The sequence below is a fragment of the Schistocerca serialis genome, chromosome 3 (genome assembly GCF_023864345.2).
Source record: "Schistocerca serialis cubense isolate TAMUIC-IGC-003099 chromosome 3, iqSchSeri2.2, whole genome shotgun sequence".
In the NCBI taxonomy this organism is placed as follows: domain Eukaryota; kingdom Metazoa; phylum Arthropoda; class Insecta; order Orthoptera; family Acrididae; genus Schistocerca; species Schistocerca serialis.
Genome location: NC_064640.1, coordinates 382308596 through 382380684, shown reverse-complemented (window position 1 = coordinate 382380684; position 72089 = coordinate 382308596).

Genomic DNA, 72089 nt, shown 5'->3' with positions numbered 1-72089 from the left:
TAACATTTATTTTATTGCAACTGAATCTAAAATTTGTGTTACGAGTTCTAAGCAATGATATGATAATGGCAGTAGGCTAAACGTTGTGATGAATTCAAAAAAGACATTAACTGATCTAGACAGCATTATACGTACAACAACTGTACCGTAATATCTTCAATTAATTACACAACCATAGCTGTAAAGTAATCCTGATCAGTCATTGCAATTAGAAGAAACTTCTAATATTACTACCTGATTAAACAAGACGGCCTCCCAATTAATCTGTTCAGTTCAGCTATACTCAAGTAAGTAAACACATATGACAGAAGAAGGCGAGTCCTGCTAGATTATCCCTTCGTAAAAACAGCTAGCTGCTCGCAGGACGACATTTCCCCCACTCTGTTCACTGTTAATGCAATTTTACTATTGCTTCTAAATTCCGGATGAGATGGGTCAGTCAGCTTCTCGTCTACCATAACTTCATTATATTCGCCTATGTTAACTGATTTGTAACTGCATATTAATTAACTGAGATTCTGGAATTTATTCTGAGGCCATTTGCAGCTATTTCGCTACCCGTAATTCGTAAGCGACATTTTTACAAGCCTCACCAGACCACCGCAGTCAGGTCCATTTAAAATTAAATTACTTATTATATCAAAGTCCGGGAGACCTAACAAGGCTCGACAACACTAACACAAATTAAATAAAATGCTTTATGTTGCCTGCCACGTCATCACACAAAAAACTTAAAATATTAGAATACTAGGAATAACCGACGTGTCGGCCGTGTGTGGCAGAGACCGTTTTCAGGGCACTGAATGTTCTTGTTTGGGGTAGATACTTAAGTATACCTCGTTTCTTGTTGCGCTGTATGGCCACAAACGTTAATTTGAAGTTTCATGACAGTTTTTGAGCACATGCATCATGTTCCAATCAGTTCTACGCACACCACTGGCTGCGATACGCGGGCTACAGTTTCGTCTCTCGGAAACACAGAGAACCTGAGGTGCACTAGTTCGAACTGAAGCCCAGTCCGCTTCATAAGAATATGTCGTTTACGGATTAACAAAAAAGGGGCGCTGATGTCCACGCTGTTTAGCGCCCGTAAACCTCACACACACCACACACAACAAAAAAGTAAGTGTTATTCCGTTCTTGGATGCGGATATCTTCAAAATTCCAGTAACAAACTGAAATAAAAGGTCCACCAGTGCCAACCGTTATTTACAACCGAATCAAACCATCTTCTAGACTAGAAGTCCTCCGTCCTCCGCACACTCACTGGCTGAGCCTATAGCGTTAGTCACACAAGCAATGTCAAAACAGAATAGAGAAGTAAAGAGGTACATCGCACTTTCAGAGGCAGCTCATACAATAGTAGAACCATATGAGGAGCTATGAAGTTCAGCAGGAGCGAAGACAGAGAAATTGTAATAGAAGAGCAGCTCTCAGTGGAAGCACTTACATTTCGTAAGGAGACACAGTGGACACTAGGCAACGTGCTTCGCCGGCGAATTATCAGTTCAATTTATCAGACTGGTCGCTCTATCCAAAATCTGGTAGGGTCCATAAAGGATGCTGCAAGGGCTCTCAACACTGCAGACGTACACGAGATCCATTGCAGAATGAGATTTTCACTCTGCAGCGGAGTGTGCGCTGATATGAAACTTCCTGACAGATTAAAACTGTATGTCGGACCGAGACTCGATCTCGGGACCTTTGCCTTTCGCGGGGAAGTGCTCTATCAACTGAGCTACCCAAGTACGACTCACGCCCCGTCCTCACAGCTTTACTTCTGCCAGTACCTTCGCAGGAGAGCTTCTGTAAAGTTTGGAAGGTAGGAGGCGACATATTGACAGAAGTAAAGCTGTGAGGACGGGGCGTGAGTCGTGCTTGGGTAGCTCAGTTGGTAGAGCACTTACCCACAAAAGGCAAGGTCCTGAGTTCGAGTCTCGGTCCGGCACACAATTTTAATCTGCCAGGAAGTTTGAGATCCATTGGGATTGCGGTTCCACCAGCACAAGGAAACCGGCATTCCTCTTAGCACGTTCAAATTAGAACACGAACGTTTATTCCACTGTGGCAGCACAATAGCTTGGCATTAGTGGAACACCCTCGCTGTTATGGGCACTCTGCAAAGTTCCAGAAAGTCCGAGTTCTTGAGAGACAGGCACGGATGTGTACTAGTATAATAAGAAAGAGGTTCGAAATTTTGAAGTGACAATGTCCTGGCTCCCAGCGATCTTGGTGCCACTACCATCAGCTGTGTAATGCGTTGCCCATCCTGACGCAATACCTTAGTAGGCGATATTTACAGCGTCAGCATCACAACTTGGAAACTTGTGCACCCAACTGCTAAATATCTACAGTAGTCAGTACGCCGCCTTATAGACCAGACACTTCTATTACACTGATCATAAGCACTGTTGGTCCCGTTTAAAAACAAGAAATCTCTTTCTGTTCATGGGTCTGAGTTTTTTTTTGTAATACTTTCCCTTCTATCGCTCTAAATCCTTTGGAACAGTGCGCTTTGGATTTTCAGATGGCTTAATTTAATTAATCTGCCGACAAAGCTGTAGAAAAATAATCAAATTACGTACTAAGAATTCTTATACATAGTCTTGTGACGTAAGTTTGTGCCGTCAGCGTTCCCTCAGTCATTACCAGGCGTTATGTACTGTAATATCCGATGGCTTCCCACTACATCATTCCAGATGTAACATCACTGTGCCTCACCAAGACATTGGGAGTATGGCACATATACCCATGTCACCGCCATACGCGCCAACGATGGTCATCCGGGATAACGCAGAGTCGCTGTTCATCGCTGAAATCAACGCACCACCAGCCAGTAGCAGTCCACGCATGCTGGTTACAGCACAACTCCAGAGGCAGCCGTTTGTGCTGTGGTGTTAACGGAAGCATACACATATGACGTTAATCCCCTAGTGAGGCTTCTGCTTGTCTCCTAGCAATAATTCGGGATGACGTACAGTGTTACAGGGATTCTATTACTTCTTCTCGGATGACAGACGCAGATGTAAATGGGTAACGATGTGCTCGACGTACAATTCAGCGATCATCACTTGTGGTGGTCAGACGCTGTCGACCAGAACTTGACGACGAGTATGCCCGACCTCGCGTTCCAATGTTGTTCAACAATGACAACTGTCACATCTGAATGTCCTACTAATCTGGATGTCGCATGAGTCGACCAGCCGGCCAAGCAGAGACGCACAATGAGGTCCTTTAGAAACTCTGTTACGTGCTGTCACCTGCTGATGCCGCTGTGTCCCACCAGTAAGGCCAGTAAGGAGCATCTCTGCATCCTTCACACTGATCGATCAACTTACGCTATTCATGCCTATTATACAGGGTGTCCAGAGAAAAGGTTCCAATACTTAAAGAGGATGTAGTATGCAACATTTGTATGGAGTGTAGCCATGTATGTAACTGAAACTTGAACGATAAACAGTTCAGACAGGAAGAGAATAGAAGCTTTTGAAATGTGATGGTACAGAAGGATCCTGAAGATTAGACGGATAGATCAAGTAACCAATGAGGAGGTACTGATTTTATATTATTAAAAGACTACTTTTGATAATCTGCTATTTCTTCATCCTCTGCATCGCTGATACTAGTTCCACAGAAAAATGAATATTGTATTTTCTGTAGAAAATTTAACGTAGTTCAATTCTGTAGCAGGAAACATTTTCACTAGAACCTGCGGTTTTGAAGCAATTCAAGAAACACATAAAAAGTGACATTTGAACCATTGCCAACCCCAACGCTCACATACCATAAGTCAGGATTTTCAGTATGCTGTTCATGGCACTCAATTCTACTACTGTACAAAAATTTGTGACTACACGAATTTATACCTCTAATTTTCCTTTCTTGGCTGGATGAATTTTCTGATGAGTTATTTCACTACTAAACCTTTCAGACTGTACAATAATAACAAACTTTGCGATTTTTCAAGAGGAATTAACACACAAAAACTTTTAACAGTTAATTGTCAGATAGCAGGAACAAAATACATTGTATTTTCTACTGTCACAGCAGGAACAAAATACATTATATTTTCTACTGTCACAAATGGGATGTTTTCCAAGACAATGGGTAACATACTAGTTCTGTGATATTCCTTTTTAAAATTTTTGCTGTTTTTGCCATAATCTTCTGCAGTTTTCTCATATACCTCTTTGTCCTTAAGAAGTGGTCACGTTTGAGTACTTAGGTATTACTGTGTTCATGTCAGATTTCTGGGTAAATAAGAAACTTTATGTTCGTAATGGGCTTCTCTTAAATCTTTATGATGATCATTTCCACTGATGTTTAGATTTCACTGACTTGATTTCACAGACTTCTCATATACTATTTGCCTCTCAACCAAATCACAGGATGGGATAGGAAAAGAAATAAATATCAAATTGTATAAGATTTATTTTGCACTTAACGTCCTTATGTACCAGCAGTCACAATAGAATTTGTGACACTGCCATATACCATAGTAGTAAACAAGAGAGTTCTGGACCAAAAAGAATTTTCGAGCCAAAATTCCAGGATGCAAATAAAGAATCTTATTTTGCAGTTACCCTCAACTAAAAATTCTCATCTGCGTATGTTGAGAAAAGCAATTTCTCATACATCACTTAAATATTTTGAAATCTAACAAATATTATTCTTTATTAATCAGAAGCATCAAAACTCATTTTCCTAATCTAAAATACCAATTTTTCATTTAAAAAAATTTAAATCTAATTATTTTTTCTTTATAAATAAGAACTACCACACTTAAAATCTCGAAGGTACATTTTAACCAGCAATATCTTAATAAAAAACGAAAATCAAATTTTATTCCACATAAATAGAACGATAACAAATGTGGCAAACAAAGTTTAACTACATAATAACTTAGAAAATTATAGTAAATGGAAGTGTGGAATGAGTTGTAAGGATTTAGAAACTTATTCTAAAGAAAATGGTTATTCAGATGTAACTAAACAAGATCCAGTGGAATTTATTGACTTTTTAATAGGAAATAAATGATTAAAGAAATAAAAAAGGCGGAACTAAAATGTAAAACTTTAAAAGAACTTGATCTGTTGCTAAAACAGAAAATTTGAAGAAATATTCCAAAACAAATAAACAGGAATTAACCGATTTTATTGTAAATCATGTTGACAGTATTAATGAACATAATAACAATAATGAATTCAATAAAAAGTATTTACAATATCTACATCAAATAAGTAAAAAAATATTCTATGCTTAGTAAAAGTCAATTAACTGAACTCATCAAAATATCTTAATGTAAAATTAACAATGATAATGGTATGAGTAAAAAAGCCTTAAGTGATCTTCCTATAATATGTAAAACGAAAAAATTAAGAAATTATTCTAGACTTAACAAAACAGCAATTAATGTATCTTATCAATATAATTGTGAACAAAATTAATAACGAGAAAAACATTAATAATAACGATATGGAGATTTATTATGATATCTTCTAGTACATAAATATGAAGAAGTTACATAAAAAATTAACATAAAAGTTCCTCTGGTTTCAATTCTGTAGGTGACCATTTTTCAAAAACCAACTAAACGAATTTGTAGAAAAGTTTCTGCTTTAAAATCAAGAATAATAACTTATGAAACTAACAGTAGTGAAAATATTGTTTAACCACCAGAACATTAAAATCAGATCAAATGAGAGATAATTACCAAATTAAAAAATATGTTAATGTGAAGAAGAGCAGTTACAGTTAATGACATTTTACTGTAAAATTTTAAGAGACAAGAGGAAAAACAAGAATTTAAATTTAAAACAACGATTCAAATTTTATTAAGAACATCTGATATTTATTTTGTACTGATAGTATAGAAAAAATGACTCTCAGCACTATAGGACTTAACATCCAAGGTCATCAGTCCCCTAGAACTTAGAACTAATTAAACCTAACTCACCTAAGGACATGACACAAATCCATTCCCAAGGCAGGATTCGAACCTGCGACCATTGCAGCCATGCGGTTCCAGACTGTAGTGCCTACAACCACTTGGCCTCTGTGGCCGGCGATAGCTTAAAAGTAAATGCTAATAAATACAATACCATTTTTGATTCTTCACATGTGGATTCAACAAAAAAAATTCAAAAACTGTAGCTAATGTAAAATACCCAGAACAAAAATACTTTCCTTATTCAATAAAATCAGCTTACAGCTGAAACAAAAAAAATTGTTGAAATATTGAAAGAAGAATCAACAGAAATTACTAGAATATCTGATCCAGCAAATGATAATGTAGAAAGGGTTAATAATTATTAAAATATTGGATTAAAATAGGATGTATTATTTGAAAAAGAGAAAATTACTTTACCTGTTTAGTTAACAGGTATTCCAATATTTCAAAAGAAATTTAATATTTGAATTAATGTTTATTTATCTGAAAATAATTAAGAAGACGAAACAATTATTGTATCTCCTCTGCACAACACAAAATATACATGAAAAACATATTCATCTGCCTTTAATCCAACATTACAATAATTTTATAATTATCAAATAAAAAATCTTACTATATTAGTTAGATCACAAACAATCAATCAACTTGAGAAGAATTATCATTGTCATAGATGTTTAAAATATTTGTATTTAAAACAAAAATTTGACATTCGTGTTAACAATTGTAATGAACATTAAGAACTAAAACTACATATGCCTATTAAAGGTAAAAATTGAATTTACAAATTACGATAATTTATTACAAGTTCGTTTCTAATGGTGATTATGAGTATTATTAAGATATATTCAAACTTGTAACTCAAATCCCAAAAAACCTTGTATTAACAAATTTCAAAAACATTTACTAATTTCATTCAGGTAATAAGTCAAATATTGTATTGCAAATTACATATATCTGGTTGCATATAAAGGTAAAGATGCAGCAATATTAGAAATATTATAAGATGATTCAAGAGAAATTGCTAGAAATTATGAACAAAATGTTCAAATAAAAAGGACTATAGAAAATGAAATCAATTATAGGAATTTAGAAGATTTCCATATTTGGGACAAAAATTTACGTTCAGTGAAAAGAAAGTAAGAGATTATTGTCTTTGAGCAAGAACATGTCATGCAGTTGAATATGAAGATAGTGCTGTATATTATAAAAATCCTACTTTTATTCCAGTATTATATATACATTTTAACAAATTATAAGGTTCATTTGATTATTAATGATTTAACAATTGATGATTTAGACACTGATGCAATTCTAAGTGAAGAACAAAAATATTTTTCTTTTAATAAACATGTTGAAAACGGATTATCCTTAGGTTTTTTACATACATTTACATTTATGGTATCAACTATTGTTAATTAATTTCTAATCTTACAAAAGAACAATTTAGAGAAACAGCAAAGAACTTAGAAGGTGAACAATTATATTTGATAATTATGAAATGAGTTTATCGTTAAAATATCTGGATTGTGAAGAAGAATTCCAAGAAATGAAGTTACCTAAAAAAGAATATTTTTATGAAAAACTTAATTAAGATATTATTTCTGATGATTATAAAAGAGCATAAACAGTTTGCAAGGATTCAATACTAAAAATTTACGAATTATGCAATATACCAGATATTATAATTGTAGCGGATATTTTGGAGAATATTAGAGATACAGGTATTAAATCTTATAAGCATGATTCATCTTGGTATTTTACAGTCCTAGGATTATCTTGGGAGTATATGTCATAAATGAAAAAATTTAATTAGAATAAATACATAATTATGATATGATTTTATTTGTTGATAAAGGAATTCGAGGTGGAAATTCTCAAATTCTAAGAGACATGCTAAATTAAATAATTGATATATGAAGAACTTTGAGCCAAAAAGAAAATCAGATCATAAGGCATCCTTTAGATGCAGATAATTTATATCCTTTGGCAATGTCACAATTTTTCCATTCAAACTTTTCAGGTTGAACCAAAATATTTTAATGCTGAAAAAATACTAAAATATCAAATGATTTAAACATTGTTTTATTTTAGAAGCTGATTTATGATATCATAGAAAATTTTAAGATTTGCATAAAGATTTACCTTTAGTTCCCAAAGGAGGAAATGAATTATTAATAATGTAAAATAATGAAAACATATCTTTCACATTATATAAATCTTAAACAACATTTAAAATGTTGATAAAAATTAAGGAAAATTTTTAGAATCTTATCATTTGAAAAACCAGATTGATTGAAGAAATATATTGATTTTAATAGAGAAAGGCTAAAAAAGACAACTAACAATTTCGAAACAGGTTTGGAGTCGATAGTGAATGGAAAAGATGCGAAATTTTAGAATAAGACATAACATGAAAATAATAACAAATTCAAGGGAGTAAACAAAATATATTTCAAATCAAATTATGACATAATTTATATTTTCAAATATTGGAGGAAGAATCAAATAAATAAAATTAAAAAATGTTTAATGAACCAATTTATAATGGAATGAGTATTCTAGATATTTCGAAAAAAATGTATCATTTATGATATAAGATATAAAGATTTTTACAAAGATATGAAAACAATGTTAAGCAAATTCGATAAAAGTGATTATCCAATAGATGATATTAATCAACTTCCACAAAGAAATAAGAAAGTCTTAGGAAAAATGAAACATGAAAACTGTAGAAACATGTTAGTTTATGATCAAAAATGTATGCTTATAAAGTTGGTGATAAAAAAATAAAGAATCTAAAGGCATTAAGAAAACAGTTGTGAAGAACGAAATTACTTTTGGTTATCATAAAAAACTGTTTAACTGACAAAATAAAACAATACAGAAAAATGAATTTCATTAGATCACCTAAACATGAGTCCATACAAATAAATATAAGGAAATTCTTTTAACTTCCCATAATGATAAATGTATTGTATTACAAAATTCAATTAATATATTACCACATTGTCATTATAATTTAAATCCAAATAAAATGAAAGATTATGAAAATGATTATCAGGATTACACAGTTATAAAGAAGAATAAATAAAAAATAAAAGTACATACTAATAAACTTTTCAGTATTCTCTAATGATATTGCCTTCTTTGATGTCCTGGTTAATAACATTTATAAACAAATTTCCCACAAAAACGAACTTCTTAATAAATTTTTTGATATTGCAATTTATGGTGTCCTAGTGATTAAAATCTATGAACAAGCTTTCCACAAAAACAATCAATCTTTAAAAAGTCTCTTTTGTTAGTTTTTTGATATTATAAAGCTAAGTTCTCACCGTATGAGTGATCAAAGTTATGAATATGTTTAGCAGAATTTGTAATTTCCAGCTTGCATTTTTCCAAATAAATGTTGTAATATGCATATTATGAAGTAGTTATTTTTGTTTCATTATTTTCAATCTTTACAATCTGGTTCTGGAAGCTAATTATTTAATATTTTTTCATTTCTTTATGAATGACTTTTCCTTGATTGCACAATGGACTGATCACTTTATTTTTGCTTTCGATTCAATAGGAAAAAAATTATTGAACTTAAAAAATAAATAATATATAAATTTTTTTATATCAATGCAGTCGTTTATCGATCTACAAAATAGTAAACTTATTCATAATAGGAAAAATGTTTCGATAATTGTTGATGAAAATAATAATCTTTGGCTTGCTGCAAACCTTTAGAATATAAAGAATAGATAAAGCATTCCAACATTTTGATTATAGAGATACTATAACTTTAGGGAAGTTAAAAAACTCCAGTTTGGGGATAATGAAGGGAAATGAAAAATCAAGTATTTTTATCAATGTAAGTTTTCTTTACTTTTTATATTGAAGTCTAAAAAGAAGATGCAAAACAGTTAAAAAAATGGTTTTCTCACTATCAATTCGAAAACATGGAGAATATGTAACTGAAAATTACATATATATTGCCGCCAAATGTAGTTCCTCAATTAATGATCAAAATTTAAGCCCTACTTTTGTTATTTTACGATTACACAATTTTAATTATAATTATTATGTTATTCGAACACAATTTAATAATGTACTAAATCTAATTCATACAATCTGAAATAAAATTGTAGTATGTGAAGAAATTTTAGGAATTTATCATGTATGAAATTCCATAATTTATATCAAATAATGAAAGAAACCTTACCAAATGTTAGTTCCCGAAATTATTTCACTACTTTGGATGAATATTCACCAGAACAACTGCGTGAAGATATAAGTAAACTGTGAAACGCTTCTTAGAATATGTAAAATAGATTTCCAGGTACTTTCTCAGATTCAAATTTTAAATAACATTCATTAGTATTTCTATATCTATGTAATGTGCAAAATTTATAAAAACCATCAAATTCAATTTACTCATAATTAAATTTATTTAATGATTATGATATTAAATAGCTTTTCTTACCTTAATTCTCATATCAAAACAAAATTTATCTTCTTTAATAAAGCAATAAGAATAATGAATATGTATTCAATACCAGAGATGTTTCCATTTTGAATAACAAACTTCATTAACTTATAATTTTTTTTACTTTTTAAAACATTACATTACTTTTATTTACCCAACTATTGCTGAATTATCGAAACCCATCCCTTTAACATAACTTCATTGTCTTTCTTATTTAAAATTTTTCAACAAAGTAAACAACCGGAAAATTCGTTTTCAATACCTCTTGTCCATAAAATATTATTTTTGCATGTCATCAATTTAAATCTTGGACTTAGTATGTGATTAGATTTGAATAATAACATCTTCAATTTGAAAATTTTCTGTTGATCAATTTGAGGTATATCCTTAATTCAAAAAGATCACTTTTCTAACTTTATCTCCAAATTTTTATATAGATTCAACAACTAACGAATTTCTTACATAAACAGTTTTCAGTAAGAGCTTTTCATTTTCTTTGTACACACCCTTCGGCAGCTTTATTATCATTGAATGTTTTCTGTTGTTATATTCATCACCAAATTAGATACCTAAGTCAAACCTTTCATAATTTTCTTTAAGAGTAAATTTTTTCCGCTATTTTTCTTCCAATGCTCTATTAAATTCAAAATTGTTAAGGTTTTCGTGGCCACTTGTTGACAAAAGGCCTGTTGGTTTCTGTCTCGGGTTCTTCAGCCGACGTTCATCTAATGATTTTCCTGATGTTTCGCCAGCACAAGTGGCTGGCATTGTCAAAGCTTTACCCTCCATTGCCGGTGGTGCACTGGAGCCGAGCTCGCGGCCACAGACTATATGTACCTGGCGCGCCAACGCCCGAGGGCTTCTCCGCGGTCATTTCCGGTGCGGTTCTCCTCTTGCTACCTATGACGGTCGTTCGCTGCAGTACGGGAAGCCAGGATTCGTTCACCTTAAGGCTTTCCTCTTTCTTGTTGAAACTGATCACGTGTTTTTGTATTTCTACAGCTTCTCTAAACTAGTGCGTGTGATAGTGCTTCTCTACAGCCAGAACTTCCGTGTCAGCGAATTTTATTGTGTGGTCGGTCTCATTCAGTGCGTGCTCTGCCACAGCCGACTTCTCCACCTGCCCCAACCTGCAATGTCGCTTATGCTCTTTGATCCTGGTGTTTATTGATCGTCCAGTCATTCCGACATAAACTTTTCCGCATGTGCAAGGTATACGGTATATTGCCGACATTGCAAGTTGGTCTCTTTTCTCCTTCGCCGATCTAAGACACTCTTTGTTCTTCCTTGTTGGTTTGAAAATCGTCTTTACGCCACGTTTGCGCAATATACAGCCGATTCTGTCCGTCACTCTGGGATTGTATGGCAGAAAGGCCGTACCTGACATTTCTTTTTCTGGTTCCTTATTTCGCCGAGTGTTTGGCTCTGTTACACTTCTAATTTCATTTGTGGACTACCCATTGCTCCTCAGAACAGTTTCCAGGTGCTGCATTTCTCGTTTGAGGTGTTGCGGCTCACATATTCGTCCTGCTCTCAGTACGAGCATACTGATCATGCCTCTTTTCTGGTTCGGGTGGTGGTTTGACAGTTTGTGCAGGTATCGGTCCATGTGTGTCAGTTTTCGATACACCCTGTGTCCCAGGTTTTCGCTGTCCCTTGTGACCAACACATCTAGAAATGGCAGTTTCTTGTCCTTTTCTACTTCCATGGTAAATGTTATGTTGGCATGGAGGCTGTTCAAGTGTCTCAGGAAGTCACCGAGCTGTTCTTCACCATGGATCCACACCACGAAAGTATCATCGACGTACCTGTACCACACCTTAGGTTTGCAAGTCGCCGAGTGCAGTGCCTGTGCTTTGAATTGTTCCATGAAGAAATTGGCCACCACAAGGCTGAGAGGACTACCCATGGCGACGCCTTCCAGCTGTTTGTAGAAATTGCCATTCCACGTGAAATAGCTTGTGGTGAGAGATGCATGGAAGAGCTTTTTCATGTCTTACGGGTAAATGGAACTGATGTGCTCCAGAGCGTCACTGAGTGGCACTTTCGTAACGAAACAACATCAAAACTGACCAGGATGTCGTTTGGTGCAAGTTTCAGTTTCTTCAGCTTCTCAATGAAATGTCCTGAGTCCTTAATGTATGTGTTGGTCTTCCCCACGTGTGGCTGGAGCAGAGAGGGCAAGTGTTTTGCCAGTTTATACGTTGGTGAGCCAGGAGCGCTAACGATCGGTCTCAGTGGAACTTCTTTTGTTATAATTTCACTGAGAGTTGAATAATGATTAAAATTAAGTTTTTTCCATTAAGTCTTGAAAGTCAATATTATAAATTTGTTTACCTTTATTTGTTTGCAAATTTTGTGGTTTCTGTGAATGAAATATTAATTCAAAAGAACCACTTTACTTTAACTTTTTTAACATACCCTGAAATTGCCCAAGGATTTTTGGGAAATATATTTATAACAATTATTATATATTTAAATTCTCTACATTTAAAATTCGTTATAATTTTCCAGAATCCTCATCAACTAAATCAGTTGCTATAAATCATTTATTGTAGATCAAATTACATTTCCTCATTTAAAGTTTTTATAACTAGTTTGTATAATTCATTAATAATTTGTTCAAGAATATTTGGACCTTTACCTAAAAAATTTATTTAACGAATTTATTCTTTTTAGTTTTACAAATTAAAAAAAAATTATATTGTTCATTTTCCATTTTTAGTTCTTAATATATAAGGATGAGTTATTTCAGTAAACTTAATGCAACTTAAACAGTAAATGTGACCACTGTTCTTAATTTATATAAGGCGAAAAATTTAAAATTCATTTCTCAAACTAGAATTATCTTTACATCAACTGGAACAATTTTTAACAGAATCTTTTAATCTTACAGGTACAAAATTTGATTTGCGACTATTTTCATTTCATAAATTTTTTTTGTTATTTTATAAAGTTTGTCAACAACACTCATTAAATTATCAAAATCATTAAATGTTAAAATTCTTGTCTTATGAAAATTCATTTTCATTGAAATTGTGCATTTTTTGTTCACCTCAAGTCATAAAAGCAAATTCAGTAATTTGATAATGATATAATTTGTCTTTAAGATGATTTAAATCGCTCAGGTATGGAGTTAAATCTTTTTTTGAGAAATAGTCTGACAAAGTTTCTCAATATCTTTCTTGGAATAATAGGTTTAAACCATACTTAACACATTCACATATTGTTGTTTAGGTTCTAAATATTTTATACATATGACTCAAAAACAAATTTTATATCTTTATTTTTGTAGTAACAAATCCAGTGAGCTCCAATATGATTAGAAGAATCTAAATTAACTATTTTGTTCAATAGATAATTCAATAATCACAAAAACAACAGGAAAATGATTAATTTTTAATTATTAAACTAATTCTTCTGTGTCAAAATTATATGAAGGGTTCGTAAATTTCGTAATTATTTCATTGCTGTTTCTTTTACCACTTTTACTTTCTTTTCCATTTCCAAATTATACCTTCTTCGTTCTTCTAGTTCCATATTACCTTTTTGCTCATTTCTAACTGCATCTGAAATTGCTGCAGTTCTAACAGTGGGACTACCAATTGTTGCTGAAACGATATATAGCTAATAACTATGGTAAAAACAATCCTTTGTGTTTAGTTTCTATTCTGTTAGTTAAATATTCAACCATATTTTCCACAACAGGAATAATTTGTGAATCAAGTAAATTTCCACCTGTTTTCTTTCTCCTTCTTTCCTTTTTGAACATTAATATTTATTTGTTCTTTATAGAGTTAGAGTTTGATTCAGTTTCGTTTAGTTTTACCAATTGGTGGCAAAGTATACTCGATTGAAAAATTACTCATGTACATAGATTAAAAAATAAAAAAAGAATTTTTATAACCCCATATATATTTATCAAGCCACAGGCTTAAGTGTCCTATAGCAGGCACAACATTTAAATCCACTCCTAATTTTAGCTTTCCATACATAATTCCTGTAGCTGTAGCTACAGCAATTTTTTCTCCTACTGATGCACCACTTGCATACATTCTTTCTTTTGCAGCTAATTGTAGTTTTTTATTCGTTACATGTCTTTCTTCTAATTCTTTAGTATCTCCATAAGAAGTAACATGTTATTTACATAATTTACCTAATGAATTAATTTGTTGTTCTCCTCTAGCTCATCTTTCTTCTAATTTGTTTGCCAGGACACGAAATTGATAGCTGGCGAGATGCATCTCAAATGGTAATTTATTAATCTTTTAACATGTTTTCACTTTTCCATAATATATGTCGTAAACTATTGAAAGATCTAATCAAATATGGAATTGCTTTTGGATCATTAATAATAAAATCACTAAATTTATTAATTATTCCAACTTCCTCATTATCATAATTATTATTTCCATTAATTCTCCACCCTAAATTACTGTTTATCTATCAATCAAATGTTTAACATCATTCATCCAAAATATTCACTTGGTTTTTCTGAATATTTCTTTTACTAAGTCTTCACCAACAGTTTCAAACGAATCGCCAAGATATATTTCTGAAAAACTAGGAAAATATTGCTTAAGCATTGTTTTCATCGAATTATTATAATTATTTCCTCTACTTCATTGTATTTTATTTGATTTGTTTTCAATATATTGAATCCAATAAAATCCTAGCATTACTTTTAATTTCAAAAGAGTTAAATTCTGTTAACAAATCCCCCATAGTTACTTGTTTTCCAGTTGCAAGTTTCATTAATCCTCTGTTTCTTCTATTCTTTTTCACTAATTTTTAATTTATCTCCATTGAATTCTACTTTTAATTTTACGACATATTTAAAGTGTGCATCAGTCGTAAATCTAAAAACATTGTCTTCACTATGACAACTTCTAACATTCTTACACTTATATTTTTTTAGTATCGTTTTTATTTTTCTTTGTTTTTCTTTTACTTTAATAAATTAATTATTTCTAGTTCACGTAATGTATAACCCCTTTTATCCCTTTCATAATGGGTAATTATTGGGATATTATTAAATTCTTCTAAGTATTGTTGATTATAAGGAGCCATAGGTTTTCGAAATTCTCTATTCTCTTCAGTTACTTTTAAAACTCTTTCGCCTAATCCTTCAATTCCTTGGTTAACTTCATCTATTGTATCAGTAACTGATTGATCTTTTATTTTAAATTTTTCATACTATGTTCTTGGTGCTTTCATCCATTACTTAAACTCTTCTTTTATGTGTTATTTTACTGATTTAATCGTTTGGCTTTTTTAACAATTTCTGGATCATATTTTCTAAATATTTATTAGGAATCAAAATTTGATAACCATTTTATATTCAACATTTAACGTTTATGTTTACTGTTTATGTTTTATGTTTATGTTTAATATTTAGTGTGTGCATTCAACATAAATGTTTAACAGTGATGGTTGACATTTATGTTTAGTGCTTACAATCAATGTATATGTTCTATGCCTAGAAACTTCTTAATCTTTTTTCTATTTTACCTGCACTAAGTTTTCTTGTAGTATCTATCATAATAAAACCATTTATATTTGCTGGCCGCTGTGGCCAAGAGGTTCTAGGTGCTCCAATCCAGATGCACCCTGCTGCTTTGGTCACAGGTTCGAATCCTGCCTTGGGCATACATATGTGTAATGTCCTTAGGTTATATAGGTTTAAGGTTTACTACATATTCCTTAAGAATCAGCAAACATTAAATCTCCACTAACAAATTCATGATAAATATAATTTACATTTGTATAATCTTGTCTAAAAATATTTAATAACTTAAAATTATCTCTGATTAACTGTTTTGGAATTTTTGGATGTGTTTGATCAAATGAAAGTAATTCGTTTATATCTTCCTCTAGTATCACATTCTGTACAGATACCTTGATTTCCAAGAACATAATCATCAAAAACTACAACTAAATTATCTTCACATTCATCTAATGGAATAATTTCTTCATTATTTTCAATAAAGCTTCCAGTTTTTTCATTAATTTTATCTTCAATCATTCTTACACATATTTATAGATTCTTTACATTTTGGTTGAAATAAACTTTTTGAATAAACACACCAATCATTATTTTTTCCAATTTAACCATTGTGGTATTTACCAATCATTAATGTTGATTTTTGTCCTATAATTGCATATCATATAAAATTTGGTAAAAGTTTACCATGTTCACCTTTTAATTTCTTTTCTGGAGTTCTTGTCTATGGTTCCCAATCTGTCATTTATTTACATAATTTTTACTATTATAACTGAGTTGATTATTTTTCATCCCTTAATTTTTTCTATACAAATAAAAAATGTCTTTAAATGGTAATATTGAAACTCTATTAACTGAATTTAACAATTATAGTAATGGTTGTTCTGAAGTATTCACTAAATTATCAGAAATTAGAAAACAAATCTTATGTTATTTCAAAAGCTGTGGTTCAGGCGTTCCGAAAATTCTCCCAATTTTCCGCATTTCTGGTGCAAGATGGTTCAAATCGCTCTGAGCACTATGGGACTTAACATCTGAGCTCATCAGTTCCCTAGAACTTAGAACTACTTAAACCTAATTAACCTAAGGACATCATACACATCCATGACTGAAGCAGGATTCGAACCTGCGACTGTAGCGGTTGCGCCGCTCCAGACTGAAGCGCCTAGAACCGCTCGGTCACACCGGCCGGCTATGGTACAAGATGATGAAATTGTCTCCGACACGATGATAAAAGCAACTAAGCTTAGCTGGAGCTGCGTCGAAAGCGAAGTCTTCAATTTTCTAAACATGTAGGCTATGGATGGTGCTAACGGACTTCCCACGACCACGCCATTCAACTGACTGAAATGTTTGCCGCCATACAGGAAATACGACTATGTCAACGCCGACTTAAGGAACCCCACAAGTATACCATCCAATTACTGGGAGGAGATATCTGTACAGTCCTTATCGAGAACACGCGTAAGTAGGGAGGCAACATGAAAGCCGACCATCACATCACTTTGCTCAAAACGCAGAAGTTTATTTCGATTGGTAAAATCATTGGTGTTCTTGAAACGATGCACACAGGGACTGCATGCGGTGTAAGGAGGCTGGCCAGCTGTTTTCCCAGTGTATAAAACTAAGCCACCTCCGAAAAGTCGTCCAAGAAAATGGCTGCAGTCACCCCTAAGTATAGCAGACTATTTCTTGTGAGATGTACGGGAAAAACACCACCGATAAAGGGAGCAAGAAACTTGTGTTTTTGCGTTTCTGTGGCAAAATGCCCGCAATGAATAGCCGCCTCCTGAAGAGACACAACTTTTGATGATTGTTCATGCCGCCAGCAAAAACATGACAGCTCTTGACACATGTGAGGGACGATCTAAGGCTAAGGAAGCCTTGAGTGTACAAGATACCATATCAGTGTGGCTGCTACTATGTTGGCCAAACAACGAGCACTGTGGAGCAACGCTGGAAGGAGCACGAGAGGTGCTTACGCCTACATTATCCCGAAAAATCAGCCGTAGCAGAACACGCGTTAGAAAACCAACATCGAATTCTATATGATGAAACGTCTGCCATTATGAAGACGAAGGGATTTTGGAATAACGATATAAAAGGAACTATAGAAGTAAACATATCCTAAAACACCGTTAATAAGGACGGCGGTCTGTAGCTCAACATAGCCTGGGATTTTGAAGCGGGGCTGACGGACACAGGAGAAGAAAAGACATTACCGCGGAAGAAAGCACGAGTGACGTCATACCCAGGAGCGCGGTTATATAACGGTGAGGTCACAACTACATGGCAGGCATATACCGCTAGACAATGGTCGAGGAGAATTCGGTCGAAAGCTATGAAGGACGCGGCTAGAAACCGGAGAAAATTATATTACCTCTAATTGGCCTACAAACACTTCCTAAGCTATAGCACGTGCATGTCGCGTGAGATTTTAAGTATTCTCGCGCTCTGATCTGGGGGAAATTTAATGTAATTTGATTTTGTACTGCGAGACGTTTTCGCTGAAGGGTGTAGTTTCCGAGCTATTCGAGAAAAAACTACAAAAGTGATATTAAGTATGTTCTGCCTCGGAAACGATTCGGAATAGGACGTATGTCCATATGAAGTTTTATGTTCAGAGTCAGTAATACTATTCCCCCTCGAAGCATGTACAGTACCTCCTGACTCACCCAGTATAAACTAATGATAGAGTGGAAATATTATTTAACGACACAAAATAATTTGTCAGAGCCTCACAATTAGGTACAATAGTAAAGCTAAAACTACTTCCAATCGGGGACTCCTGATCTCGGTTTTCTGCAGTTTCTCGATTTACGTCAGATGTGCAATTGTAAAGTCCTCGAAGTAACTCCGCGAACGGTTCTGTATATGGCAATGCAACTGACTTAATGTTCGTCTCTAATTATCACAATGTCGAGACGGCGTGACGCATTCCCCAGAAACAGGCCAGAAATAGCGTATAATTTATTAATTTCCTGATAGATGCCCTTGTTTGGCTTCAATTGTAAGATTTTGTAAGATTTTTCGGGACCAAGATAACATTTACGTCCGAAAAGTACACATTTAGGAAAACATATTGCCAAAATTTATGTTTCCTTCTTACTACATGACCAACGTAAGAAATTATGCAGGATGTAACAAAAACGTATGGCACTAATTTCAGGACACATTCCTCATATGTCGATCAAGAAATTATGTATTAGAACATAGGCCTCTTCCAGCCGGAGGTTCGAGTCCTCCCTCAGGCATGGGTGTGTGTGTTGTTCTTATCATAAGTGAGTTAAATTAGTTTAAGTAGTGTGTAAGTCTAGGGACCGATGACCTACGCAGTTTGGTCCCTTAGGAATTCACACATATTTGAACATGGGTCTGGAAACGCTTTGTTTCCATGTTGTAACTCATTTTCTCCGACTCATTAATAATGGGTAACACACACGAACAGAACGCACCAACATACTACACGCAACTCGTCCCTACAGGAGATGTTCAATACGTCCCCCGTGAGCGTTGACACATGTATCAACTCCCCGTGACAGTGATTTTCGATTGCACTGATGAATCGCTCGAGTAATGCATATGCTTTTGCAGCCTTCCATAATACGGGCACGGAGACTCTTAAAGTCTTGCACTGGGGTTCTATACAGAAGAGATTTCAAGTGCCCCCACAATTAAAAGTCTGGTGGGTTTACGTCCGGAGAGCGTGGAGGACAGGCAATTGGTGCATCACTACTTACCCATCTTTCGCTGAATCTGTTATTTAGAAGCTGCCGGCATTAACTCTAAAGCGAGGAGGCACTCCACTGTGCGTTAAGGACATATTTTGTCGCCAAGCTAAAGCACATCTGCTAACAAAAATGGTTCAAATGGCTCTGAGCACTATGGGACTTAACATCTCAGGTCATCAGTCCCCTAGAACTTAGAACTACTTAAACCTAACTAACCTAAGGACATCACACACATCCATGCCCGAGGCAGGATTCGAACCTGCGACCGTAGTGGTCGCGCGGTTCCAGACTGAAGTGCCTATAACCGCTCGGCCACCAGCGGCCGGCCATCTGCTAACAGATCAGGCAAAACATTCTCTACGAAATTGTAATAACTTTGTCCGTTGAATCTGGGTGGAAGAAAGTGAGACCCTACCAAAGAGTCGCCAACAATGCTGACCCAAACATTGACAGAAAATCTTTGTTGATGACTTCCTTCAACTGTTGCGTGAGGATTAACGTCTGCCCATACCTGAAGATTGTGAAAATTTACAATTTGATCTCACTGAAATGACGCCTCATCTGTAGAAAACACCATTGCACTAAAATTAGAGTTGACATTTTGTTGAATAAACCATTCGTTGAAGAGTAACCTTGCAGGAAAATCAGCTGCTGATAGTGCCGGCACAAGCTGTAATGGGTATGGATACTGCTGCAACACTCGCCAGACAGTCATGTGGTCAACATTTAGTGTTGCAGCTACAGATGTTTTACTGACGCTAGGGTCATCAACTGCATGAAGAATTGCCGCCTCCATTTGGGTGTCCTCATCCTTCTAGGCCACCACCAGTCGCGTGTATCAGGCTTAAATGCCACATGTTACCTAAATCGACGCTCGTCCTGAAAACCTCTCCCCGTACAGACGTCGAGCGCGAGCGCAATTGCCGTCAGCTAGTCCACACATCAATGGGCATCTGCCATCTCTCCATTTGTGTACACTACCATTGAACGAGCCAAGTCTCTGATTACCTCTACGTAGTAATCCGTATGCTTGCAGTCGTACTGATCGCTGGGACAGGTGATGTTACCTGTAAACAAGCAATGACGTACGTAGTATGGCAACAGGGACTTGCCAAATAGAACACTGGTAGCGCACGTAACCAGACGTCACCAAGAGCGGATGTTTCCCATTATTCTAACGTTCCGTTCTTGTGTGTTTCCTATGATTAATGAGTTGGAGAAAATGAGTTGTAACATGGAAACAAAGCATTTCCTGTCCACATTCATACAACATAACTGCTTCGTCTACGTGAGAGGAATGTGTCCTGCAATTTGTGCCGTACATTTTTGTTACACCCTGTATATTGCAACCACTCAGTTGAATCAACAAATTTTGAAAGTCAGACCAATAAAAAAGTAAATTATATTTTTTCATTTTCTTCTAACGAGTTACTACTAGAATGTACGGCGTTCCACAGTTCGTATCACAGGCTTCTAGGGATTGTGGAGGAGACTCATTAGATAAAGTTTTGATAAGGAAGCCATAGTCGGAAATGTAAAGATTGCATATAAAATAAGTTTGAAAACTGAATCACTTTTTGATCCCCCTCTCCACTGTTTGCAGACAAATTAAGAAGAAGGAGACGTCATCAGTCGCATTTGTAATGATGATATCACACATCGTTTTCGTTCGGCTACAAAAACAGCCACTAGAAAATGGCACGTTTGCAACCGGGAGAGCTGACTGTGGTGCTCTACGGACGCGCAGCACTCTCGACTTAGAAGAGGACGTCCTTCGTCACGTCCAAGAGAATCAGCCGACGGGTAGTTACACGAAACATTGCACATGTCATGTGCTCCCGTAGAGCACACAGGTCACAGCCCACTGTCCCCACCGTGCGCGTGACGTGAAGTTGTAGATTTGAGTGTGATCCCATATTCAAACTCATTTTCCATCCAAACGCCCCGTTTCCCGGCATGGGTTCATTATCAATATTGTATCCACGAAGTCCCCTATACAGCCTCTAGCATCCCGTAATAGAAATTACTACACACCATGTATGCTTGTGTGTGCAGAAACGGAGGTACGTCGTTTCTGGCGTGTCATTTGTAAACAAGCCTTTTGTGGTCGATACAACTCAAATACGTAGATGGAACTTAAATAGTGGCAACACTGCTGTGGAGACACCATGCAATGGAATCTACTATTGTCGCTGATAGCACACGTTGTTGACATACTTACCTTACCTCCAAGCGAATGGACTCACCCGTCTCGCGTCACCGGCGTGCGCACAATCGAGGGAAACACAGTCACTTGTGAGCGAGTGGTCTAACGTAACGGTGTCACTATGTTTTCGAAACAGGAGAAACGGAGTAGGATCAAGATTGAATGTGCCAGAAGTCGTACAGCACGACAGTGTCATCAAGGTCTTCAAGTGGCGTGCGGGGAATCGGCATTGCCCTACAGAACAGTGGCATGTTGGGTAAAAACATTCAACGAAGGTCGGCAAACTGTGACAGATATGCATCGGGCAGGCCGTCCTAGCGTCTCTGAAGAAGAAGTGCATGCTGTTGCCGCGTTAGTGGACAGTGGTCGACGGCATACGATTCGCGAACTCGCCCACGAAACCGGATTAGCGCATAAGACTGTGCTTCGCATTCTGAAGGAACGCATGGGTATGCGAAAAATTGCATCACGATGGGCTCCGCATGACTTGATGGAAATGCAGGAATGAATGCGTTACGACGCTGCTCAGACGCACTTGGAGCGCTATGAGCGCGAAGGAGAGGCTTTCTTACGCCGTATCGTAACACTCGATGAGACATGAGCCACATCGTACGAGCCAAAGCTGAAACGTCAATCCAACGAATGACGTCATTATGGTTCGCCGCGAAAGTCGAAAGTGTGTCAGAGCCCCAGTATGATGAAAGTTATGGTGATTCTCGTGTACGACTGTGATAGTATTATCCTAACGCATTACGTTCCTCCACGGCAGACCGTCAATGCACAGTATTACTGTTCGTTTTTGGAGCATCACTTGCAACTAGCTTTGCGAGAGAATCGGCGACACTTTCTGCGCAACCCACCCATCGTTTTGCACGACAATGCGCGGGCGCATTCAGCGCAGGCTGTGGCCAATCTGTTCGGTCGATGGGACTGGAAAGTACTGTATCATCCACCATATTCCCCGGACTTAAGTCCTTGTGACTTTGATATGATTTCGAAGATGAAGGAACCACTTCGTTGCATTCGCTTCAGAACTGTTCCAGAGATTCTTCGCCGGCCGAAGTGGCCGTGCGGTTAAAGGCGCTGCAGTCTGGAACCGCAAGACCGCTACGGTCGCAGGTTCGAATCCTGCCTCGGGCATGGATGTTTGTGATGTCCTTAGGTTAGTTAGGTTTAACTAGTTCTAAGTTCTAGGGGACTAATGACCTCAGCAGTTGAGTCCCATAGTGCTCAGAGCCATTTGAACCATTTGAACCAGAGATTCTTCAAGCAATAGACCGCTCGATTCGCACCATCAACAGAACAGGCTCTGCTAACGGTATACTACGCCTTCCTTATAGTTGCAACGAGTTCTACACATCGCTGGTGACTACTTTGAAGGACAGTAACAGGTGCAAACATGTAACTCTTTTGAATCGATTGTGAATAAGTAGTTGCCACTATTTAAGTTCCAATCCTCGTATATTGTTCTTGCCTTTTACCGTCATCTCTTGTAACCAGTTAGTCAATACTCATTATTACAGCTCATTAAATCGATAACGTGAAGGCCAGTATCCTCATATTCGTGCATTATGAGAGGTGTAGACGAAAGAGTGCATCACAGATCACCTACAATAGAAAATTTTACAGCTTTGGACATTCATGCAAAAGGATATCCTTTGTCGAATACAATATAAATCAGTTCTCTATATACCTCAATTACTATTATTCTAAAAGAGTCCACACATGAACGATATAATATACCCTGCAATAAGCAGAGTAAACAGGAGAAATTAGTTTGGTTCGTAAAAGCTTGTCCGCAGAGATTAATCACGAAGCTGACTTAATTTGTAGATTTCAATGTTTAGCAGATTTCACTAGAAAATGGATTTGAGGTTAAGCCGCTTATTAGGGGCTGCAACACAGAAATCTCCGTCAGATGTGTATGTGCCCTGGAGCTTTCTGATACGTTCGCGGGATGTCAACATGCAAACAAAAGTTATGAACCGCGAAATAAGCGGATAAATGCGTCGGACAACCGAACGTGACAATGAGAACGAAGTTATCACAGGACAGCAAACGCACCCATCCAGATGAAAAAAATCTGTACATGTAGATGCCGTTCGAGTGTGCAGTGGACTTACACCCGGAAGAACAGCGGTTCAAAACCCAATCAGGCCACATAGATGTACTATTTCAGGGGCCTGCCTAAATCGATTAAAGTAAATGCCGGCATGGGTGCTTTGAAAGGACCTGGCCGATTTCCCAACCTATTTTACTTCTATCCGAGTTTGTGTCTCGCCCATAATATCGTCGTTGACGTGACGTTAAACCCTGATCGTTTTACATGTGTAGAGAAAAGTGTCATCAGTAAATTGATAATTGAAAACAGAAGACAATCGAAAAACAAAACAAAAAAGCGTTGAAGAGTTTAGATAGATAGCTAAGCAAGTAGAATAGAATTAGCCAACTCAGATCTCATTTTAAGAACTATGTGGAGAGGTTGCACTTCTTTGTACATTTGGTAGATACTGTAATTTACAACAGATATTAAAGCGAATAATGAATTAGAAAAACACTCCTGCACAGCATACGCAATGAATGACATGTCCTGTTTCATCTTTTCTGCAATGAAATTCGGAGTATACGAAGTGTTCCATGAGAAACGGCTAATACTCATGTATGGGATATAAGCGGTTATTTAATGTTAGAATGTCCGTGCAGACATACGCACTATTACTAATGGTTAGCAAACCAAACACGTTTTATGCACCGCAATTTTCCATCTTAGCCAGCCTTTTCCTAAACTTCTCACGTAAGCCGAGCCGTTCTAGGCTTTTCAGTCTGGAACCGCGCGACCGCTACGGTCGCAGGTTCGAATCCTGCCTCGGGCATGGATGTGTGTGATGTCCTTAGGTTAGTTAGGTTTAAGTAGTTCTAAGTTCTAGGAGACTGATGACCTCAGAAGTTAAGTCCCATAGTGCTCAGAGCCATTTGAACCATTTCTCACCTAAACACTTTGCTCCGAGTGTATGTGCGATAGACATCTATGATGTCATGAAACTGCCAAGGTTCTTCGCTGTATATATCTCTGCAGCTATTGTGACGCGTCACTGAACTCCCTGTTGATTATACACTGAAGCGAAAGAAAATGTGTAAATTTCTAAGGGACCTACCTGCTGAGGTCATCGGTTCTTTGACCTACACACTACTTAAACTAGCTTAAGCTAATGTACGCTAAGAACAACACACACACCCATGTCCGAGGGAGGACTCGAACCTCCGGCTGGAGGAACCGCGCAATCCGTGAAATGGCGCCTGAAACGGCGAGGCCATTCCGCGCGGCGCAGAAGCGAAAGAGAGTATAGGCATGCGTACTCAAATACAGAGATATGTAAACAAGTAGAATACTGTGCTGCTGACGGCAACGCCTATGTAAGACAAGAAGTGTCTGGGGAAGTTGTTAGATCGGTTACTTTTGCTACAATGGCATGTTGTCAAGATTTAAGTGAGTTTGAGCGTGGTGTTATAGTCGGCATACGAGCAATGGGGCACAGCATCTCGTAGGTAGCGATGACGTGAGGATTTTCCCGTACGGCCAGTTCACGAGTGTACAGTGAATATGAGGAACCAGGTAAAACAACAAATCTCTGTCATCGTTCAGAGTGACAGAAGTGCAACCCATCCACAAATTAAAGGAGATGGAGCCTTTGGGTGATATTCAGACGTCGGATCATCTGACTGTGAATGGAGTCTGGGCCTGGGGCCACATCGTGAGATGAGGCAAGAACCTGAAGCAATTCCCAGTCAGTGGAAAGTTTATTACGTAATTCGTCACAGCCAGAGTTGAGCTAGAGGGGATGTCTTCAATTTGTGACTTACACATTTGGGAGGAAGTCACATAAGAAGAGGACGCTGATGCGATCGCAGATTGGGTCACCAGGTGTTTAGAAAGAGAAAATATATCAGTAAAAAGACCATCCTGCAAGAAAATATCTGGCACAGTTGTGGATCTTTGGCGGCCAAGAAGACTACAGAACGTGGCCCATAGTTCAGATGAAGAGGTATACATTCCCAGGGTGGCCAAATAACGCTCCCAGCATTCCTTCTTACTGCGCTTGGTTAGATATCAAACCTTAGCAAGAAGTCACTTAAAAATAGGAAGGTTGGCCTGTGAAGGATGTCGCTTGAAACGTTGCAGGGCCATTCGGCGATCCACTACAGTTATGGCAATGTCTTTGGTCCACCATAGTACCAGATAGTGACAGAGTGGACCTTTAGAAAGGGGAATGTCAGTCCCAGTGGCATCGGTGATTGCATCAAAGACGTCTTGTACAACCTCGCTGATGCAACCTGACAAAGGGCGCTCGAAGGTAACGACATAGGTGTATAACTGTCAGTTGACTCTTCAATGTACACATTGTGGTAATCGATCCAGTTGACAGCAGAAAGATCATCATGTAGTAACCAATGTAACGAAGCCATGAGACTGGGGGAGGAGAATGCTGGTGAGTCAGAAGGCTCCTACCAGACGAAATGGTACTCCCCCACAGTGGGTGGTGTGCATTGAAGTCCATAGCTAGGAAAAATTGGGTGGGGGAGAGGGATACTTTTTGGATTAAGATGTTCAATTCAATGTAGGTAAGTGGCCTATCTGTAGGTAAATAAACGTTACAAATGATTACCGCTGGGGTCGTTTGCACCCACACCGCTATTGCTTCCAACAGAGTATGAAGGAGAATCCACTCACTGACGTCACCTTTGAGAACCATTGTACAGATTCCCCCCCCCCCCCTCCTCTCCATCCCCATCCCCGCAGTTCCTCTCTTGGAACCAGCCAGCTTAGTTCCAACAAAATGTACGATAACTACAAAGAGTTAAGGAATGGTCATCAGTCAAGTGTTTCTTATAGAGCAATGTAAATTGCAGAACAGGAAGAAATAAGATGTTGTAGTCCCTGCTGGTGACAGTAGTATGCATTACGTTCCACTGAATGATCATATTTTGGGGGTCCAGGTTAGGCGTGAAACTGCTACGACGACTGTCATGCCCCAGGATTATTGCTTGTCACTGGTGGGAATGGAACCATATTAGTGAATACAGATTCAGAATTCGACTGCTTTGGTGGATCTGGTGCCTCCAGAGTCATCAAAGTAATCTTCTCTCGATTCTCCTTCTCCTTTATTTATATTCTTGTAAATTCTGTTCTTTCTTGAAGACTGGGTGGTGAACGTGGAAGATGGTGTTTCGTACAATTGACATACAAAGACAGTTTTCGGCTAGGATTATCTTTGTCAAATGATCGTCGGATCGTCGAAAGTTTTTGCAATGTGCATCTCAGTGCGGTGCGATAGTATATGACCAAAACGTAAGCAACGGGCCACAGGGTAGCCAGGGTAGAGACAGCAGTAGGATGACAAGTGTCTGCATGGAAATTTCTACATCTACATCTACATGGACACTCTGCAAATCACATTCAAGTGTCTGGCAGAGGGTTCATCGAGCCACCATCACAATTCTCTATCACTCCAATCTCGTATAGAGCGTGGAAAGAATGAACACCTATATCTTTCCGTACGAATTCTGATTTCCCTTATTTTATCGTGGTGATCCTTCCTCCCTATGTAGGTCGGTGTCAACAAAATATTTTCACATTCGGAGGAGAAACTTGGTGATTGGAATTTCGTGAGAAGATTCCATCGTAACGAAAAACGCTTTTTTTTTTTAAATGATGTCCAGCCCAAATCCTCTATCAGTTCAGTGAAACTCTCTCCCATATTTCGAGATAATACCAAACGTGCTGTCCTTCCTTGAACTTTTTCGATGTACTCCGTCAGTCCTATCTGGTAAGGATCCTACACCGGGCAGCAGTATTCTAGAAGAGGACGGACAAGCGTAGTGTAGGCAGTCTCCTTACTAGATCACTTACATTTTCTAAGTGTCCTGCCAATGAAACGCTGTCTTTGGTTATCCTTCCCCACAACATTTTATATGTGTTCCTTCCAGTTTAAGTTGTTCGTAATTGTAGTTCCTAGGTATTTAGTTGAATTTACGGCCTTTATATTTGAATGATTAATCGTGTAACTGAAGTTTAACGGATTCCTTTTAGCACTCATGAGGATGACCTCACACTGTTCATTATTTAAGGTCAACTTCCAATTTTCACATCATTCAGATATCATTTCTAAATCGTTTTGCAATTTGTTTTCATCTTCTGATGGGTTTATTAGTCGATAAATGATAGCGTCATTTGCAACAAACGTAAAACGGCTGCTCAGATAGTCTCCCAAATCGTTTATATAGATAAGGAACAGCAAAGGGCCTATAACACTAACGCCAGAAATCACTTCAGTTTCACTCGATGACTTTCTGTCTATTAATACGAACTGTGACCTCTCTGACAGGAAGTCACAAATCCAGTCACATAACTGAGACGATATTCCATAAGCATGCAATTTCACTACAAGCTTCTTCCGTGGCGCAGTGTGAAAAACCTTCTGGAAATCCAGAAATACGGAATCGATCTGAAATCCGTTGTCAATAGCACTCAATACTTCATGTGAATAAAGAGCCAGTTGTGTTTCACAAGAACAATGTTTTCTTACCCATATTGACTGTGTGCCAATAGACCGTATTCTTCGAGGTAATTCATAATGTTAGAACACAATATATGTTCCAGAATCCTGCTGCATATCGACATTAATGATATGGGCCTGTAATTAAGTAGATTACACCTACTACCTTTCGTTAATATTAGCGTGACCTGTGCAACTTTCCAGTTTTTGGGTACGGATCTTCCGTCGAGCGAACGGTTGTATATGATTGTCAAGTATGGACTAACGCATCAGCATACTCTGAAAGGAAACTAATTGGTATACAGTCTGGACCAGAAGACTTGCCTTTATTAAGAGATTTAAGTTGCTTCACTGCTCCGAGGATATTTACTTCTGGGTAACTCATTATGGCAGCTGTTCTTGATTCGAATTCTGGAATATTTACTTCGTCTCCTTTGGTGAAGGAATTTCGGAAGGCTGTGTTTAGTAACTATGCTTTGGCAGCACTGTCTTCGATAGCATCTCAATTGCTACCGCGCCGAGAAGGCATTGACTGTGTCTTGCAGCTAGCATACTTCACATACGAAGAGAATCTCTTTGGATTTTATGCCAGGTTTCGAGACAAAGTTTCGTTGTGAAAAGTATTATAGGCGTCTCGCATTGAAGTCCGTGCTAAATGTCGTGCTTCTATATAAGATTGCCAATATTGGAGATTTTGCGTCTGTGTCTAATAAATCAGATTAACACCCAGAGATTCAAGAACCCAACTACCGTAGCATTCAGGTGAAACTACATAATTCGCCCCTGATTAGGAACTTGTAATATGTCACAAAATCGGTTTACTTTCCGACGCAAACGAAAACGCGAGAACTGTGGCTATTAGATATTAAATAAACACGCAGAAACAAAAGAAAGAAAACTATTAAAGCACACAGGTGATATTATAAATTTTGCTCCTGGTTAGGAGCTGTCTGACGAAACAGCAAGATAAAAAAGGCCCTTGTTTTGGTTTAATGTGATATGTTTCATGTGTGAAACGTCCACCTTGATGCCACCCACTCTCATCAAGGGCTCACCTACTGAGAGCTACCCAGCCACGGTAAAGGTAATCTGGCCCGATGTCCATTGATGGAAGTCCTGGTGCCTAAGAATATAGGCATCATCTACATGACGTGCTTGGGGAGCTAACAGCTCAGGTATCATCAGTGTGATCCCTGTGTTTCCAGTTGGCTCTAACGAGAGGGTACTTAACGACTCCACCATGTGTGACTGGCTACCGCTTTGCCTTTTAAGTGCATATGTGGATTTACTCAGCTATTGTACGCAGATGACTTTTGACACTGCAAGCAGTAGGCGTTATTTCAGTTGTTCGCCAGTCGGTATACGCAACAGAAAAACATTTTGAGAACGGAGATCAAACCCAAAATGGGGCCAAAAATTACTTCATCTGAAAGGTGAAGAAATTAGATAAATAAATTTGTCGAGAAGGGAAAGCAGAACCTAGGGGATAGCCAGGTCAACATCAAAGGCAGCCATCATAAAAAATTGAGTAAGATATGTAAGCATAGACGAAGATCAAAGATTGCAGCAAAAGATAGGAAGTAGGTGCTGAAGTAGATTAGGCCACCATGTTTGCAACGCACGTCCTCATGAAAGAATCTTGAGGCGCTGTGGGGGCTATCCTGTTAAGGTGAGGCTTACTTCCAAATCAAGAGCATACATTAAAACTGTGGATTAAAAGTATCCCAATCCAAACACTTAAATCGTGTACAGGAATGTGATACAGATGATTTATATCCTTAATTTATCGTGTATGCATTCGAGTAATGCTATCACTTTCAGGCTATTTCTACAATAAAATGTTATTCCACAAGAAAATTACACCAGAATGAGACATTTCATTTCGGGTATGATGACCTTATAAGGAAGTTAAACAGTTTTATTTCCCCACATTATTTCCATTCAAAGCTCCCTCTCAAGAACAAATCTGATAAACGTACGCTTGCATATTCTGCGATTCATGCCCTTTCTCGTGGCCGTAGCACGGAGGAGTGAACATCGTAGCTGGAGTAGTAGAAGGTAGTATAATTTTACTCGTACCTCGGTAGCATGCGCTCCTCCTTAGTCGATGTTGTGATGGAGAACTTTTCACCGCCGGTGTTTCGATGCATAGGGAAGCAGTAGTAGTGCACTAAGTTACTCATATCCTTATTGAAACCAATGACCTGGTATAAATTTCAAACCTGCCCTAAATGTCTCATGGAGTAATGGAATACGACACTACTGATGTTGATCTGTCCACAGGATAGAGGCATTGAGCTCGGCAGCCACTTTGATACCATCAGAGTGAAGTAGATCCAATTCCAAAGAAGGCAAATGGTGCGAATGTAAGCGAACAGTCAATGTAATAAATCATAGCCTCAAAATAGTGACACGAATTATTTACTCATGACTGGAAAAAGAGGCAGAAACTGACCTTACGGAACATTAGTTTTGGTTCCAGACCAAGGTAGGGACGTAGGATAGGAGTCTATAACGACCCTACTACTTGTCTTAGAAGATAGAGAAAATAAAAGATAAGCCGACATTGATAGTTTTTGTAGATTCAGAGGAAGAGTTTGACATTCTCGGCTGGAATATGCTGTTTGAAATTCTGAAGGTAACAGGGATAAAAAAAACAAGGAGCGAAAGGCCATCTACAACTTGTACAAAACCAGACTGTAGTTATAAGACACAAAGTTCATGAAAAGGCAGCAGTAGTTGAGAAAAGAGTCTACATCTACATCTACATCCATACTCCGCAAGCCACCTGACGGTGTGTAGCGGAGGGTACCTTGAGTATCTCTATCGGTTCTCCCTTCTATTCCAGTCTCGTATTGTTCGTGGAAAGAAGGATTGTCGGTATGGCTCTGTGTGGGCTCTAATCTCTCTGATTTTATCCTCATGGTCTCTTCGCGAGATATACGTAGGAGGGAGCAATATACTGATTGACTCCTCGGTGAAGGTATGTTCTCGAAACTTCAACAAAAACTCGTACCGAGCTACTGAGCGTCTCTCCTACAGAGTCTTCCACTGGAGTTGATCTATCATCTCCGTAACGCTTTCGCGATTACTAAATGATCCTGTAACGAAGCGCGCTGCTCTCCGATGGATCTTTTCTATCTCTTCTATCAACCCTATCTGGTATGGATCCCACACTGCTGAGCAGTATTCAAGCAGTGGGCGAACAAGCGTACTGTAACCTAATTCCTTTGTTTTCGGATTGCATTTCCTTAGGACTCTTCCAATGAATCTCAGTCTGGCATCTGATTTACCGACGATCAACTTTATATGATCATTCCATTTTAAATCACTCCTAATGCGTACTCCCAGATAATGTATGGAATTAACTGCTTCCAGTTGCTGACCTGCTATATTGTAGCTAAATGATAAGGGATCTTTCTTTCTATGTATTCGCAGCACAGTACACTTGTCTACATTGAGATTCAATTGCCATTCCCTGCACCAAGCGTCAATTCCCTGCAGATCCTCCCGCATTTCAGTACAATTTTTCATTGTTACGACCTCTCGATATACCACAGCATCAACCGCAGAAAGCCTCAGTGAACTTCCGATATTATCCACAAGGTCATTTATGTATATTGTGAATAGCAACGGTCCTACGACACTCCCCTGCGGCACACCTGAAATCACTCTTACTTCGGAAGACTTCTCTCCATTGAGAATAACATGCTGAGTTCTGTTATCTAGGAACTTTTCAATCCAATCCCACAATTGGTCTGATAGTCCATATGCTCTTACTTTGTTCATTAAACGACTGTGGGGAACTGTATCGAACGCCTTGCGGAAGTCAACAAACACGCCATCTACCTGGGAACCCGTGAGTCTCGTGGACGATTAGCGCGAGCTGGGTTTCACACGATCGTCTTTTTCGAAACCCATACTGATTCCTACACAGTAGATTTATAGTCTCCAGAAAAGTCATTATTTTCGAGCATAATACGTGTTCCAAAATTGCGTACTTCCCAGACCCCAGCGATCAACGTTATCAGAACCGCATGTGCCAGATATAACAAATCAGTAACATTGGGAGGTGACTGACAAAGGGAAGACAACCTTCGTTGTCAACAATTGCAGTTACCAGATCTCACTGCGTATGTGCCAAATAAATCATAACAGGCGTAAGAGTACAGTCGTAGTTTATGTAGATTGGTAGATACCGCAGCTAATGTCTGTTGTGTCTGTTGCAATCATTGAAAATAACTTGCCTGTTAATTCAGTGTGTAGAAACACGTGGTGATAATCCACCCAAGTACCTAAAGGATATTAGCTGTAATACGTACGGCAGTGCAGTGACCATTTGTGCAACTTCTGCAAAATGTAGTACTTTTGTAGTAACACGAAACATACTAACGGAGATAACATGTACTAATCAATGGGCGTAAGTTGTTCGCAGCTCGTGGTCTGGTGGCTAGCGTTGCTGCCTCTGTATCTAGGGGTCCTGGGTTCGATTTCAGGCCAGGTTTGGGATTTTCTCTGCCCGGGGACTGGGTGTTTGTGTTGTTCTCATCATTTCTGACAGTGGCTAGATTGGACTGTGTAAAAATTGGACTGTGTACAAATTGGGGCCTTGTACGGGCGCTGATGACTGCGCAGTTGACCACCCCACAAACCAAACATCATCAATATGAGTGGGCGTAACTTCCAACGTAGTCTCTGTAAAAGGTGAAAATGGTAACTCCCACATGCCGTAACGATATACTTCAAATAGTGTCTAAGAAAAAGAATGATTAAGAATTCACATATTGTTAGGAAATTGAAACCAAAACCGGGAAATGGGCAAACATTTTAAAATTGCTACACGTCTTTCATCAGAAAAATATAGATTCTTACATTCACATTCTTTAAGAAAGAAACGAGACATTTTTCACAATGTTAATCATGACTTACGGAAAGCTGATATTCTTGCAACAATAGAATATTTGGTCTTTTTTACTGAAAGCACTCCACAAAGGCAGTCGCTGAAAACACAGAAGCAAAGATTCGACCATTATTTTTGTGGGTCTCAAATTTTAAATCTCATCTACTTCCAGAATGCGTTGACCTGTTTGGTTCGCGCTGCGCAGTTATTGCCCACTGTTCAGTTAGTCATGCAGTGCCATTGTCAACAGTATAATCATGGAAGCAAACAATGCCATAGCAGAGCTCGTTGCGTCAGCTACGAATGAAAACATGAGAACTGCCCAAAACTCGCACGACGGAGAGCCGACGTGTTTACTGAACATTGTAACGCAAAACACGTCGCTGCCGCCCGCAGTTGCCTGATATACCAGCCAACAGAGCGCAAAGGCCAAGTTTAATTACGCCTACTGCGACTCATACAAGGTAGATGCGTCGTTACGACGGACACTGTTCGCGCAGATCAAAACCGATTTTACCACGGTAAAATCATTCGTGACTGTTCACTCACCTAGAGTGTTGGAAAAATCCTAGTATTAATTAAAAGGATAGCAGCTAGGACCTAACATATGCTATTCAGTCACATTAGTCAGAAGCCTCAATAATCACCTTTTGCTGCGTGGACTGGTGCGAGGCGGGCAGGAACAGGGTCAGTAAGGTTCTGGAAGGTACTGACAGAGATGTGAACCACGCCGATTCCAGTGTTGTGATCAGCTGCGCCAGATTTCTCGGCTGAGGATCCATGGCGTGCGCCTGCAGGGGTGGCCGAGCGGTTCTAGGCGCTACAGTCTGGAACCGCGCGACCGCTACGGTCGCAGGTTCGAATCCTGCCTCGGGCATGGATGTGTGTGCTGTCCTTAGGTTAGTTAGGTTTGAGTAGTTCTAAGTTCTAGGGGACCGATGACCTCAGCAGTTGAGTCCCATAGTGCTCAGAGCTATTTGAACCATTTGAAGCCATCCATGGCATGCACAGACCGATAGAGGTAATCCTACAGATTTTCGATTGCGTTTAAACCCTGGGAGTTTGACGCTCTTCAAACTGCACATGCATGCTGTGAGCTGTGTGACTCATTGCATTGTCCTGCTGGAGATTCCATCGTGACACCCAAAAACAAACAACGCAAGAGTGGACATGACCCCCAAGGATACGTACATACTTTCGCTGATTCTTTGTGCCTTCGATAAAACATTGTATGTTGGGCGCAAGAGTCATTTCGGTGAATACAACAATTTACCTAGTTTTTTCGTAAATGAATCAATATCACAAACTGTACCCTAGTATATTGTGACTTTACTTGAATGCCTGCTTCTACAGCGCAACCTTCGAAATGCTGCTCCCTGTAAAATCTAATAGTACCAATTTTACAGATGCATACTTTTCCTTAATATTAGTTGCAACCCTGCCTGCACTTTCACTTTTCAGTGTGTTCCCTGAGTCATTATAACTTCTAGCGAAAAGAAACAAAATTAGTTAGGCGGCTATATTGTCACACATGACTGTCGAATACTATTCATTATATTGCTTGGGGTCGGCCGGAGTGCCGAGCGGTTCTAGGTGCTACAGTCTGGAACCGTGCGACCGCTACGGTCGCAGGTTCGAATCCTGCCTCGAGCATGGATGTGTGTGATGTCCTTAGGTTAGCTAGGTTTAAGTAGTTCTAAGTTCTAGGGGCCTGATGACATCAGATGTTAAGTCCCATAGTGCTCAGAGGCATTTGATCCATTTTTTTTTATATATATATATTGCTTGGGAATTACAAGCGATTAACAGCCCACCGCTGCAATCTACGATTTGCACACACACACACACACACACACACACACACACAACACACACACACACACACACACACACACACGTGCTGCATACGGACAGATTGCGCGACTTGGCAACGTCTTCCTGTGTTCCATCGCTCCCGTGTGGCGGTCTATGCATACCCTACTGAAAACTACATGAAACAGTGGCTGACACAGCAATACGTCATTTCACATGATGACGCGATCTACAGCTCAAAAGTATTATACTTAAAATACTAGAAAATATTATAATATCGCCAGAATCGATTTACGGTAATAAATATTTCTTCGAAGAGAAACATTTAGGTCCGATTCCGAATAATGTTAACTGGACTAGCAATCAACTCAGAAGCTCTAAAGGTGACTTTGACATACGAAAGCGTGGAAATTAAAGCAGTCCGTCTCAGTGTGGTATGTAATATATTGTCCAGACAACTGGAAGAGTAGGCCCGATGCCAGGATCACGAACACCAAACACATCTTTGGCAAACAAGCAAATCAGCTTTCACTGAATACAGCCTAGAACTTAATTCCGCCATGGATTATGATTCTGAAAAAATCCTTGCCCAGACATCGAGCTTCTGGGATAGAGCTCTTTTAGAGAGGCGATTAAATTAAGTTGTAATACAATATCATCAACAGAGATGCTGACTATAAATGGAGCAAGGCATGAGACTGTCTGAAAACCAATAAATGAACTTCACGGAGCTCAGCTCATGCCGCAGACAAGGTAATGAGCCACTGACACTTCACCAAAATGCCAGTTATTTTCGATGGGAGCAAACAGCATACCGGCCGCTTTCCTTAGAGCGTTTGGGAGTTGACTAACTACGGTACACAGACGCCAGGACTCCGGAGAGGATAAACGGCATGTATAAAGCAAAGAGCAGAGCAGCCACCGACGCCTCTGTAAGTCAGGGACCACCTGATGATGATAACGAGCTACGTTGTCAAAACATTGTTCAATAGACAGCAAATCGCTAGCAAATCCGTGAGATCATGTAATGTTTCTGCTTGCATTGTAGGTACAAGTAGGTGAATGCTTAATAGCTATAACAGGACATCAGATATAAACATCTTTAATAAGCGTCAACTGTATTGTGTCTACAATTATTTATAAATGTATAACTGTAGGCTATGTTTCTCTTACGGAAAAATGATCAGAGGATGTTTAGAACGTCCTAACGTTTGATGTCTAACAATAATGTAAACTAGAGGCCAACTATATGCGAAAGAGATAAAAAAAATATACTCGTACTTGCTTTGTTTCCCTTCATCGAGGTATTTGTAACCTAGTATGAAATGGAGCAAGTACTATTGTTAGGAACACTAAAACCTCGCAGTAGACTCCACAGTCTTTCTTTTTAGATTGCATTAAGAAGATATACTTTTATAGTTTTTCAGTATTCAATAGGGACGCTAAATCTGGTGACTTATTTGATTACAATACACAAGACTTTCTACTGCGGGAAACAGAACGTGGGAGTGCATTTAATAATATTCTGACTCTGGTAAGGCAAAGTTACTTCAGTCACAATACTTCTTCCTCGTAATACAGTATTTAGAATATCACTGCAATTTTTGTTATTATTATTTTATTATTGTCAGTGTCACGGAAACAAGTACGAAGCTTTCACTCTTGGTCAGTATTTTTTTCTTTTCATGTCCAAACTGGTTTCAGAATTACCACACTTGCCACAGCAATTGAGCACCTCGAGGAAGTATCGTTTGGTATAAATGAAGGGCTTATAACACTACGTTTAAAGTTTGCTATTGTGCTCAGACTCTGCTGAAAACCAAAAGGAGGAATTCTTCTTGTAGCTCTATGTAGGTCCATTAAAAATACTATTTTTCGTCCTAAAGATTATGTTGGGAAATTTCTATGTTCGAAGAGGATACATGCAGTGACGGGCCCATGGCAGTCATTAAATGTAGTAAAATTCTATCTCCGCCACAATGGACTATTGATACCGCCACCAGCTTAGGTGGATTAATTTTCCATCTCCAGCTACACGAAAAGCAGAGTTACATGGTTTATACAGACCAAAAATAAATTACGCCAGCGTAATTAAAATTGATATCATATCGGTAAAAGCTACAGGCCTCAAATTTTTTTCGTTTTATGGTACATGTTCGAAGTAATTAACCGTGCCATTCGAAGTCTCAGTCTCCATAAACTCAGTAATTCAATGCACAGTAATAACCATACTCACAAGGCATTACTTCCAAAGGTACCATGCATCAAAATCACCATGCCAATATCAAGTAATAACCTTTAATATAAAAACTGAATAACACTAACTACACACTAATATTAAAAGTAAAATCGTTGTAATGAAAGCAAACTCCAAAATTTAATTCACTGTCGATTCATAAGAGTCCATTAGGTAACCCCAGAATGATGAAGAATGCCAAGGTGCATGAAACTTAAATACTAACTTGCGATGAAAGAGAGTTACCATAAACCGTGACCCACACATTAAGATAAAGTTATAAATCCAAAAGTGCTGTCAAGCTAGACAACAGCCAACTACTTTATCGAAAATAACAGTTAAAATTTTGAAGCGGATATGGAGCATAACAAGTATCTCCAACATAACCCATAGTCCGTGTTTGTAAATAACCTGCAAAAACTGTGTCTAAGGGACAACCTCGACCAATGCAATCAGCACGTGGATTTAACCCTAACCTGACAGACCGTATTGCGCGAGGGACTACCTCAATCACGCACGCAGCTGCAGGCGAAAATGGTAAAATATGATGCATCAAATTGTTACTTGTTTGTCGAAACGAAAGCCAATATACCGAGTGCATAATAACGTACTAATATCATGAATGAAGAGCGTTACCGTAGTACGATACAACATGACTGTCCGTGTATAAGCCTGCCACGACGGATATTGAAATCCAATATTCTGAATGTGCTTACACGCTCGCACTGATTCTATGGACCTACCGCACTTTAAAATGACCTGTTACTCTCAACCATATATATGCATTGAATAAAATTTTATAGGTAACGTAGAAAACAGCTGAGTTGGAAAACATGGCTTTCACATTTAAAATGAATGTATATTGAACGCTACTAGATTTTTGCTTTGTGACTTGATAATTTATATGTTATTTTTGTTAGTTGTATTTGAGCTAAACTTCATAGCGTTCTGAAGCGTTTGCCATGAATATGCAGTAACTAAAGACAATAACATACATACAACGAAAATGTGATACTGCCTCTACTTTCTTAGGAGTACTGCGACTTTGACTGATAAGGAAATTTTACCCATTATGCAAACACGGCTGTTACTCTTTTGCAGTAATTATTAGAAAGGGAAACTATACAGTTTCTAATCTCACGACGTTCCACAGAAGCCGTGGGAATCGCTTAGTACAGAATCTGCATTTATCGCTCACAAATATCGCACCACCACGCTCTGAATCGACATGTAATGCCTTTCTGGGAGCAGCTATGCTCGATCGGTAAATCCTCTTCAGTGCGACGGGATCGGTCTGCTGGAGGAAACAGAAAAGCAACTCTCCATAAAGCAGCCACGCTGCTGACAATTATGGTCGCAGTGAGTGTTTAGTCGTTCTGTCGTCTGGCGTCTACACGCAACACTCTGTCCCCAGCAGAGGTGCACACGCGAACCCTTATATCACTTTAAGTACAACAAGGAGGGCGGTCAACTGGAGTTGCAAACCCTTCCTGCAAACTGAGGTAGAAGAGCTATTGTTCATCTAACTTCACGTAGAGAAGGAGATACTCGATGTATCATGTAAAATAAAAGTAATCATCTAATGTAGTGTATTCTTTCAAGCTAATAACAATATATCACCCTTTTGAAGCGTATGTTTACAACATAGGTTAACAAGATATGATTGTTTGCTTGAACAGATTCACACTCAGGTTGCATTTGAAATTTGTATTAACCCCTGTAGATAAATTTTTCATCCAGTGGCAATCAAGCGTTAAACTATACGTTGCTGTTGTGGTTCTAAGTCCTAAGGTCGAACTGATGTAGCTCTCTACGCTATTCTATCCTGTGCAAGTCTCTTCATCTTTGATGAACTACTGCATGCTGTTATAGATCCATTTGAACGTGCTTACTTTACGGGGTAGGGATATACGATAGCGGGACTATTGCTGTTAATGGAAACAATGCTGTGAGTTTCTCGATGACGCGTCCCGCATTTTCTTTCACTTCTTCAACAGACTGAAATATTTTTTTCTTTTAATGCAGATTTGACCTGGGGAACAGATAAAAGTCACGTGGTGCTACGTCAGGCGAATAAGGTGGGTGATCCAACAACGGAACGCTGTACTTCGCTAGAAACCTATTAACAGACAATGCGGAATGAGCCAGTGCGTCAATTCGGGTCGTTTCTTCTCTGATTTTCCCAGGGAGTCTAGCAAGAATCTCAAGAAAGCAATGTTGAGCAATACTTTGAACTTCATGAAGGCAGAAAATATATACAATTCCATGAACATGGAAAAAAAATCTCCATCGCTTTGAATCTTGGTTTCCACATCCTAGCTTTTTTCGTTGACGATGAATCTGGGCCTTTCCAATGCATAGGTTGGCGCTTAGTTTCTGGATCATTAGGGGAAAACCAAAATTTGTCACATGTTATCAAGAAATTACGATCATTTTCAGTGGTACTGAAAGTGTCGGTACAAATATTTTGGCGAACTTCTTTTTCTTCGATCGTCAGAATTTCTCATGTTAAACTGGTTATGTAAAATTTACCAAACGCATTTTTGTCCATTCCTATAGTTTCAGCAATCAAACGGTCAGCTTCAATCAGATTGCCCACTTTTTCGATTTTTTGTCATTCGTTTTTGATGTTGAAGGGCGTCCCGGGCTTGAATCATCTTCAACGTCTCCTCGGCCACTTTGGAGACGCTTCAATTACAAAGAAACTTCCATACATGCTAAACCGTCTTCGCCATACACTTCTTTTAGTAGAGGATACGTTTCAGTAGTAGTTTTACCAAGCCTTACGTGAAACTTTACGACAATTCGTTGCTCTGTTATTACACATATAATTTTTCCCGCAAAATAAAATAACAGCTCTTCACAAATGAAGGTCACGGCACACTAATTTGTCTACAAGCACCAAAGATATCAAGTTCGACTGAGAAGGCTTCACACTTCACAGTTACTGGACGTTCATCTTCGGCGCTTGCGTCCTTTCTCTGTGTTCCGCATCAGTCCCGATATTTCGTAGCCACACCTCGCATTAAAGCCGTGGTCCCTTTCTACTATTGTTGCCATCTACATTTCCCTCCGCTATCAAATTGGTTTCTTCATGCTTCAGACTGTGTCCTACAGTCGGCTTCTTTAGCCAAGTTGTGCAATAATTTCTTTTCTCCATAACTCGATTCAATGCCCTCTCTTTTGTTACTCTGTCTACACATGTAATCTTCTGCAAGTGACTAAATAATTTGTAGTATAGCGCATATAATAAAGTGGGTAAAATATTGAATGATTGAAATACTGAAGGGAGTAAAGATCTTAATTAAAATATTGAAGTGAATGAAGTATATTTCTCCGTAAAATCCGCTTATTTTCCGTTATATCATGTATACCACTGATTCAGCTGCGAAACTTTTTTAATCAGTAGTTTAAAACTAGCCAGCATTCTTAATACCGATATAAGAATAGGACATACAACTGTCTCGCAGCTCTTATCTTTGCCCTATAAATGTTCTGTATAGACCATAGATCGTCATAAACTCACTTGCCAATGATACGGTTGGGACAGTTTTCAAGACGTGAAACATTTCAAGACAGCGACGTTGAACTTGTCATGTGAATGAATATCTATTCCAGATCTGGAGTCGACCCGAAATTTCGTGTTTGTTTAATCATAACAGCACTCAAATACTTCAAGTCACTGATATGGCCTCTTCTTTGTTCCGAAAACTACAAGCAGAGGTTGTCCGTATCAAGCTTTACTTGGTTTTTTGAGTATTTTGTTATTGATATTTTATTATTAATACCGATTTTGTTACCATATTTCTTCTTTTGATTACAACTAATTGCAAAAAGTTTCAAAACTGTTCCTAAGTTTACCACCTCTGAGCATGATGATTTGATTGAATTTTTCCTTTTACACTTATGAACAATAGAACTAGACTCTATTAGATACGAGAACCATTTGTAGCTAAGTGACCAGCATGTACGACCGCTGCGCAGAGCAGCTGGGTCGATTCCCGATACTTTTCCTTGGTAGGAGGACTGGAATGGGTTGCATTCAGAATCATAGTCCCAATAGAGCACTTGAGTGAGAAGTAGCGGCTAGAATATTTGGGAATTGACAATGACAGGGAGAGCAATTCACGCCACTCTACATACCATCCGAATGTCGCTTATGGCAGAGGGTGACATGGCAGTATGTCGATACTGAATGGCCCGATAGGGCCAGTAGAACCATATCAGGTAAGTCCCACATTTAACCTTTTACAAAAACTATGTAAGAAAATCATTTTTTCGCACAATCGCTTAAATGTTTCTCAAACATTCATCTTTAAAATTAATACATTCTTGCCTGAGTTCTAGTCAGTTTTGGAGAAAAAATCCATGTTTTTGGATAGATTCAATAGCTTCCTGGGATCATGAAGATCATTGCCCACGCTGATTTTGTGTGACATGAAGGAACGAAATGGTGTTTTAAGCGATAAATCAAATAGATACGTGCAATGACACATTTATTTAATGTTTTTTCTCTCTCGGACAAAGAATTGTGTGACAGTTGGTATTGTATTGACGGCGAATAAAGGCATGTCCGAGGCAGTGATTAAGTGGGGATTTTCCCGTACGGCCAATTCACGAGTGTACAGTAAACATCAGGAACCAGGTAAAACATAAAATCTCCGATAACGCTGCGGCCAGAAAAAGATCCTGCAAAAACGGGACCAACGACGTCTGAAGATAATCGTTCAACGTGACAGAAATGCAACCCTTCCGCAAATTGTTTCAGATTTCAATGCTGGGCCATCAACAAGTGTCAGCGTGCAAACCACCCAACGAAACATCATCGGTGTGGGCTTTCGGAGCCGAAAGCCAACTCGTGTACCCTTGATGACGGCACGACACTTAGCTTTACGCCTCAACTGGGCCCATCAGTACCGACACAGGACTATTGGTGACTGGAAAGACGTTGCCTGGTCGGACGAGCTTCGTTTCAAGTTGTATCGAGAGGATGGAAGTGTACGGATATGGAGACAACCTTATGAATCCATGGACCCTGCATGTCAGCAGTTGACTGTTAAAGCTGGTGGAGGCTCTGCAATGGTGTGAGGCGTGTGCAGTTGACTGATATGTAACCCCAGATACGTCTTGACACGACTCTGGCAGGTGATACAAACGTAAGCATCCTGTCTGATCACATGCATCCATTCAGGTCCATTGTGCATTCCGACTGACTTGGGCAATTCCAGCAGAACAATGCGACTCTCCACATGTCCAGAACTGCTACACAGTGGCTCAAGGAACACTCTTCTGAGTTTAAAGACTTACGCTGGCCACCAAACTCCCGAGACATAAACATTATTGAGGATATCATGCAACGTGCTGTTCAGAAGAGATCTCCAACCCCACATACTCTTACGAATTTATGGGCAACCCTGCAGGACTCATGGTGTCAATTTCCTCCAGCACTATTTCAGACATTAATCGAGTCCATGCCACGTCATGTTGTGGCAATTCTGTGCGCTCTCGGGAGCCCTACACGATATTAGGCACGTGTACTAGTTTCTTTTGCTCTTCAGTGTATATGTAACAGTCCTGTAGTTCTAAGCTGCATTGTTGTAACTGTGGAATTACAAATCTTAAAACATTAGTCATTTCATTTAAAAGTGATTATTCGGAAATGCAGAGTTTTACAGATAAGTGACCTCAATGAATGCTAGATTACACAAATCTTCATATTTTAAAAGCTTAGTCAATGTCATTATTGGACATGCTGACATCTGCACATGTGCACTGACACAGTCTTCAACTAAATAATATTTCGCCTTGATGAGATTAACTTGTGTGCAGGGAAATGACAGTTACCACGACCATCATTGCGCCACCAACAGTATATAAAGTGGTTACCACTGAAGACGGTTACACTGGAAATCTCTAACGTGAGGAAATTTGTTACAATTTTTCTGTAACATAGAGGGCAACGTGTTACAGCTGCACTGACACTTTGGACAACTTAGGAGAGTTTTTCTGTAACATGAGGGTAACGTGTCACGTTTTGTGTAAATGGACGGCAAACCAAGTAGCTATCATTTCATATCTCTACAGCGACACCTACTAATCGTTTTGGTACTGATGGCAGTGGTGATTCTTTTCAGCAAGAGCTTCTGGGACACCAAAAGCATCTCAGACCTATCCATGACCGCTCAACCATGATTCAACAATCAAGGAAATTGGCTGGTGAGGAGACCGTAGCGTGCACGTCTTATTCGATGTCATGAGATACTCTATCTGACCAAAAGTAGCCGGACAACTGATATTGGACATTAAAATTAGGTACATCCACCATTCGGCTTCAAGACGGCTTCAGCTATTCCAGGGACACTCTCAGTGAGGTACCTGAATGTCTGTGGAGGAATGGCAAATGGCTTCAAATGGCTCTGAGCACTATGGGACTTAACATCTGAGGTCATCAGTCCCCTAGAACTTAGAACTACTTAAACCTAACTAACCTAAGGTCATCACACACATCCACGCGTGAGGCAGGATTCGAACCTGCGACCGTAGCAGTCGCGCGGTTCCGGACGGAAGCGCCTAGAACCGATCGGTCACAGAGGCCGGCGAGGAATGGCAGCCCAGTCTTCCTTAAAAGTCGAAACCTGACCTAGTAGTGATGATGGACGCTGGATCTGGATGGAAGTCGACGTTCTAACTCATCCTTAAGGTGTTCCATTAGCTTCAAGTCTAGACTCCGGGCAGGCTAATCCATTTCAGTACTGCTTCATACGTTCTGCATTATGAGACAGTGTATTGTCATGATGATTCGAACAATCATCGTGTCCCAAAAGTTCCTCTGATGTATGCAGTACAAAATTATGTAAATTTTTTTACGCAGGTGTCCAAAATTAAAGCAACAAACCGCTAGTTCCCCATCATGCGTCTAATTCACGATAGAATAATAAAAACTGTCTACAGATGTCCGTACCATCGTGTTTTGCATGGTAGAGGGCATTTCGCTCAACGGAAAACCGCGCCAAAAATGACGTCAGTGCACATATCAAACGGAGTGGTGTTTGTGGGTAGTCTCAGGCCCACAATCGCTGTGTATACAGTCACAGACGGTGCATTATTGCACAAAGAAGACGCTTACCAGACTCTCTACGGTGGAGGGCCATAGAAAGAATGGAAGCAGGACACCCGCAAATTGATGTGCCCAATGGCTTAATGTGAATCGTAAAACTGTTTTTCGGATGTGGCAATAGTTTATAGAGGCCGAAACTGTATCCTGAAGACTAGGGCGGGGCCAATCACGTGTGACATCAGAAAGGGTGGACCGTTATTTGTCTGTAAGGGCACGACTGTGCCACCTTAGTACTGCAGAGAAACTTGCATATGACCTCGCAGCGTCCATTGGAAGTGTTTTAGCGAGGAAAACGGTGCAGAGAAGGCTCTGACATAGTGGCCTTTATCGTCAGAGACCTGCTGTATATGTGCCTCTGACACGTTTTCACAGAAGGGAACGTCTGTAATGGACTTGTTAACATGCCACCTGGACAGTCTAGCAGTGACCCAGTGTTCTTTTCAAACATGAGTCCTGATTTTGTTTGGACAGTGATTTTCGATGGATTCGCATATGGAGGGAATGTGGAATACGATTTAGAGACCTGAGCATTGCGGAGAGAAACCGATATCAAAGACGCCGGCTAACGGTGCGGGTAGCGATTACGTTAACCACTTGAACACCTATTCATGAAATTCTATATGTGAATCGGAAAGGTTAACTGCTGTAAGGTATCGTGACGAGGTCTTAGGAAATCATGTGCAGTTGCGAGGTGCTGTGCCCCCAGACTTCGTACTGATGGACGATAATGCACGACCTCATAGAGCTCGAGTGATTGACGTGAAGTGCAGCATTCACTGCAGTGTAATGCTGTGTGCGACGGATTGCCTTTTGTAATTATTATCTCAGGCGCAGTCTCTGACTTTTGTTTCCTCATTTGTTTTTATACTGTTCTGTTGTATAATTTTCTAGTAAAGGAGTCGTATGAGTTACAGTGTGTATTTATGTTGCAATTAAGTAAATACAACTAGTCCCGCGACATTGGTAACCACGACGTGATGTCCGACGGTCACTAACTTGAAATTCGACATTCACTAACGCTCCGTATCTTGCCGCGTCGCGTTAAATACGAACATCGGCGTCAGCCGCATCGTGCATCTTCCGTGTTCCATTTCGCCGTAACTCACGATGGCAGACCCATCAACAACAGCAGAAGTGTCTACTGGCGCAGTAAATAATCGCGTGACAGTAAAACCGCCACCGTTTTGGCAACAGACTCCCGTGCTGTGGTTTGTTAGAGTAGAAAGTCAATTTGTGCTAGTGGACATAACCGCAGACTCAACGAAGTACAGTTATATAGCTGCTACCCTCAATGAAGACATGGCCGCAGAAGTACTAGATATTCCGGTGTCACCACCGAGTACTGATCGTCTCACAACCATCAAGAACGCTCTGATTACCCGGCTCTTGCAGTCCGAGGCGAAGAGATTGGAGAAGCTACTCAGCACAGAGGAGCTAGGCGATCGCATGCCATCGCAGATAATACGCCGACTGCGTACATTAGCGAGCAACGCAGTCAGTGACGACTCGCAGAAAATATTGACAGTGTGTGCCGGCGATCTGGATGCACTCGCACAAACCAGGGATCAAAAAAGTGTTCAAATGTGTGTGAAATCTTATGGGACTGAACTACTATGGTCATCAGTCCCTAAGCTTACACACTACTTAATCTAAATTATCCTAAGGATAAGCACACACACCCATGCCCGAGGAAGGACTCGAACCTCCGCCGGGACCAGCCGCATAGTCCATGACTGCAGCGCCTGAGACCGCTCGGCTAATCCCGCGCGATGAACCACGAATCACATAGAGGAAATGTATCCATCTGCATGCGTCGCAACAGTTTTCTCACAACCTCGGGCAGATAACTCTCTGGCCGCGCTACAAGCACAGGTTGCCGAGCTCCCCGTCCAACTAGCTGTATTACGGACCAAGACTACCAGCCGCCGATCTCGTCGCCACCGCTCACCAGGTAAGCTCAGCCACTCACCTTCATCAACAAGAATCTGTTGGTATCACGGACGGTATGGTTCCGAGGCTCGCAAGTGTAAACTGCCGTGTGAACAGGTAAACTCAGCAGGAAGTCAGTGATGACGGCCATTGGCTATTCAGACGGCAGCCGTCGACTGTTTTTACTGGAACATAGCACAAAGTTACAGTATTTGGTAGACACGGGTGCTAATGTGTCAGTCTATCCATCTGCCTGTCTGCCAAGTCGCAAATGCGATGACTGCAACCTTTTCGCGGCCAATGGTTCTACAATAACAACTTATGGTCGTGTCACATTAGTTTTGTACTTGGGCCTGTGGCGCAAATTTGAATGGCAATTTATCGTATCAGATGTGACGCACCCCATACTTGGAACGGATTTTTTATCATTCTATGGACTTCTGCCTGACCTCCATCACCGACGCCTTCTTGACACTACTACCACCCTAGCAAGCCAAAGTCGAACGCGTTGTGTGAAAGACACAGCAGTGAGAGTAGTTACTGGTGATTCTCCATTTACAGAGCTCCTCAGACTGTTCCCAGAGATCACATGCCAGACACTCACACTAGCACCTGTGCAGCACTCGACAGTGCACTATATTTTGACTACACCTGGGCCACCACTAGATGTTCGACCGCGCCGCTTGACACCCCAGAAACTGAAGATAGTTAAGCAGGAATTCTCGTAAATGCTAGCACATGGAATCTGCCACCCATCAAGCAGTAGTTGGTCATCTACTCTACACGTGGTACCGAAGAAGAATAACGGGTGGCGTCCATGCAGCGACTACAGACAGCTCAACGCCAGCTCCATTCCAGGTCGTTATTCAGTCTCACATTTCGAAGATTTTAATTTCAATGTCCACGGTAAGCGAATTTTTTCTACGTTGGTCTTAGTTCGTGTGTTTTACCAGATACCGTAGCACCTGATGACGTCGCTAAGACTGCCATCTGCACGCCGTTCGGACTCTTTGAATTTACCCAAATGCCTTTTGTACTTTATAATGCTGCCCAAAGTTTTCAGCGGTTCATGGATGAAGTGACACGTGACTTAGACTTATGTTATTTGTATATTGACGACATTTTGCTCATGTCACTTTCAGAGGCAGAACACCTATCACCCTTACGACAGATCTTCACTCGTTTACGTGCACATGGCCTGCTCATCAACCCGTTGCAGTGCATTTTTGGTGTAGCTGAAGTACAGTTCCTAGGCTACACTGTCAACGCTTAAGGGATATGGCCACCACAGGAGAAGGTAGACGCTATACTTACTTGTCCCCAGCCTGCGACTGCTTATGAATTACGTAGATTTCTTGGCATAACAAATTTTTACCGTCGATTCGTTCGCAATCATGCCTTTCTAGCTGCACCACTGAATACGTTTCTGCAAGGTTCACCGAAGCCGAAAGACAAACTCCAGTACGACAGTGAGGCCGACTTGGCATTTAACGAGCTGAAGACTGACATCGCAGAAGCTACACCCAGTTCCGCAGGCGCCTCTCGCCCTGATGGTCGACGCATCTGTAACTGCAATCGGTGCTGCACCGTAACGGCAAATAGACGGGCACTGGCAGCCCTTAGCCTTTCTCAGTAAAAAGCTATCACCATCTCAACTGAATTAGTCCACATATGATCGTGAACTGTATGCTGCATATGCTGCTATTAAGAAATTTCGTCACATGTTGGAAGGACAGCAGTTCACACGCATCACAGACCATGAGCCACTAACATATGCTTTCCGCCAGGGTTCTGAGAAGGCATCATCTGCGACACCTTGACCATATCGGACAGTTCACCACCAATGTTGTCCATGTTGAAGGAGGCCGCGCAGGATCAGCCGAACGGTCTAAGGCGCTGCAGTCATGGACTGTGCGGCTGATGCCGACGGAGGTTCGAGTCCTCCCTCGGGCATGGGTGTGTGTGTTGGTCCTTAGGATAATTTAGGTTAAGTAGTGTGTAAGCTTTGGGACTGATGACCTTAGCAATTAAGACCCATAAGATTTCACACACATTTGAACATTTTTTTGTTGAAGGAGAACTGAATGTGCCAGCTGATGCACTCTCCAGGATTGAAGCAATCACTGAAGCAGTTGATTGTGAAGCTCTCGCCGTAGCGCAACAATCTGATAGTGACCTCCGAGATTTATTGACGCAACCATCGGGCCTGCAACACCGCTGTATTACGCTGCCACTGTCAACTGTGCTGCTGTATTGTGATGTTAACACCAACAAACCGAGGCCTTTTGTGACTGACTTTCGCCAACAGGCAATCGCCCATTTACAAAACTTGTCGCACTCTGGAATACAAGCCACTACCAACTCAGTGAAACGAGCTTTTGTTTGGCCGCACATGGACAAAGATTGCAAGCAAAGTGTGCGACAATGTGTGGCCTGTCAACGGAATAAAGTTAGCCGGCACTTTAGGTCACCTCTTGGCACATTTCTTCCTCCAGGTCAGAGATTTGATCATGTCCACCTAGACCTAGTAGGACCTCTCCCACCTTCGGAAGGATATACCAACTGCCTTACAGCCATTGATCGTTTTACACGCTGGCCCGAGGTGTTTCCGATCGCCGACATCACCGCCGAATCTGTCGCGACTGCGTTCTTCAGGGGATGGATCGCCCGTTTCGGAATGCCGTGACGAATCACAACAGACCAAGGAAGACAGTTTGAGTCGTATTTGTTCAAAGCACGCTCTATCCTAATGTGTATAAGGCGCATTAGAACTACAGCTTACCACCCGTCAGCAAATGGTTTAATTGAATGCATACACCACCAAGTGAAAGTGTCGCTTCGTTGTCACGTCTCACAACGGTGGACAGAGACGTTGCCCATTGGCCTCCTGGATCTCCGTGCGTCGTTGAAAGTAGACCTGACCGCCACGACTGCAGATCTTGTTTATGGCCAGCCGATACGACTTCCTGGCGAGTTCTTTGGTAATGTGCCAGACAACGGCATTGACACTTCAGATTTTGTACAAAAGCTGCGCACATAAATCCTGCAAGTACACCCCGTTGCTCCAAGCGATCAGCAGACCCGTCGCCCATTTGTGTTTGACGAGCTACGGGAATGCCAATATGTCTTCTTACGGCATGACGCGGTAGGCATGTCGCTGCAGCCATCCTACGACGGACCTTATCGTGTCATCAGTAGGGAGGACAAGACAGTCAATGTCGATGTGATGGGTGCACCAACCACCGTCAACAGGCTCAAACCAGCTTTTCGGGCTCCCTACACTGGTACGGACGCATCTACACACACTAAGGACATCACCGAAGCTCCAGCCACTCCACTGAACGTCACAGGTCAGCCTCAACGGACCTCTGAGGCTACCTCTAATGCACCATCAGCAGCCTTTGCACGACCCGTTGTAACCCGGTCCGGAGGACATGTTCGTTTCAACAAAAAATACCGTTGATACTGAGGGGGTAGTGGTGAAGTGTAGTGTTACGTGCAGTGTAATGCTGTGTGCGAGTGATTGCCATTTGTAATTGCAGTGTCTAATTTTTGCGAGTGATTGCCATTTGTAATTGCAGTGTCTAATTTTTGTTTCCTCGTTTGTTTTTATGCTGTTCTGTTATTTAATTTTCTAATGAAAGAGTCGTATGAGTTACGGTGGGTTTTTAGTTTGCAATTAAGTAAATACAACTAGTCTCGCAACAGAGGTTTCCCTGAAAATGGAAAATACAGCTCGAAGGGCGTGGCATGCTCGCTCTCTCGATTTGTATCCCATAGTGAACGTCTGGGATGCACTAGGGAGACGGGTTGCATCACGTCAGCATCCACCAACCACTCTCCAATATTTGCGAGCAGCTCTGCAGGAGGAATGGGAGTTTTTGTCTCAGCATGACATTAATGACATCATTCACAGCATCCTCCGTCTTTATCAGGCCTGTATTGCAGCCAGAGATGGTCACACTCCATAGTAAGCACATTAAACACTAGTCGGAATGTGTGTGCAAATCCGTTAAGTTTGACAGGACGAGGAACATTTTGGTCTACTGTTAAACATGCTACAGTTGATTACGTTCACACCACCTCCTGTGATCTTAATTGTTGACATTACGCATGATGGCAGTTAACGTTCTCCAGTGGTTAGACAAACGCAAACCCTCCCATCGGATTGTCACAGTCTATAGCACGATTCATCGCTCCGAATCACTCGTTTCCAGTCATACACTGTGTAGTGGCTTTGCTGTTCACGCCATCTCAAGCGCCACTTAGCACTGACTATAGAAATGTGTGGATTATGAGGAGCTCCTCGAACACTGTAACCCATTCTTTTGAAGTTCCTACGCATAGGCACTGCTAGTACTACTTTGGATCTGTGAGTGGTCTTTCCTCTGATTTCATGTGATTTGTTACAACCAATCCCCGCAATGCTCGACAATGTCTGTAGGAGGTCTGATTGGTCCCGGTTTATCTGTGGTTGTTCCCTCGTGCTTTCACTTTACAGTTACGTCACTAACTATCAACTTGGGCAGCTTAACAAGGGATGAAATGCCCATGATGGATTTGTTACTCAGGTGACATCCGATGACTGTTCCACGTTCGAAGTCAGGGAATAGCGGTATCTGGATACTTTTGGTTGAATACTGTGATTCGTTCCTGCATTGCTTGCTAGGGAGAAAGGAGAGCAGATATATCAGCAGCGTCATTTCATCTCATGTAAACATTCCACACGAGAACACCATCACCCACCTGAACTGTATACTGCTATAATGTTGAGGCAAAATCTCATGCGTTTTCCGACACATCCATATCTCGTAATTGGCATGTATCAACAAGTACCCCAACTCATCAGTACAGGCGTCCCCTCCACATACTCAGAGCCTCTGACATCAGTAGTGTCTTTGCGCCGTACTCATATCGGCGCCCTGTGATGCGTGGAGTTTCCATGATCTAAAGTGAGGACGACTTTCCTGACCACTTAACTGTTCATCCATTTCTTCTATCACCGAATAAGAATCTATTTTCTGGACAGTGGTCGATCTATCTGCTGGTCACTGAATGTCTCATGTGGTGGCCACCCTATATGTAGCCACTATCAAGTTTGCTTATACCACGCATCTTGTCCATATTAAGCTAGACTGTGAATGATCGCCAGTAAAATTCTGACGGCATCCAAACTGTTTTATTCTGGGATGTGCATTAATTTGTTCCATAAAGGCCAAGAATAAGATTAACTATTGATTACAACAAATGTCTGGACAGTTCTTTATACTATTAATCGTATTTTGTGTATTTCACTATTTTATGTCTACAGGTAGGTGGTATGCGTAATCGCAAAATCATGTCTGTTTAAAACTGGTACACTCAGTGGGATATTCTCAAATAATATGATAAATAGGAGACAGCCCTGAGGACACGAAACGTTTGAAGTGTAAACTATTACTTTTATTTCAAAGCTCTAGAATTTTTTATGTGATTATGTCTTATTTTGCTGGTGGTAAAATTAAGGCTCTCCTTTTTGTAATCAAACCTCAATCAGAATAATCTGTCACATATACAGTCGCTCTTGTGCCTAGTTACAAGTTTCATTAAAATGACCACTGATATTCGTGAATTCCGTACATTGATCAAGGATAATAACATAATTGTTGCTTAGAATGATCGATTGACATCATTCCCCAGCCTTCGCCAGTGCGAGCTTATGTTCCGTCGCTAATAATGGCGTTGTCGACTAACTGTGAAACCCCTATCTTCTCTCTGAAGTAAATATGACACAGCCCGGGGTTTTCATCTTAAATAAATATTTTTAAAAAGTTCAGCGTTGCTTCTCGAGTATATGATGTGTCCAATGAATGTTCCTCGAGAGCTAAGACTCAATCAATATTTCAAACGCCTTAATGGAAACTGGAAAGCCTAAGACGCGAAGTGCACTCTATGGTTATACTAGTGAGTAGGTGTTGAAAATTTACGATTCGAACTCACAGGGTCGTGCGATTGGTAATTTTCATCTATTACTACCGCTCTTTTTTTTTTCACCCAAACCAACCCTTCCAGCCTCCTTTAAAAACTTAATTTAACTGAATATAATGGACAAAACTAAATAAAAAGTCACTAAAATTATAAATTTGAAAATGATTCAATTATAAAATATTAATCGATAATAAAGATGATTCAGAATCTGTTAAATATAAATTTTTAACTTAATTAAAAATTCTTGCACACCAAAAGGTTTATAATTTTGAGAACTAAGGGATAATAATATTTACAAATTTAAAAAATTTTCTGCATACACATCTCAACAAAAGTTTGAAATATCAAAGAATTTACTTCAATGACTACTTATAGTTTACCCACTGAGATTTGTACAACACCATATTAACAAAATAGTTAGATTTTAGTGTTACTACTATAACAGTTAGTTAATATGTTAGTTAAATCATTTGAAGAATTCAGTTTAATGTATCGTGAAATAAATTGTACTGGTATAACTAATATATGCAAATAATGGTGATCATATTATGTTCTTGAATTTTCTGTAATTCTTTGATATGAATTTGTTCATAATGACGATGTATATTTCCAATTGCATTTTTGTTTCTTCTCTTTTTCTTTGTGTTCTAATAACATATTAATTGTATCAAACATTATCATCATTTAATCTTAAAATAACAAAAGTTGGTCTTAAATTATGGTCTTCAGTTCGTTGTACAATATGTGATAGCACTCTATTTAATTTTTCAATTCTTTCATTTAAAACTTCTTTAGCTAAATCATATTCCTCACATGATTTTTATATATATTTATCCTTAATTCTGTTCAGTTCCTTTGAATGATTTATTTGGAGTTCTTCATTTTCTATATTTTATACATGATCTTTATATAATTGTATTAATTCTTTATTAAATGTATATTCCTCATGTTTATGAATTGCTTTTATAGCTTCATGTATAACCCATTTTTATGAATTATTTTGCTTCTTCCAATTGGAAGATAAACGTTGATGATTTTCCAACACATTTTAACCCAAATAGTGCCTCAGAATTTAAATTTTCAAATGTGATTTTTTCTTCCTTATCAACACATTGTCTAACTGCATAGCCAAGGTCATTATATTCTAGAGTTTCACCAACATCTTTAGCTTTAAATCAAGGCAAATATTTTTATCAATAATCATTAAAGCATGGGTATCATTATAATTAAATTCGTTATTGACAAGGTTCATGAATGAGTTCATTTATGTGAAAAAAATTTATTAGAATTATTCTTTTTATTTTAGATTGTAGTTTTTTGTATGATCAATGTTTTGGTTTTTCATTTCTGTTACTTCTAATAAATGAAGAAAGTTTGAGAGTATCTGAATACTAATGTTGTGGGACAGCAAAATTTAAAATAAAAGATTTGTTAAATTTTAAAAATGTGAAAGTAACATTTATAGAAATAAAAAACTCAGGTCTTTATTTTATAGTTTTTAGTTTAAAAATTCTGTGTTGCAAAACTCCATTATTTCTATATTTTATCATTACTTTAAGTTTTAGTTAAATATTTATTTCTGAAAAATAATTAAAATCATATTCATTAATTAATTTATTATGTAACATTGGTAAAATAATTTTAAATTAACTGTTAAGCTCTATAAAATTTTAACACCATATTTAGTATTTAAATATTCAAAACCTGTAACATTACATCAAAAATTAATTCTAATGCCATAACTTTTGAAAGAATTAGAATTATTCAGCTTCTTAAGGAAGGTATCTATTTATGTACAGAAAATTTTTAACTTAATAAATGCTTTAATCCCTTAATTCTCAAATTTTTAATTTTTCTATGCCCAATATTTCCAATCACCTTTATACTCAGATAAAATTTTATAATTAAATGATTTTCAAATTTTTTGTATTCATTGAAATTTATAGTTCTTCTGTTTTTTTATTTAGTTTTGTTCATTACATTTGGTTAAATTTATTTTCAAAAGGCAGTTAGCAGGGTTTGCTTGGGTGGAAAAAAGATCATGTGTAGTTTTCTCTCTGTTGCACAGAGGAAGACTGCACTGTAGTTCCTTCTCTAAACTGTCGCACAGATTACAAAATGGTAGATATCGAAATATATGAGAGAGGGATAGAAAAACGATTAAAATCGCTCAAAAGAGGAAAGGCCGCTGGACCTGATGGGATATCCGTTCGAATATACACAGAGTACGCGAAGGAACTTGCCCCCCTTCTTGCAGCGGTGTACCGTAGGTCTCTGGAGGAGCGTAGCGTTCCAAAAGATTGGAAAAGAGCACAGGGCATCCCCGTTTTCAAGGAGGGACGTCGAACAGATGTGCAGAACTATAGACTTATGTCTCAAACGTCGATCAGTTGTAGAATTTTGGAACATATATTAGGTTCAAGTACAATGATTTTTCTGGAGACTAGAAGTCTACTCTGTAGGAATCAGCATGGGTTTCGAAAAGACGATCGTGTGAAACCCAGCTCGTGCTAATCGTCCACGAGACTCAGAGGGCCATACACACGGGTTCCCAGGTAGATGCCATGTTTCTTGACTTCCGCAAGGCGTTCGATACAGTTCCCCACAGTCGTTTAATGAACAAAGTAAGAGCATATGGACTATCAGACCAATTGTGTGATTGGATTGAAGAGTTCCTAGATAACAGAATGTAGCATGTCATTCTCAATGGAGAGAAGTCTTCCGATGTAAGAGTGATTTCAGGTGTGCCGCAGGGGAGTGTCGTAGGACCGTTGCTATTCACAATATATATAAATGACCTTGTGGATAATATCGGAAGTTCACCGAGGCTTTTTGCGGTTGATGCTGTGGTATATCGACAGGTTGTAACAATGGAAAACTGCACTGAAATGCAGGAGGATATGCAACGAATTGACGCATGGTGCCGGGAATGGCAATTGAACCTCAATGTAGACGATAGTAATGTGCTGCGAATACATAGAAAGAAAGATCCTTTATCATTTACCTACAATATAGCAGGTCAGCAACTGGAAGCAATTAATTCCATAAACTATCTGGAAGTAGGCATTAGGAGTGATTCAAAATGGACTGATCATATAAAATTAATCGTCGGTATAGCAGATGCCAGACTGGGACCATTGGAAGAACCCCAAGGAAATGCAGTCCGAAAACAAAGTGAGTAGGTTACAGTACACTTATTCGCCCACTGCTTGAATACTGCTCACCGATGTGGGATCCGTACCAGATAGGGTTGCTAGAACGGAGAGCAGCGCGTTTCGTTACAGGATGATTTAGTAATCGCGAAAGCGTTACGGAGGTGATAGATCAACTCCAGTGGAAGACTCTGCAGGAGAGACGCTCAGTAGCTCAGTACGGGCTTTTCTTGAAGTTTCGAGAACATACCTTCACCGAGGAGTCAAGCAGTACATTGCCCCCTCCTACGTATATCTCGCGAAGAGACCATGAGGATAAAATCAGAGATATTAGAGCCCACAGAGAGGCATACCGACAATCTTTGTTTCCACGAACAATATGAGGCTGGAATAAAAGGGAGAACCGATAGAGGTACTCAAGGTACCCTCCGCCACACACCGTCAGGTGGCCTGCGGAGTATGGATGTAGATGTAGATGTACTAGATGAAAACTACTGATCAAGCTCCACATGGTGGGGTGCTACTCTCAGATGATGCAGCTGTGTAGTATGGTGACATTTCTATGGAATTAAATGAGTAGATATGACTGCCACTTACTTCCATGTTTAGTGTCAGCAGCCTGATATTTTTTGCTGAACAGCGAGCACTTCCAATAATTTGCGTAAATAAACAAATATTCTGATTTGTTTCCATCAATTATTCCGCCTCATTTAGTAAGAGGCAGTGTCTGAAAATTCTCATTTCTCTTAATTAGAAGCCTTCCTGAAGCTAATTGCAAGAATCTCAACAACTGCATTTCATAATCATCAATGAATCACCCACACAAGAACATTATACAATATTTACTTGAATTCTAGAGTTTTACATTTACTTTTCCATGGTGGCAAAAAGAGAAATATTGACCTATCTGAATGCGTATTCCATACGCGAATACACATAGGACAGCAGCAAAGGATTTAGTTAATGTAATTGCACTCCGTTTTGTGTGTACAAACGTTTAGCGCGTACACTGATGTTCAAACAAATGTCGTAAAAGCCTTCCCCATACACAGACGATAACAGATAGTATGTCACACACATGTTGGTGCAAATACAAGTGCAATCTGTTACGTAAGAACAGTGGTACGATCTTTCAATTACTACTCTGATCTTTTCCTGTTTTATGCTGTCTGCAGATGTAGAAGATTTACGGATCAACGACATATGAATAAAACTGCAGATGGCTGGCAACTGTTGATACGTCTAAAAAAATTGAGAGAATGACCACATTTTTCTGTTTTTATAGAGAAGCCTTAGATGTTCGGTGATGGAAGCTGTCACTCATCAGCAGAGAGATTAATCTCTAACCAGAGAGATTAAAAGTTTTTTTTTGTAACCTATGAAACTTCTTTTGCAGCAAACGCTCATCCAACGCATTCATCCACTCTCGCAATGGAGCCACATCTTCTACAGGACGAGTGTTCAGAGGTTGAGTACAATCACGAAATGTGGAAATACAAAGTTTTTCAAATTAATTGGGTTTCAGAAAACTAAACTTTCTAGACCAATAGAGATTAGGTGAATTTTCAGTTACGGACCGAAAGTAGAGGTGTAACTAGGCGCTAGTTGTAAGTTGCCAATTCACGCGGTTGCTTGTACGATCTCCTTTCACAGTTATCGAACTCACTCGTTCTTTCATTAGAAAGTGGCGTCCGCTCAGTCTGGCGGTATCAATGCAACAGAGGGCGATTTACGTTTTGCGTTTCACCAGGTGGGATTCATCTTCTTCATAGGGGGCAACACAGCCATAAACTTACTAAGCCAATACGGAATTATGGAGAATTGCGACGAAGTATAACAATTGCAGTGAATACTGTTAACACTAGACATGGTCGCAGAAATATGAGACAAGTCTGACGATCATGCGGTTGTTTTCAGTGCGTCTTGTGAAGAGCATATTACACAAAAGAAATGAAATGATCGTATGGGAGTACTGACCGGGAGGCGCCAACCGGAAAAGTTTAGCCGCTGAGTGCGAGTCTTATTGCAGTCGACACCACCTTGGACGACTCTCATGCCGGTAATGAGGATGAAATGATGATGAGGACAACACAACACCCAGTCCACAAGAGGAGAAAATCTCCCACCCGTCCGGGAATCGAACCCGGGCCTACTGCTTGGGAGGCAAGCATGTTACCAATCAGCTAACCAGGTGGACTATATTGTAAATTTTTATGCTAAATAAGTAGTTTGATCCCAAACGTAATTATAGAACGTACCTTAGGCTCTACATAGGGCATTCGTGCACGTTAAAGATGTACCCTTGCAAAACTACACACTTCTTTTGAAAATAAAAATTTCGTTATCATTTGCGTAAGTTAAATTGCACACGTAGTTTCTATATTCACTCATGCAGAAGACAGTCTTTTCCAATCGGAGGAATATTTTTTAAAACATCCTCGATTTCTTCAACGGGCTGTTGTAAGGGTTAAGTACCCAAGGGAACCTTAGTCACCAGTCATTTCGCGAAACATGTAATTAGAAAAGTTTCAGCACTAAAAGTACACGTGTAAAGAAAGTAACGAAACCGGAAAATCGCTTCTACCATAACGTAACAGATATATGGTTACCCCAAGTTCCCACATAAGACAGGCAGTAACGTGGAAAACTCTTTGTGATTTGGTTCGAGTGCTGTACTGACATTCGAAAGAAATGTTGTAAAGGCTGGAATAACTTTTGGTGGTGACCGGTGAACAGCCTTTCGCCTCTCCAGTATATTTCCCTAGATGGTCGGGTATGACATAAAGGATATCGGGAAATATATCGCAAACTTTTCTGCAAGTATAAAGATACCCCAACAAAATTTTGAGGAGTTTAGACGCAAGTTAAATTGTACAGGCACTAAAATGTGTGAACAGAGCGAGAAATTTACGAGACCTCTAGAGAAACACGGAAACTACGATCGGAAAAGAACAGAAAGTCGACACTAGCCCTTGTTGCGAAAATCAAATTTTCTTGAAGGGGGAGAATTCTGAAGCTGCAAGAAGGCTGAATCTCAGACGAAATGAGAAAAACCTACTCGAGACTGAAGTCGGAGAGGACCCAAGCAGATCCTGAGGTTGACAAAAAGAACAAACAACAAGTGTTCGAGGAGAGACGTTCAGGATGAAAACGCGATGCCGATAAGTAAAGGACAACCAAAGAGATTTCGAAAGAGCTATGAAACGAGAAACCCAGACGATGCAATGATGTAATAGAGACGTTACGGAGTCAGGCATAACGGTAAGACACACAACTGCAGCGAATACCTGACTACGTATCGCAGGCCGTGTGACAGCATTTACCTCGGCCGCAGGAGAACGGTTGTTCGGAGCATTCACGCGAGGAATGAATGGGTCCCGCTATCTTGGCGATTGCAGCGCTTTGCAGATACAGGGTGATTATAACTGCAGCGCAGCTCTCACGGAGATCCAGTCTGTGCTGTAATTAATGTATGGTGACGAAACTTGGGAGATATGATAAAGCTTTAATGCGGAACCGGTGTACGCTAGAGAAAAATTGCTTCAGTTTTGGCCACCAGGTGTAAATCTGGCACTGTACACTGTTTATATGACGGTATGACACCCACGCTGCCGTTTGACAAGTCATAACGTGAGTGAGCAGTATGGCTATTGAGAAGAGAGAGCATGCACTGTAAGTGAAACTGCTTTTTGTTAATGGCAGCAAATACGTTGCTGCATTGACAAAATACCGCCGACTGAAAGGTCTGAACGTTCGACGTAATTAAATGGTTCAAAGAAAATGATAATGAAATGTGAAACCAAGGGTGAGCTTGGAGTGGCACATCGAAGAAGATGGCAAGCTATATGGTGGAAGTTATGGGCGACATTGCTCTTGCTGCAACTGACGATGCAGTAAGTGCCCCCGGTACTGTTAGTGCTCGTGCAGTGTCACAAGAATTTTTCCATTCCATTGTCAACAGTACGGGAAGTTTTACGATCTATATTAAACTGGTACCAGTACAAGATACTAATGGTGCTGCTACTGAAACCTCATGGTCCAGAGCAGCGTTCTGAATTTGTTCTTCGGTTTCTAGCACGAATCGAAGTTGATGAAATCTGGCCGTGTAATATTCTATGGAGTAACGAGGCACATTTTACGTTACACAGTATTAAACCATGTGCTGTGCACGCAGAGCCACTGCACTCACCGTATGTGACTGAGTGGTTTGGATTCAGAAGCACCTTTATTCTTGGTCCGTTCTTCTTTGAAGAGAATACTCCCAGAGGGCCTGTCATGTTTACCGTGACGTCTAAGTGTTATGGAGACGATGTATAGCCCACGATTCCTGCTCTGGAAGGTCGCAACTGATGGAAAACTACTGTACTCACGCGAGATAGGAGTTGCGTCGTCTATAGATTGTTTGATCGATTCTTTTATCGAAATGATGTCAGTTTACATGATATGTATACATCATTTGCGTTAACGTTAATGAATACGTCATTTTTATAGTATTACTCATGCAACAACACTTAAAATTTATTTATTAACTAATGTATTTATTTTACTGGCTACCAGTTTGTCAGTCAAAACGCGTCAATGAATAGAAAGCGTTTTCGAAGACAAATGATTTTAAATTAAATTTAAAACTTCCTTCGCTACCTGTCAGAAATTTTATTTTATTCGGCAAATGATCAGAATTTTTTGTTGTTGCATACTAAACTCCTTTCTGAGTCAGTAACAGCTTTAACGATAGGTAATAAAGATCATTTTCCCTCTGGTGTTGCAGGTATTGACATAACTTTTCTTCTCAAATGGTGATGGATCGTTTATAACGAATTCCAAGTCTATACAGATTGTGACGGCGCAGTTAAAATGCGTAGCTCCCTGAATAGGTACCTACAAGACATCCGTGGGTTAACACTACACATTACACTTCCTGCTCGCTTTTGTGTCGTCAGTACTTTCTTTCTAAGTGATGAGTTACCCCAGAAAACTATTCATTAAGACATTGTTGATACCTCTGAAAAGGGTTGAAAATCCTGAACTGCATTTATCCTATGACACTAATCCGCTAAAGCCCGAAACATTCGTGATGGTGAGGCAATTCATGTCCGAAACACACTCCATGTAGGCGATTTTCAATATTTTTAATACCACGCAATGTAGCAGTACGAACTGCTTTATTGCAGACTCACGGTCCATTTCCCGACGAATTTGCGACGGGTTGTTGTAAAACGAAGGTGTGGGCGAGCGGTCCTCTGCTGGAGGTGGATGGAGATGCCAACGATGTAGGCAGCCAATCTGTTGCAAAAACCTGTTATTGATAATCACACGTGCAATGCAGATCGGTCCATCTACAGCGGGCAGACAATACATGGTGGGCGGCGACAAGCCAGGTGGCAGCCAGGAAGTGGCCTAAGCACTATCCAAGAAATGAACATGGAAATGCCAGCTGGCGTTGCTGGGCCGTCCGGAAGGCACGGCGGCATGTGCTAGAGCCCCGGGCTGAGGCAGTCAGGCGAAGGACGCTGCTTCACAGCCCAGAGGCGACAAACGTATTGGCGTCATACGTACGGCGATGACGAGCGTGGGTTGTACGCCATAGCCGGGCCTAGCTGTACCGATGACTACAGACTGGACTTGGAGGTTTAAATATTGCGGCCCAGAGCTGGGTTTGCGGAAGATATGTGTTTCTGTGTCGCCTGGAAACGTCTGGAGTGTAGGCCAATGACTGGGGTCCAGCAGTTGTCATGTGGCAGTCGGTGAAATTACAGAAGCTTCCTGAAGTATGTTCCATTTCTACATGGGCGCAGCAGTTACCAAAGTGTCGGTGCCTGCCAAATTGCAGTTCTAGTAGGGGCGTTGTTCAATGACCTGACTATGGCTGCGACCTGGTTTCCATTCTGGGCTAGAGCCTTAGACAGCTACAGTATGGTGACATGTTTTCTTCTCAAGCTTGTCCTCATACATAATACTGACACGTATCGTTAATGTCGAAATAAATAATAATGAACAGATACACTTGAAGTTCTCTGAGCCTTTAGATACTGCAATACGGAATAGCTCAATGGGCAGTTTAGTTGACGAGGAATGAACATCTCGAAGAGGGAAATCACAGAAGTTGCAAAGAAAAATATAAATAGAAGGAAATTAACAGCGAAGAAACCATGGGTAGCAGAAGAATTACTTCAGCTGATCGACAAAACAAGGAAGTACAAAAATGATCACGGAAATTCAAGAATACAGAATTACAAGTCACTTAGGAATTAACTAAATGGGAAGGGCAGAGAAGCTAAGGCGCAATGGCCACATGAAAAATTCAAAGACATCGAAAAAGAAATGATTGTCATGTGGACTGCTTCAGCGTACAGAGAAGTCAAAACAATCTTCGGTGAAGTTAAAGCCTAGGGCGTTAACATTAAGAGCGCAATGGGAAATCCATTGTTAAATCCAAAGGAGAGAGCAGATAGATGGAAAGAGCATATTTATGGTCTCTATGAGGGGGAGGACAATAGTGGGATGAAGTGCGTTCGGCACAAATAATTTATTGAAAATGCTGGCAAGATTTACAGTATCCCTCTATGACATTGCACCACCCTCCACCCCCTGGAAATGGCAGGAAATTTTTTGGCGGGAAATAGGTCAATTGGACTACCTCCACTAACCTAACTCCCCTCCCCCACCCCCAACTCCTATAACGTCACCCACCCCCCACCCGCACTAGTGGACTGGCAGGAAAAGTCTCAGTCTATGCTGAGCTTCAGGGTGGAAGGTTGTGAAATTTTTTTAAATTTATTTTGGCAGGAAATGTGTTCTTAGTGATGTTATCCTGCTGAGGAAATTTCCTGCACAATCTGCCATCACCCGCCCCCCACATTCCGCCGCACCCCTCACCCACTTCTTCCGACTGCACATGTGTACGTTCGCCTCGAAGTTTGAAGAGCGACTGCCTTAGTCCACAATAGCGTCAGCATAGGGTGCTCTAAACTATCCTACAGCAACTTCCCACTTTCTGACAACCCCCCCCCCCCCCCTCCCACTTCTCGATTTTTATCTGCTTCTTTGGAAGCACTCTCAGAGAGAAAAAAATTTCAGAGTTCTGTGGTGTTTTTAACTTTTTTGAAACGCTAAGTGCTCACTGCTGGAGTAAGGGAAGTTAAGGACTTACCGTTTTATTTTCCACACTTTGCGAATCACAGTTCTACAATGGAAAATCCACACTGGTATCTAAGCACAGAAGAATTACACATCTAAAAGTTCATGACATATTTCGAAATCCACAACAGATAGCGAAAAACACACAGACGCACAGCAGATCAGATGTCCGAAAGATTCTCCTAGGATACGAAGCACTGTCCTATAAACGAGAAAAATGGTTGAAATTTTTCGGAAAATTTTCGGTATCCTACAACCACTTGTCTGAAGGTACCCTAAGCCACAGTGGCCGGCGGGGGACAGCGTCCTACCTGTCTGAACCAGAGGAGACTGGTCAGCCAGGACTTGTCTCTGAACACTCGAACAAAGAAGACATCATGTGTAGATGCCTTGTTCTGCGGTTGTCTTGTTTGACCTGGTTGTGCAGACTCCTATACCACCACCATGTCTTGTGACTCTCTGACGTCATAGAACTTCCTGTGAATGGAGCATCAATGATTGGTTCTTACGGAATTTACCTGCCAAAATCCTATTGCTGGTGTGGGAGCACTGTTAGCCACTTTATACAAATGGACAAATTGCGATAATTTAAGAGGGAAACTACACTCCTGGAAATGGAAAAAAGAACACATTGACACCGGTGTGTCAGACCCACCATACTTGCTCTGGACACTGCGAGAGGGCTGTACAAGCAATGATCACACGAACGGCACAGCGGACACACCAGGAACCGCGGTGTTGGCCGTCGAATGGCGCTAGCTGCGCAGCATTTGTACACCGCCGCCGTCAGTGTCAGCCAGTTTGCCGTGGCATACGGAGCTCCATCGCAGTCTTTAACACTGGTAGCATGCCGCGACAGCGTGGACGTGAACCGTATGTGCAGTTGACGGACTTTGAGCGAGGGCGTATAGTGGGCATGCGGGAGGCCGGGTGGACGTACCGCCGAATTGCTCAACACGTGGGGCGTGAGGTCTCCACAGTACATCGATGTTGTCGCCAGTGGTCGGCGGAAGGTGCACGTGCCCGTCGACCTGGGACCGGACCGCAGCGACGCACGGATGCACGCCAAGACCGTAGGATCCTACGCAGTGCCGTAGGGGACCGCACCGCCACTTCCCAGCAAATTAGGGACACTGTTGCTCCTGGGGTATCGCCGAGGACCATTCGCAACCGTCTCCATGAAGCTGGGCTACGGTCCCGCACACCGTTAGGCCGTCTTCCGCTCACGCCCCAACATCGTGCAGCCCGCCTCCAGTGGTGTCGCGACAGGCGTGAATGGAGGGACGAATGGAGACGTGTCGTCTTCAGCGATGAGAGTCGCTTCTGCCTTGGTGCCAATGATGGTCGTATGCGTGTTTGGCGCCGTGCAGGTGAGCGCCACAATCAGGACTGCATACGACCGAGGCACACAGGGCCAACACCCGGCATCATGGTGTGGGGAGCGATCTCCTACACTGGCCGTACACCACTGGTGATCGTCGAGGGGACACTGAATAGTGCACGGTACATCCAAACCGTCATCGAACCCATCGGTCTACCATTCCTAGACCGGCAAGGGAACTTGCTGTTCCAACAGGACAATGCACGTCCGCATGTATCCCGTGCCACCCAACGTGCTCTAGAAGGTGTAAGTCAACTACCCTGGCCAGCAAGATCTCCGGATCTGTCCCCCATTGAGCATGTTTGGGACTGGATGAAGTGTCGTCTCACGCGGTCTGCACGTCCAGCACGAACGCTGGTCCAACTGAGGCGCCAGGTGGAAATGGCATGGCAAGCCGTTCCACAGGACTACATCCAGCATCTCTAGGATCGTCTCCATGGGAGAATAGCAGCCTGCATTGCTGCGAAAGGTGGATATACACTGTACTAGTGCCGACATTGTGCATGCTCTGTTGCCTGTGTCTATGTGCCTGTGGTTCTGTCAGTGCGATCATGTGATGTATCTGACCCCAGGAATGTGTCAATAAAGTTTCCCCTTCCTGGGACAATGAATTCACGGTGTTCTTATTTCAATTTCCAGGAGTGTATTTTGTACAGATCAAAAAACAAACAATAGTGATATTGTACTGAAAATTAAACCCAACAAAAGTGGTCTGTAGACCATGAAACGAGGAAAATATCGCCAAAGACACTTAGTCAATTTTTCGGCTTGAAACCGATCTCCTATGAGGTTATATCACCACAAACTATAGTATTACCGTACCATATCGCTGTATAAACACAATTCGTATTGTGCACCATGTAAAAATTATCGCTTCTGCGTCCTGCATGTAGTTATCGACCACCGGACACATCTGCAAAAAAATGGTTCAAATGGCTTTGAGCACTATGGGACTTAACATCTATGGTCATCAGTCCCCTAGAACTTAGAACTACTTAAACCTAACTAACCTAAGGGCATCACACACATCCATGCCCGAGGCAGGATTCGAACCTGCGACCGTAGCGGTCCCGCGGTTCCAGACTGAAGTGCCTGGAGCCGCACGGCCACAACGGTCGGCCACATCTGCATACACCGCGAAGACACACAGATCCCAAACACAGATGCTCATGCATCATATATAGTCCCAGTGCTAGACATCCCACACAAGGTCGGTCGTTCATCCACTACGGCCAAAGGTCACGAGGCAACTGCTCCCACACGCGCTGGCCTGATGCGTCATGGGGGTGCTCTCCGCGGACAGCGGCCACTCACCGAACTGGTGTGCAAAGTCTGGGCTGCTTCCTCCAGCACAAAGACATCCGCTAACAATACTGTCTCTGGCTAGGCCTTCTTGCTGGCACCGTTTCTGCAACGAGTTGCAACCATCTCCTGACTCTGGGACTACAGGAATATTTGCTTTCTGAGCTCTGTCAATGAGAAATGCTTCGTCAGTCACGAATTAATTTACCTATCTCTAAACTGATATCGAACTTTACACTTCCAAAAAGGGAGATTTTTGTGATTCCTTTATGCTGAAATCATCGAGAAGCATATAAAAATGTCCATATCTTCATTAATTTTCACACGGTTTGCCGGAATATCATACCATTTAAGAGACTGGTCTCGATATCAACCACATAGCAGTATGCTATCGATCGCCTGGACAATGTACTTCCGAAGATAAAGAATGGAAATAGTATCTCTACACAGCCGAAACTTTAGCGAGGTCGTTACGTGGGACGTCCTGCAAATCATTAAGTAATTATGAATACATAGGAACTTACCTCGTCTCTGTAGATTTTTAAGTGAAAATTCGAAAATGATGTCAATGACATAACAGATTCCAGATTATCCTTGTATCTTACAGACTCAGCTATGGTTTTAATACTCACAACTGTATGTATTTCGAATGTCTAGAGAACCGGTAAATCAGTCTTCCGACGTGCTTCACCATCTCGATGCAAACAATACATCACAATCAATGTTATTTCAATCAAATAAAGACCGAAAATGTGTAGACTGGCAGTATACTTCAAAGTCGAACAAGAGGCTTCGTGAACTCTCTGACCTGCCTGACCAACGACACAATGATGGAGAGACTTATAAGGACTTGTTTCAGTACACCCCCGATAAAGAAATGTGACGTCACCGATCACAACACCTCACAGTTGAACAAGAGGCTTCTGTTCCCGGTCTTCAAAAACCAGTCACTGATGGACAAAAGACTCAAGAGCAGGACCTTTACTGCAAGCAGCTAAACTTACTTCTCGGGAAGACTGGCCCTCCTGGAACAATAGCGAAATACCTAACTATTCGTCACAGATGAAGATCCGAACGGTCAACAGCGGTGTTCTTACAAACGTTCTGAATGTGTCAGCACTGTGTGAAAGAGGTCCTCGGCCAAGGAAAATCGGGCTCATATAGGAAAAACATTAGACTGGTCAAAGAAAAATGGCTCTAGGCACTATGGGACTTAACATCTGAGCTCATCAGTCCCCTAGACTTAGAGCTACTTAAACCTAACCAACCTAAGGACATCACACACTTCCATGACCGAGGTAGGATTCGAACCTGCGACCGTAGCAGCAGCGCGGTTCCGGACTGAAGCGCCTAGAACCGCTCTACCACAGCGGCCGGCTGGGCTGGTCAAAGCTACTCTATAATGAAGCTGGTATCTGTACAGATATCATTGGTGATCTTGCAGCTCTAAAGGAATGAAATTATAATGAAATCTAGACCTTTAGCTGCTGACAGATGTTGATAAATATCAACGGGGACAGTTGAAATCACGGGGAGCGTGCCAGAGATAAGACCCAGCAGTCGCACTATGGTCTGTGTTCTCGGTGGCTCAGTCGGAGAGAGCGTTTGCCATGTAAGCAGGGCATATCGGGTTCGAGTCTCGCCTGTCAGCAGCTAAAGGTCTAGATTTCATCATAATTTCATACTACTCTTTAGTGTTTCTCACTTCTGGTACCCCCATCCGTCCCTCATGCCTATACTCGCCAGATAGTTTTAGCACTGAAATATGGTATCCTGTGCGTATCCCCGTTCTTCAGATTTAGTATCACGCGTTAAATGAGTGTTATTTCGTGTTAGGGTTTTTCAGAACAATTTCTCTGCTCCCTTTATCAGTGTGTTAGACTGGCCGAAGCTATTCTTTGGTGTTTCTCACGGACTATCCCATCCTTCACATTCCTTCAGCTAGTGTGTTAGACTGGTTAAAGCTGCTCTTTCGTGCTTCTCACTACTGGTACCTTCATGCCTATACCCGCTGGTAACTTTTAGCACTGAAATATGGTCTCCTGCACATATTTCCGTTCGCCAGTTTAGTATTACTCGGTAAGTGGGTGTTATTTCGTGTTAAGTTTTTTCACAACAGTTTCTCTACACCGAGACATACGTGTACCTTCACCTGTAGTGTTAGACTCTTTGACGCTTCTCACTGCTGATACCTCCATAGCTATAACTGCCGGAAACGTTTATGGTCTCTCGTTAGCTGTATTTAGCATCATTTGAGTGATGTTTAAAATACTGCTTTCGCAATAATTGATAGGAACGCTGCCTTGCTGTTTAACCTAGTCCACATGAATTTGACGACGGATTTCACGCTAAAATCCTTCCTAAACGCACTTACAGACCGTGGGCAAGGTTTGTACTGCGAATGTGCGAAGAGCTACAGGGACCCAGTCCGCATCTGCCGCCAGCGAGCAAGGCCTCATCAGCCGGGTGAGTGACACATGCAGCTGACTAATTGTGCAGCCATGTATGGTGCGATAACTCGCAGTTAGGGGCTCCCCAATACCAGCTATCAAAACTCTCGTCTTCGTACCGCAGTTCTCGCGATAAGAAACTTTGAAAACACTGCCTACGTATTTTCACCAAACACTCTACTGCCTTGGTTCTCTAAACGATGATCTCTGGTGACTTTGTACTACTCCATTGCCCCAGAGAGCTGACGCAGTATTAGTTCACAATACAGCCTTTGTAAACCTCATCCACTAGGAAAAGTTATAAAATTACAGATCATGTAGCTGAGCTGGCAAACAACATTGATGCGAGAAACGCACAGATCACGGTACCACAACTGACGGAAAATGCATCACAAAGATCTTCTAAACCAACCACGACTCTAAACTATAATGAGAAATCATCGCCTGCCCTCCACACTGTCATGAAACAGATCCATCATATCCCTCTACATTTAGATCATTGCAAGTACCTGAAATCAATAAATGCCTCAAAAATCACGTGAAATCACCGTAATAAAAACGTTCAGCTAGAACAGTGGAGGCAGCTTCAAGTGCTCACCAAGGCGTAAGAGGATCAAAGAAGTAAGTTCCAATTTGACCTCCAGACGGCACTAGGAGAAGCAAACTCCCATCCTCGTCCCCCTTACCCCTTCTCTAACCCACAAGGTTGTACTCCAGTCTGCTTGTTTGTTGTAATTTGTTGCTGGTGGTAACAATGAGGCGGTGGTATTGCTTTGATGTGGCAGGTTGTTTGATACTGATATATCGTTTCCAGTCCACAGAAACCGCTCATGAATGAAACGAAGATTCCAGGAGTACTCAGCACCTGCAGACCCTTCAGAACATGATTTTTTTACAGCTTGCGACAACAGCTCTGTTGTGGAACTCCACCACGCCCATGGGTGGTCGAAAACCTACTTCAGCATTCCTCTCACATAATACCCTGTCATTTCACGAAATTACAACACACATGAACCTTCCACAATGGCTCGACAGTAATCCCCTCTTTTCATATCCAATTAATACGCATCCCATAAAGAGAAGATAAGACGTGGCTGCGCCGGCTGGGTGATTGGCGCTTCTCGAACGTTGTGTGAGAGAGTGCTCTTACTCAGAGATCGGTGGGCGGTAAACCCTTGTGTTGGTGGGGAGAGCCAGAACGCAGCGAGCGCCAGGGTGTTACGACCGACACCTGTATCACATAAGGAGCGCTTGGAGCGATCACTATCACATGTACAGTCCACCAAACCTACTGGAAGGTAGCTATCGTATGTCATGAAACATCCATCAATTCTTACATGCCTCCAAGCGCTCTGTAATATACATGGTATTTAGCACAAATATCAACACATGGTGAAAATACGGTCTTTTCTGGACATAACGGGACGTCCCTCCATCGCTTATAAGAGCGCACCCATGTGCTGTGAGAGGTTCGGAATACCACCAAAACTTTAACATTCTCGATGGAAACGGGGATTTAGTTTCCAAGTCTCTTCGAACAGCATAGTATTAATTTACACCAAATTTATCTTGATATTTAGCATAAACACACACACACACACACACACACACACACACACACACACACACACACACACACACAAACACACACATATGCGCCCGAGCTCGCGCGCTAGATAAAAATGCTGTCGTTTCCGGGCGTTATAGTGTGTATAAATGCGCTCTGTAGTAAACGAATTTGTGTGTCTCGGAACACTGTGCTACTCTATCTGTGTTATTTCATAACATACGGCTGCGTGAAAGGTTGTAATGCCATCATACTTTACTCTCCATAACGACTGCGTTATCTAACCATCCCATTGTACCTCATGTGCAGTGCAAGCAGCTTGTTTCAATACATCTTTAAATTAAGCAGATGAACAGTACTGCGCCCAGTGACACCAAGTGCTTCACTCTGCTGTAAAACTAATCAAGTTTTTCGCATTTCTTGTTATTACCAAACAATGTCTTTTCTTCTACCCCTTACAGTTGATCTTACACCATGCGACGTTGAGCATTCTGCGCACAGCTCCGTGGAGGATGTTCTGTTGTCAATAACAGACACCACCTTCCAGCATGCTGTGAACATGGAGACCGTTCCTTACGCTAAAAAATATTTTCACCTTCCAATTTGCGAGCAACACTTCGGTGATCCGTAAACACAAAGCCATGACTTAAAAACACGACATCATCCAGAATAATCTCACCGTGCAAAGATATGCAGCGGTAATTGTGCATAACACTGCGAACATTCTGCGGCCTGTCCGCAGCTCGTGGTCTAGTGGCTCTCCACCTGAAAACAGCCGGTAACGTTAGATGCATCCAATAGACGTCACGTACTCAATTCTTAATCTGTAGCAATTACTCTTTTTATACTGAATGTACTAAAATTAAATTTGCAATAAAATTTTATTGAACATAGTCCCACAGGCATATAAAAACTGGAGTATCAGTTTGGTAGTGTTAGGTCAAGATAGAAGACTTCCGATTTCCTTCAGTGTAGGACAGAAAATCGCTAATAATGATACGAAACACCCACCGACACGTACTGTCCATTCACTTGCAGACTACGTATGTGGATATAGATACTGAACTGTACCTTTTGTTTCTTCTTATCGCTCTTGATATGCACAGGTGTACACTGATGAGCCAAAACATTATGACCACCTACTTAATACCCTGTTTGTCCGTCTTTGCATCGAAATGCATCACCGGTGCTGCGTATCAGGGGTCCGACAGTTTTTTGGTAGGTTTTGCAAGTATGTGGCATTAGATGTCTAAAGACATTTCATGTAGTTCGCGTAAATAACGGGCCACTGATATGCGTACGTACTGACAGCGCCCGATAGCGACCAATATGGTATCCACAGGATTCACGTCAGGCGAATGTGGTCGCCGAGACATCAACGTGAGATCACTATAATCCTCCTCAAACCACTGAAGCTCGTTTCGGGCTTCGCGACACGGATAATTACACTGCTGACAGTTGACATCGCCAGTCAAGTAAGAAATGATGCAGGTGGTGTGCGGCTATCAGCATGTCTTCGATTACTGACGCAGGTCGCAAGCGCAAGAAAATGTCTCCCATAGCATAATACTGGCCCCGCCAGCCTGCATCCGTGGCGCGCTACACGTTTCGAGCCACCGTTCATCCCGATGACGGCGCTTGTGGAGACAACCATCGATCTAGTGAAGCAAAAATGTGGTTCATCCGAAGAGCCCACACGTCTCCACTGATAGACTGTCGAATTCAGATGGTTCCATGCCCAGTCTGCAATCGTAACTGATGATGTAGTTGGGTCAGTATGTGAACACTTAGGGGTCTTCCGCTACGGAACTCCATGGTCAACAATGTACGATAAACGGTTTGCTCCGAAACACTTGTGCATGCACCAGCATTGTGCTCTTCCAGCAGAGATGCCACAGATCACCATCTATCCTACTTTACAAAGCAGACAAGCCTCCGAATCCCACGTTCTGTAAAGAGTCGTGGACATCCAACCATTTAACGCACTGTGGTAGTTTCACTGTCCTCCTGTCTCATTCAATAGTTGATCACGACACTAGCACAATAATATTCGTCCACGTTCTGCGTTTTCGAGATACTCGTTCACGAGTTCTGCGTAATAGTAATCTGCTCTTTGTCAAAGTCGCTTATATCAATGACTCTCCCCATTTACAGTCCCTATCTTCACTAGGGTAATACCCCGTCCGTGTCTGTTTCGCTTAAATACTTTTGTTACCGCGACACGTGCGTCATTATGTTTTAGCTTATCGGTGTATATCAGCAACTCCAGCTGTACTCACAGTGTTTCGCATTGTTACCACTTTCGCCGCTCCGCCAGACATGCAGGTACGTACCATAAGTATCAGAAGAAATAAAGAAATCTCGTCTGCAAGAGCCGTAGAGAGATACGTTTATGCTTTGGTCTGAACTAAAGTCTACGTTGTAATCCACCCCAAATAAATACAATCTATTTATCTCTTCGGTATGCAACTTGTCACGGATGATTTATATCGCTTAACTACCCATCTCAAGTCCTGGTTTGCCCAGCGGAATCGCGTTTATTCCACTGCGGGTGGAGGCCGTGGAATTCTTTTTTCTAAAGTCGCTGCGCGGACAGGGCAGTTAGCAAACCTGTGACGCCCCAACAAGGTAATTGCTCTTGGCGTTGGCCGTCTGCCAGCAGTCTCCATATCTAGACGTCCTGCTGCTCATTTCTGTATTTGAATTGCACTTAATGAG